Here is a 72,089-nt window from a genome sequence, read left to right on the forward strand (position 1 = left end):
TTTTTTTTTTTTTTTTGCGGTACACGGGCCTCTCACTGCCATGGCCTCTCCCATTGCGGAGCACAGACTCCAGACACGCAGGCCCAGCAGCCATGGCTCACGGGCCCAGGCGCTCCGTGGCATGTGGGATCCTCTCAGACCGGGGCACGAACCTGTGTCCCCTGCATCGGCAGGTGGACTCTCAACCACTGCGCCACCAGGGAAGCCCCTTTTCTGGTGTTTTATCTTGTTCCTTCATCTGGTACATAGCCCTCTGCCTTTTCATCTGTCTATCTTTCTGTGAATATGGTTTTTGTTCCACATGCTGCAGGATTGTAGTTATTCTTGCTTCTACTGTCTGCTCTCTGGTGTGTGAGGCTATCTAAGAGGATTGCGCAAGTTTCCTCATCGGAGGGACTGGTCGTGGGTAGAGCTGGCTGTTGCTCTGGTGGGCAGAGCTCAGTAAAACTTTAATCCACTTGTCTGCTGATGGGTGGGGCTGGGTTCCCTCCCTGTTGGTTGTTTGGCCTGAGGCAACTTAACACTGGAGCCTACTGGGGCTCTTTTTTGGGGCTAATGGCATACTCTGGGAAGGCTCACACCAAGGAATGCTTCTGAGAACTTCTGCTGCCAGTGTCCTTGTCCTCACAGTGAGACACTGCCACCCCCCCATCTCTGCAGAATACCCTCCAACACTATCAGGTAGGTCTGTTTCAGTCTCCTATGTGGTCATTGCTCCTTCCCATGGGTCCCGATGCGCATACTACTTTGTGTGTGCCCTCCAAGAGTGGAGTCTCTGTTTCCCCCAGTCCTGTTGAAGTCCTGCAATCAAATCCCACTACCCTTCAAAGTCTGATTCTCTAGGAATTCCTCCTCCCAGTGCCAGATCCCCAGTTTGGGAAGCCTGATGTGGGGCTCAGAACCTTCACTCCAGTAGGTGGCCTTCTGTGGTATAAGTGTTCTGCAGTTTGTAATTAACCCACCCAGCAGTTATGGGATTTGATTTTATTGTGATTGAGCCCTTCCTACAGTCTCATTGTGGCTTCTTCTTTGTCTTTGGATGTGGGGTATCTTTTTTGGTGAGTTCCAATGTCTTCCTGTCAATGATTGTTCAGCAATTAGTTGTGATTCTGGTGCTCTCACAGGAGGAGTGAGCACACGTCCTTCTACTCCCGCTAGTTTGATTAATATGTGTCTTGGCATGTTTCTCCTTGCATTTATCCTCTATGGGACTCTGGGCTTCCTGGACTTGATTGACTGTTTCCTTTCCCATATTAGGGAAGCTTTCAACTCTAATCTCTTCAAATATTTTCTCATCCCTTTCTTTTTCTCTTCTTCTTCTGGGACCTCTATAATTCGAATGTTGGTGATTTTAATGTTGTCCCAGTGGTCTCTGAGACTGTCCTCAATTATTTTCATTCTTTTTTCTTTATTCTGCTCTGCAGTAGTTATTTCCACTATTTTATCTTCCAGGTCACTTATCCTTTCTTCTGCCTCAGTTATTCTGCTATTGATCCCTTCTAGAGAATTTTAAATTTCATTTATTGTGTTGTTCATCATTGTTTGCTCTTTAATTCTTCTAGGTCCTTGCTAAACATCTCGTGTATTTTCTCCATTCTATTGCCAAGATTTTGGATCATGTTTTCTATCATTACTCTGAATTCTTTTTCAGGTAGACTGCCTATTTCCTCTTCATTTGTTTGTTCTGGTGGGTTTTTACCTTGCTCCTTCATCTGCTGTGTGTTTCTCTGTCATCTCATTTTGCTTAACTTACTGTGTTTGGGGTCTCCTTTTCACAGGCTGCAGGTTCGTAGTTCCCATTGTTTTTGGTGTCTGCCCCCAGTGGCTAAATTTGGTTCAGTGGGTTGTGTAGGCTTCCTGGTAGAGGGGACTGGTGCCTGTTGTCTGGTGGATGAGGCTGGATCTTGTCTTTCTGATGGGCAGAACTGCGTACAGTGGTGTGTTTTGGGTGTGTCTGTGACCTTATGATTCTAGGCAGCCTCTCTGCTAATGGGTGGGGTTGTGTTCCCATCTTGCTAGTATCTTGGCATAGGGTGTCCAGCAGTTTAGCTTTCTGGTTGTTGAGTGGAGCTGTGTCTTAGCATTGAGATGGAGATCTCTGGGAGAGCTTTCACCATTTGATATTACATGGAGCTGGGAGGTCTGTGGTGGACCAATGTCCTGAACTCAGTTCTCCCACCTCAAGGGCACAGGCCTGACACCCGGCTGTAGCAGTAAGACCCTGTCAGCTACACGGTTGCAGACAGCCAGATATTTTTGGAGATGGAGTTGAAAAGAATCGAACTCCAAGATTTTCTCACATGGAGAAAGCAAACTGACCTCTCAAGATGGCAGCTACCGAGCACGTCCCAGGATGAGGTGGGGCTCCAGCTTAGCAATTCTTTCTTTTATGGATTGTGCCTTTTGTCTTGTATCTAAAAAGTCATTGCCATACCCAAGGTCATATGGATTTTCTTCTATGTTGTCTTCTAGGTGTTTTACAGTTTTGTGTTTTACATTTACATAAATGTCTTTCATTTTTCAGTTAATTTTTTGAAGGGCATAAGCTCTGTGTCTAGATTTTTTTTTTTTTTTTTGCATGTGGTTATGTAGTTGTTCCAGTATTGTGTGTTGAAAGGACTTTCTTTGCTCCATTGTATTGCATTTGCTCCTTTGTCAAAAGTGAATTGACTGTATTTATGTGGGTCTATTTCTGGGCTCTCTATTCAGTTCCATTGATCTATTTATCTGTTCTCTTGCCATTCTCAAACTGTCTTGATTACTATGGTTTTTTAGTAAGCCTTGAAGTCAGGTGGTGTCAGTCTTCAAACTTTATTCTTCTCCTTCAATATTGTGTTGACTATTCTGGGTCTTTTGTCTCTGCATATAAATTTTAGAATCAGTTTCTTGATATCCACAAAATAACTTGCTGTGATTTTGATTGCACTGAATCTATAGATCAAGTTGGGAAGAACTGACGTCCTGACAATGTTGAGTATTCCTAACAATGAACACAGAATATCTATTTATTTTGTTCAGTTTTTTTTAAAAATCCTGATTTGAGGACTAATTGCATTGTGGTAAGAGAAAATACTCCATATGATTTCAACCCTTTGAAATTTGGGACTTTGATCAATTTTTACAAAAGTTCCATGAACGATTGGAAATTATGTATATTCTGCAGCTTTACCAAGACAGTGTCTGTGTATGTTCCATTAGGCAGGTTTGTTATTGTTCTTTTAAGAATCTTTCATATACTTACTGACTTTTTTGGCCTGCTTTCTGAGTCAGTTACTGAAAGATATGTGCGGAAATCTTCCACTGTAGTTGTGAATTGATCTATTTCTCCTTGTATTCTGTCGGTTTTTGCTATATGTATTTTGAGGCCATGTTTACATACATGCACAATAGTATTGTTATAACTTTTTGGTAACTTGAAACTTCTGTCATTATGAAATGTACCTCTCTACCTCTACTAATGCTTTTTTCTTAAATTATATTCTATGTGTTATCATTAAAGATATCTCAGCTTTCTTTGATTAGGTTTGCATGGTAGTTCTTCTTTGATATTAACCTTTCTGTATTCTTATATTTTAAATATATCTTATAAACAATAAATCAAGTTGAGGTTTTTATTAATATATTTATTAAGATATAATTCACATACTGTACAATCCATCCATTTAAAGTGTACAACTCTGTGGTTATTAGTATATTCATGGAGTTGTGCAACCATTACCACATCAATTTTAGAATATTTTTATCACACCCACGAGAAACTCTGTATCTTTTAGCAGTCATCTCAAAATCACCTTGCCTCCATAGATTTTCCTCTTCTGGACATTTCATATGTATAGAATCATACAATATGTGGATTTTTGTGACTAGTTTCTTTCACTTAGCATAATGTTTTTAAGGTTCATTCATGTGGTAGCATATATCACTGCTTATTCCTTTTTATGGCTCAACTAGATGGAGTTTTTATGTATTCTGGATATTAGCCCCCTTATCAGAGACACATAAAATTTAAATTTTGATGTAGTCTAATCTACTTGTTTTTCCTTTTATTGCCTGTGCTTTTGGTGTCATAGCTAAGAAATCATTGCCAAATCCAATGTATGAAGATTTTACTTTCTTTTCTGGTAAGGATTTTATATTTTTAGGTCTCACATTTAGGTCTTTGATCCACTTTGGGTTAATTTTTGTATATGGCATAAGGTAAGGGTCCAATTTCATAGTTTTGTATGTTGATATTCAATTTTCCCAGTAACATTTATTAAAAAGACTGTCCTTTCCTCATTGAGTGGTCTTGGCACTTTTGTTGAAAATCATTTGGTCATATATATAGAGGTTTTTTTCCCCCTCTGTTCTATTCCATTCGTTGATATGTCTGTCCTTATGCTCATGCCACGCTGGTTTGATTACTAAAGCTTTGTAGTAAACTTTGAAATAGGAGTGTAATACCTTTGACTTTGTTCCTCTTTTTTTTCAAAATTGTTTTGGCTATTCAGGGCCTCTTGAGATTCGATCTGAATTTAGGATGAATTTTTCTATTTCTGCAACAACAACAAAAAAGGCATTGAGATTTTCATAAGCATTGTATCAAATCTGTAGATTGATTTGGGTAGAATTGACAACTTAACAATGTTATATCTTCTAATTCATGAACATGAGATATCTTTCCTTTTATTGGTGTCTTTTAGAATTTCTTTCAACAATGTTTTGTAGTCTTCAGTGTTCAAGTCTTTTGCTTGCATGGGTAAGTTTATTCCTAAGTATATATATATTTTTGATGTTATTGTAAATGAAATTTCTCCCCTTAATTTCATTTTTGGATTGTTCTTTATTAGTGTATATAAACAAAACTGATATTTTTGTGTTGGTTTTGTATCCTGTAACTTTTCTGAATTCGTTTATTAGTTCAAACAATTTTTAGGGTGTAGTCTTTAGGTTTGTCTACATATAAGACCATGTTGTCTGTGAACAGAGGTAATTTAACTTCTTCCTTTCCAATTTGGATGCCTTTTATGTCTTTTTCTTGCCTAATTTCTCTGGCTAGGACTTTCAGTACTATGTTGAATTGCATGGTGAAGTGGGCATTCTTGTCTTGTTCCTGATCTTAGAGGAAAAGCTTTCAGTCTTCTGTCATTGATTATGGTGTTAACTGTGTGCTTTTCATATGTATATACAGCTGCTTTTATTTTATTTTATTTTATTTATTTGGCTGCACCAGGTCATAGTTGCAGCACGTGGGATCTTTGTTGTGGCATGTGGGATCTTTAGGTGTGGCATGTGGGATCTTTAGTTGTGGTATGTGAACTCTGAGTTGCAGCATGTGGGATATAGTTCCCTGACCAGGGATCGAACCTGGGCCCCCTGCATTGGGATTGTGGAGTCTTAGCTACTGGACCACCAGGGAAATCCCCACAGCTGCCTTTAAATGTCTTAATTTCCCTGAGAATCTCACCTCTGCTTCTTCTCAGGGCTTTGGATGTTCTGTTGTATTCCTCTGCCTGTAATCACTTGCCTCCAACCACCTATGGGTCTGCAGTTCCCCTGAAGTTTTCATGTGCCACTGCACCTACCACTGCTTTCAGCAACATCCACCCTGATATTCAAACTATGTCACTGTTGCCGTCTGAGCTTAAGTCAGACAAAACAGAAATCCGTCTCTTGGGCAGCCCCCAGTTGTGCCAGAACATTGCAAACAAGTTCCAAGGGAAGAACCAGGTATTGGGTGACTTCCACCTTATTGAGTCGGGGAGGTGGTCGGCAAGGGTACACAAAAATGCCATGAAATTTTCTACTGATTTTAGTGTTGCTTTTTAAAAATTAGGCATTTTTTTGGTCACTACAGATCCTTGGCTGGTTTCTTGAGCTCCCACAACACTATTTCTGGTCAATCTGTTGTTGTTTACTTGGCATTTCCATAGAGGAAGGGTGGCCTGGAGCTTCTGCCATCTTGCTGATATCACTGTCAGATAGCTTTAAAAGTTATATTTTTTAAAAAAAATTTCACATTTGGTGTCTGATCCATTTTGAATTGGATTTTGTATGATTGTCTGGTTTTGTATTATAACTCCACCACATTCTTGCTATTTGGCTTTGGGAAAATTACTTGACCTCTCATGCCTCAGTTTCTTCTTCAATAAGATGAGGGGCAAAATAATACCTACTTCATAGAGTTATTGAGAAGGCTTATTCATATATATGTACAGTACTCAGAAAAGTGACTGGAAATTAGTACATTCTCAGTAAGCGCTACTTGCCATAAATATTTTTATATCCTTTTGACCTGGTAATCCACTTGTTCCTTGGAAGCTCAGAGGGGACTGACCTAATTAAGTTTCAGGAAAGCCACAGCTCTACCACTTAGCATACCTTGAAAATCCTCATGGCTGGGTGGGAGTACTGAAAAAGGTAGGCTCAAGTGTGAACAGTGGATTCTATTGTGCCAAATAAATATGCTTCCTTTCTCTTCCCTGTCCTTGTACCAGTATGACAGTTTGAATACAGAGTGTTCCATGTAAGTATTTTTATTGATCTAACCATTAGCTCAATTTAGAGAAACCTTGAAAGTCTTCCTTGTTTATATATTTCCTGGGGGCAAAGCTCATTAAAAAATTCCTAGAACCTAGATGTGCCTCTGCACTCAGTTCCCCCAAGAATTTCTTTTTTAGGTCTGTTTAAACTTTATCTATCTATCTATCTATCATTTATCTACCTATATTAAGCTTAAGGTGTTTAACATGTTGATTTTTTTAAAATTAAAGTATAATTGATTTATAATATTAGTTTCAGGTGTACAACATAGTGATTCAATATTTTTATAGATTTTAGTCTATTCAAAGTTACTATAAAATATTGGTTTTATTCTCTGTGTTATACAATATATTCTTGTATCTTTATTTTATACATAGTGGTTAGTACCTCTTAATTCCCTATCCCTATCTTGCCCCTCCTCCATCCCTCTTCCCAATGGTAACCACTAGTTTGTTCTCTGTATGTGACTCTATTTCTGTTTTGTCATATTTATTCATTTGTTTTATTTTTTAGATTCCACACATAAATGATAACATACACTATTTGTCTTTCTCTGACTTATTTCATTAAGCATAATACCCTCCAGGTCCATCCATGTTGTTGCAAATGGCAAAATTTTTTTCTTTTTATGCTGAGTAATATTCTATTGTATATATACACACCACATATTCTTTACCTATTCATCTGTTGATGTGCATTTAGGTTGCTTTAATATCTTGGTAACTGTAAATAATGCTGCTATGAACATTGGGGTACATGTACCTTTTTGAATTAGTGTTTTTGTTTTCTTCAGATATATACCCAAGGGTGGAATTGCTGGATCATATAGTAGTTCTATTTTTAGTTTTTTGAGGAGCCTCCATACTATCTTTCACAATGGCTGCACCAGTTTACATTCCCACCAACAAGTGTACTAGCGTTCCCTTTTCTCCACATCCTTGCCAACATTTATTATTTATGGTCTTTTTGATGAGAGCCATTCTGACCGGTGTGAGGTGATAGCTCATTGTTGTTTTGATTTGTATTGAATAATTCCCTGATGACTAGTTATGTTGAACATCTTTTCATGTGCCTGTTGGCCATCTGCATGTCCTCTTTGGGAAAATATCTATTCAGGTCTTCTGCCCATTTTTTTTTTTTTTTTAAAGAAGATGTTGGGGGTAGGAGTTTATTAATTAATTTATTTATTTTTGGCTGTGTTGGGTCTTCGTTTCTGTGCGAGGGCTTTCTCCAGTTGCGGCAAGCGGGGGCCACTCTTCATCGCTGTGCGCGGGCCTCTCACTATCACGGCCTCTCTTGTTGCGGAGCACAGCCTCCAGACGCGCTGGCTCAGTAGTTGTGGCTCACGGGCCTAGTTGCTCCACGGCATGTGGGACCTTCCCAGACCAGGGCTCGAACCCGTGTCCCCTGCATTAGCAGGCAGATTCTCAACCACTGCGCCACCAGGGAAGCCCCCTTCTGCCCATTTTTAATCAAGTTGTTTGCTTTTTTGATATTGAGTTGTATAAGCTGCTTATATATTTTGAATATTAACCCCTTATTGGTCATATAATTTACAAATATTTTCTCCCATTAAGGTAGATTGTCTTTTCGTTTTGTCAGTGATTTCTTTTGCTGTGCAAAAGCTTTTAAATTTAATTACTTTCCATTTGTTTATTTATGCATTTGTTTCCTTTGCCTTAGGAGACAGATCCAAAAAATTACTGCTAAAATTTATGTCAGAGTGTTCTGCCTATGTTTTCCTCTAGGCATTTTATGGTTTCTGATCTTACATTTAGGTCTTTAATCCATTTTATATTTATTTTTGTGTATGATGTGAAATATTGTTCTAATCTCATTTTTTTACATGTAACTGTCCAGTTTTCCCAGCACCACTTTTTGAAGAGCCTTCTTTTTTCCATTATATATTCTTGCCTCCTTTTTCATATATTAATTGACCAGAAGTGTGCGGTTTTATTTCTGGGCTCTCTATTCTGTTCCATTGATCTATGTGTCTGTTTTGTGCCAGTACCACACTGTTTTGATTATTGTAGCTTTGTAGTATAGTCTGAAGTCTGGGAGGATACCTCCAGCTTTGTGCTTTTTTTCAAGATTGCTTTGGCAATTTGGGGTCTTTTATGGTTCCATATGAATTTTAGGCTTATTTGTTCTAGTTTTGTGAAAAATGTCATGGGTAACTTGGTAGGGAATCACATTAAATCTGTAGATAACTTTGGGTAGTATGGACATTTAAACAATATTGATTCTTCCAATCCATGAACATGGGATATTTTTCCATTTCTTTGTATCATCTTCAATTTCCTTCATCAGTTTTCCAAATATAGGTCTTTCACCTCCTTGGTTAAATTTATTCCTAGGTATTTTATTCTTTTTGATGTAATTTTAAATGGGATTGTTTTCTTGCTTTCTTTTTCCGAAAGTTCATTATTAGTGTAGAGAAAAACAGCAGAATTCTGTATATTAATCTTATATTTTGCATCTCTGCTGAATTCATTTATTAGTTCTAATAGATTTTTGGTTGAAACTTTGAGGTTGTCTATATATAGTATCCTGTCATCTGTAAATAGTGACAGTTTGACTTCTTCCATTCCAATTTGGATACCCTTTATTTCTTTTTCTTTTCTAATATCTCTGGTTAGAACTTCTAATATATGTTAAAGTGAGAATCCTTGTCTTGTTCTTCATTTTAGAGGAAAAGCTTTCAGCTTTGACCTATCCATAGGATGTTAGCTGTGAGTTTGTCATAAATGGTCTTTATTATGTTGAGATATGTTCCCTCTATACCAACTCAGAGAGGTGTTTTTTTTTTTTTAAATCATGAATGGATGTTGAATTTTGTCAAATGCTTTTTTCTGCATCTATTGAGGTGGTCATGTGATTTTTACCCTTCGTTTTGTTAGTGTGATGTATCATATTGATGGATTTATTCATATTGAACCACCCTTGTATCCCTGGAATAAATCCCACTTGATCACGGTGTATGATTCTTTTTGTATATTGTTGAATTTGGTTTGTTAATATTTTGTTGAGGATTTTTACATCTACATTCATCAGAGATACTGGCCTGTAATTTTCTTTTTTGTAGTGTCTTTATTTGGCTTTTGTGTCAGTGTAATGGTGGCCTTGTTGAATGAATTTGGGAGCATTCCCTTCTCTTCAGTTTTTGGGAATAGTTTGAGAAGGATAGGTATTAGCTCTTCTTTATATGTTTATATTATTCTATTCTTTATACAGAATTCCCCTGTGGAGCTCTTCAGTCCTGGATTTTTGTTTGCTGGGAGTATTTGATTACTGATTCAATTTCATTACTAGTGGTCAACCTGTTCAGATTATTTATTTCTTCCTGATTCAGACTTGGAAGATTGTATTTTTCTTGAAATTTATCCATTTCTTCTAGGTTGTTCAATTTGCTGGCATATAACTGTCTGTAGTATTCCCTTATAATTTTCTGTATCTTTGTGATATCAGTTTTAGTCTCTCCTCTTTCATTTGTTGCTTTGTTAGTTTCCTCTCTCTTTTTTTCTTAATGAGCCTGGCTAAAGGCTTATCAATTTTATTTATCTTTTCAAAGAACCTGCTCTTGGTTTCATTGATATTTTCCATTGTTCCTTTGGTCGCTATTTTATTTATTTGCTCTCTGATCTTTATCATTTCCTTTTTTTGGCTGCACATACAGTATGTGGGATCTTAGATTCCTAACCAGGGAGCCAGGGATTGAACCCATACCCCCTGCATTGGAAGCATGGAGTCTTAATCACTGGACCACCAGGGAAGTCCGTAGGTTGTTTATTTGAGATTTTTCTTGTTTCCTGAAGTAGGGCCTGTATTGCTATAAACTTCCCACTTAGAGCTGCTTTTGCTGCATCCCATAGATTGTGTTTTTATTTTTATTTGTCTCGAGGTATTTTCTAATTGCCTCTTTGATTTCTTCACTGACCCATTGGTTTTTTAGGAGCATGTTGTTTAGTCTTCACATGTTTTTTCTTTTCCCATTCTCTGCACCCCTCTCCCAATTTGATTTCCAGCTTCATACTTCTGTGGTTGGAAAAAAGCTTTTTATAATTTACATCCTCTTAAATTTGTTGAGACTTGTTTTGTGGCATAGCATGTGATCTATCCTGGAGAACATTCCATGTGCACTTGAAAAGAATGTGTGTTCTGCTGTTGGAGATGGAATGTCCTGTAGACATCTATTAAGCTCACCTTGTCTAATGTGTCATTTAAGACCACTGATTTTATGTCTTGATGATCTGTCCATTGAAGTAAATTGGGTGTTAAAGTTCCCTACTATTATTTAATTATTGTCAATTTCTCCCTTTATGTCTGCTAATATTTGCTTTTTTTTTTTTTTTGGTGGTACGCAGGCCTCTCACTGTTGCGGCCTCTCCCTTTGCGGAGCACAGGCTCTGGACGTGCAGACTCAGCGACCATGGCTCACGGGCCCAGCTGCTCTGCGGCATATGGGATCTTCCCAGACCGGGGCACAAACCCGTGTTCCCTGCATCAGCAGGTGGACTCTCAACCACTGCGCCACCAGGGAAGCCCTAATATTTGCTTTTTATCTTTAAGTGCTCCTATATTATGTGCATATATATTAATATATTCTCTTCCTATATTGATCTCTTTATCATTATATAATGACCTTCTTTGTCTTTTGTTACAGACTTTGTTTTAAAGTCTACTTTGTCTAATATGAGTATTGCTACCCCAGCTTTCTTTTAGTTTCCATTTGCATGAAATATCTTTTTCCATTCCCTTACTTTCAGTCTCTGTGTGTCTTTTCTTTTTTTGTGGTATGCGGGCCTCTAACTGTTGTGGCCTCTCCCATCATGGAGCACAGGCTCCGGACACACAGGCTCAGTGGCCATGGCTCACGGGCGCAGCCACTCTGCGGCATGTGGGATCTTCCCGGACCGGGGCACGAACCCATGTCCCCTGCATCAGCAGGCAGACTCTCAACCACTGCACCACCAGGGAAGCCCTCCATTTAATTTAATTTTTATTTTATATTGGAGTATAGTTGATTTACAATGTTAATCATTGTAAATGAAACCTGTTAGTTTCAGGTGTACAACAAAATGATTCAGTTATACATACACATATATCCATTCTTTTTCAGATTCTTTTCCCATATAGGTTATTATAGAATACTTAGCAGAGTTCCCTGTGCTATACAGTAAGTCCTTGTTGATTGTTTTAGTCTGTGTGTGTCTTTAGCTCTGAAGTGAGTTTCTTTTAGCAGCATATAGATGGGTTTTGTTTTGTTTTTTAAGTCCAATCAGCCAATCACCCTGTGTCTTATGATTGGAGCATTTAGTCCATATATATATATATATATATATATTTAATAACATCTTTATTGGAGTATAATTGCTTTACAATGGTGTGTTAGTTTCTGCTTTATAACAAGGTGAATCAGCCATACATATACATATGCAAAAGGGAGGAGATATGGGGATATATGTCCATTCATATTTAAATTTATTACTTTTAGGTATATACTTATTGCCATTTTGTTACTTGTTTTCTGGTTGTTTTTGTAGTTCTCCTCTGTTATTTTCTTCTTCTTTTATTTTCTTCCCTGTGGTCTGATAATTTTCTTTTGTAATATACATGTGTTCCTTTCTCTTTAGTTTTTATGTATCTATCATAGCCCCCAAGAATTTTGATCAAAACATAGACCAAGTTTGGGGATTAAAGTTTGGAAGGCTAGAAGCTGGAAGTGAGTTTGGAAGAGAGTTGATTCATTTCAGTTGTTCAGTTCTTCCTGTGTGTGTGTGTTTAATTTTTTAAAAATCTGAAATATTTTTAAAATAAAGAAAAAATACAGAAATGAATATAACAAAAACATAACCATCATCCTTGTACTCATCAACTAGCTTGAACAAATTTTAACTTTTTTGCTATATTTGCTTCAACCCACTCTTCCCCAAAAGTAAACACTATCTGAAGTTAGTGTGTATTCTTTTGTTCAGGTTTATCTTTGTTTAATCAAATATGTATGTATTAAAAATAATATAGGGCTTCCCTGGTGGTGCAGTGGTTGAGAGTCCACCTGCCAATGCAGGGGACACGGGTTCGTGCTCCAGTCCGGAAAGATCCCATGTGCCGCGGAGCGGCTGGGCCTGTGAGCCATGGCCACTGAGCCTGCACGTCCAGAGCCTGTGCTCCACAACGGGAGAGGCCACAGCAGTGAGAGGCCCATGTACTGCAAAAAAAAAAAATATATATATATATATTTGTTCTTGAATTTAATATGTAGTAATGTATGTGTCATTTAAAAATTCTTTTCACTCATCATTATTTTCAAAGGTTTATTCATGATGATACATAGATCAGGTAGCTCATTCATTTTTTTTAATAAGTTTATTTATTTATTTTTTGCTGTGTTGGGTTTACGTTGCAGCACGCAGGCTTTCTCTAGTTGCGGAGAGCGGGGCCTACTCTTCGTTGCAGTGTGTGGGCTTCTCATTGCAGTGGCTTCTCTAATTGTGGAGCATGGGTTGTAGGCGCGTGGGCTTCCATCGTTGTGGCACATGGGCTCAGTAGTTGTGGCTCACAGGCTCTAGAGCACAGGCTCAGTAGTTGTGGTGCACGGGCTTAGTTGCTCCGTGGCATGTGGGATCTTCCCAGACCAGGCCTTGAACCCGTGTCCCCTGCATTGGCAGGCAGATTCTCAACAACTGTACCACCAGGGAAGCCCCGTTCATTCTTTTTTTTTTTTTTTTTTTGCGGTATGCGGGCCTCTCATTGTTGTGGCCTCTCTCGTTGCCGAGCACAGGCTCCGGACGTGCAGGCTCAGTGGCCATGGCTCACAGGCCCAGCCGCTTCACGGCATGTGGGATCCTCCTGGACCGGGACACGAACCTGCGTCCCCTGCATTGGCAGGCGGACTCTCAACCACTGCACCACCAGGGAAACCCCAACCTTACATTTTTAATAAATCTTAATAGCTTTAAAAGTTTTTTAAAATTCTTTTTAGTGTTTTTGCTCTTTCACAAAGTTGATGAACTCTCATATAAATTTACATCATAATTTTTATTTATTCTCAGGGTTTGTAGGCAATGATTTAATATCAGTATAGACAGTGACATTATTTGTGGATGCTAGCAGTTTTGTTTCATCCTTACCAATTTTTATACTTTATATTTATTTTTCTTGTCAAATTGCATAACTAGGTAACCAGAACAGTTTGAGGAGAGGTGGTCATTGTGGGCATCTTTGTCTTATCCCTGATTTGGGGGTGATTATATCAAATATTTCACCATGAAGTTCGATGTTTACTATAGGTTTTTAGGAGATACCCTTTATTGGGTTAAGAAAGTTTCCTTTAACGTCTGTGTGTGTGTGTGTGTATGTGTGTGTGTGTGTGTGTGTGTGTATGTGTGTGTGTATCTTGTATACATGGGGTACGGTTTGCTAATATATCAAACATTTACATCTCTGTTCATAAGTGAGATCAGTTCATAGCTTTTCTTTATTAAAATTTCTTTTTCTAGGTTTGGTATCAAATTAGACTGGTCATCTAAAATGAATTTGAGAGGATTCCCCTTTTTTCTCCTATTATTTGGAACACTTTGTGTAAAATTAGGATTGTATGTCACTGGAACATTTGGCAGAATTTAGCTTTAAAATTTCCAGGGGCTTTTTTTTTTTTTTTGAGGGAGGCATGAGTTATTATAAACTATTATGAACTATTAATCCTATGTATTTAAAGGTTATAGATCAATGTAGGTATTTAAAATTCTCTTAATTCAGTTTTGATAAATTATATTCTTATATGAAATTGCCAGTTTCACCTAAATTATATTTTTATATGAAATTATCTTTTTCATCAATTTGAAAATTGCCCATTTTCAAATTTATTGGTATAAAGTTATTCATAAATCTCTGAAAGGCTCTCTTGTCCTTGGCTGAGCAGGGCTGTTCTCTGAGAAATCTGTCTGTGTCAGCATCACAGTCATCAGAACCCAGGTTACAGGAAGCAGGGAGCCTGCCTCTTATAAACCTCTTATAAACTTATTCCAAAAATCTCTTATGATTTTTTTAAAATGTCAATTGTATCTGTAGTTATTACCCTTTTTTTAAATTACCCTTTTAAAGTCCTATTATTGTTTATTTTTCCTCTCCAGTGTTGTACAGTTTACACAGCACTGGAATTATTTGTTTCTTAAACGTTTGATAGAACCCTGTGAGATCATCAGTGTTTGTTGTTTTTTGAGGGAGAGTTGGGCCTTTGACAACTTTATTTTCCTTATTGTGATTGCTCTGTTTAAACTTTCCTATCTCTTCTAAGATCAGTTTTGTTAACTTTCATTTTCTGAGAAAATAATCTATTACATCCAGGTATGAAATTTACTTGCATATAGCTGGGAAAAGCAGTCTAAGTACGATTTTTGTTGTTGTTACTCTGTACTAGTTATTTCCTCATTCTCATTTTTTATATTAGACATTTGTGTTTTCTTCTATCTTCTTCCTTGAGTAGGTTAACTAGTAACTTATCTATTTATATTTGTTATTTTAAAAAGCTCTTGCATTTATTAATTCTAATGTTTTACTTTCTAAGTAATATCTTTATTAAATCTTTACTTCTGTTTTTCTTATGTTTATTCTCACATTCTTTTTCTGATATTTTGAGTTGGAAGCCAGCTTATGGTCACAAAACGGTTGCTGGAGTTCTAGCCATCTAATCTGAGGTGTAGGTAAGAAGAAACGAAAGAGTAAGGGACAGAAAGGGAGCCACTTCAGCTGAGCCAGCTTCCTTTAAGGAGCTTTTCTAGAAGTTTTATTCAAAAGCTTTGTTTATATTTCATTGGCCATGCTTATCTCCAAAAGAGGCTGGGAAATGTGGATTTTTAGCTGGGCACGTTGCCATTTAAACAGCAGAGGGACTTGTTACTAACAAAGGGGATAATAGCATCTGTAGGTAATTTGTTGCAGATTTTTAAATCTTTGAAGGTCAGTAACTTTACTAAGCCTTTATCTTGGTATGGGCTGTACTGTGTTATTTCTTTTACTAGGATACAGTATATTTTTATCTCCAATCACCTTCCTCCTGACCTACAGGTTATTCCTGTCGAGGATTTTTGTTCTATCTTAAAAACTTTTAACACTAAAAAGTGGCCACAGTTATTATTGTTTTACACATGCTTACAAAATTATTTGCTCACTATTCTTTTTCCCATTTAGAATTTTCCTCTGGAATCATTCTTCTTGAAGTACACCCTGTGGAAGATCCTTTAGTGAGGTTCTGTTCATGGTAAAACCCATCAGTTTTTGTTACCTAGAAATGTCTTATTTCATCTTTATTATTGGAAGATAATTTTGCTGGTTTTAGAACTCTAGGCTGTTGGTTATTTTCTCTAAGCACTTTGAGGTGGTATTCCAATGTATTCTGGTCTGTGTTGCTATTGAGAAGCCAGCTATCAATTTAATTAGCAGTCCTTCATAGGCAATCTCTCTTTTTTGGCTGTTTTTGGCATCTTATGTTTGTGTTCAGCCAGTTTGACCATGATGTGTCCAGGTATGCATTCCTTTTTACCTATCTAGTTTGGGAATTTGTTGGACTTCCTTCATTTTGTTTTATGTATTTCATCAATTCTGGAAAATTCTCAGTTATTATTTCTTCAATATTGCCATTCTCTCACTCTATCTATTCTCTCCTGCTATATCAGATTAAATTTATACTGAATGTTCTCCCTTTATCCTACATGGCTGTTAAGTTCTTTTTCATATTTTTCATCTCTTTGTTTCTAAGTAATTTGTCTCTAAATAGAGACAAATTTCTTCAGCTCTTTCTTCCAGTTTGATAATTATCTTTTCAATTAAGTCTAAACTTCTATTAAATCTATCCCTGTGTTTCTAATTTTATTTATGTTTTCACTTCTAAAATTCTATTCAATTATTTTTCAAATCAGACTGGCCAGTTTTTGATAGTCTCTTTTCCTTGGTTATATTTTTAATTCCTCTGGGTTTTTCAGTTTCTGTGTTTTAAAAATGGGGCCTGGCTTCATGATCTTTAAGCACACATTCAGTCCATCAATGCTCCCTGCCTTCCTCTTGGCGTGGAGTGTGGCACACTGGTGGTGATGGGCTATTAGGTCAGAACTCTCCTGTTGAATTGTCCTCTTCTTTTGAGTAGCTCAGGAACTCAGCTTTAGTCTCAAAGTCTTACTCTAGTGCTGCCATACATTGAGGAATCAGCATTTCCATTGCACTGGATGAGATTGGGAAGCTTCAGTTCCAGCTACCTGCCAGGTGCACAACAGCCTAGAGCACAGTGGCTGACTCTCACTCCTCTAGCCCCATGCTCATGGGGCTCCAAGACCAGACCATTCTGAAAGAAAACAATTTCCCAGTCTTCCCAGGAACATGGTTGAAAGTGCTTCCTGAAGTTTAAGTTGTATTTCCTTGGAGTATCAACAGAAAGTTTATTTCCTTCTTTTCTAGCCTTGGAGAGACAGGCAGGGGTCATGTCCCTGGTGTTGAATGGAAACCCTTCAGAAAACCAGAGACTCAAGGAAGAAGCAGCATCCTGATTCTTTTGGTTTAAGTGGTTTAAAAAATAATACTATGTCTGGCTCTGGTTTGGACTAACTCACTTTTTACTACAGGGGATCTGGGAGATATTTTGATGTAATTTACATGTTAGACTAAAAATTTTAATTTGTGAATACATGCAGGGCATCAGATAGAGAATCCTGTTTATGTAACTTAGAGCAAAAGAAGCTTTCTAGTTCTCAATTCCTTCATTTGTAAAATGGAAGTGATAATTGTGTCTATTTCATAGAGGTTGGCTTTTTGGGGGGTGGGGTGGGGATTCAGTTAGAAAATGAATGTATGGTTCTGGCACAATACTTGAAGTAAGACTCAATAATGATGGCTATTATTATTACCATCTAGTCTGGGTGCTTACACTTGCATGCTGGGTTGATCTCACTCTCAGAGCCTCAATTCCTTGTCTGTCAAGCAGGAAGACTAACAATCAATGATGAATATAAAATGCTTGGAAAAGGAAGGCAAAGAGGGGCTGAGTTTCTGTTCCTGGCAGGGTCCCCTTCCTCTTCCTTCTCCACCCCTCCTTCCTCACCCTTTTTCCTGGGGCCTGTTAGTGGGTTCTTAGCATCCAAAGGGGCCCAACTCCAAGTTCTAGCCTTGCTTCTTAATCTGGAGCTCTGGCACCTGGCCCTTGATGTACTCACTGGGTTCTAAGAAGATCCCTGGGGGCAGGAAGAGAAGATGTCATGCCCAGGGATTCCAAGGGAGACTTTGCTCAAGATTCTCCATGCTCTTAGAGTAAGCTTCAGCTTGGGATTCCTACCTCTAAGTGGCTTGTGTGGGTGGTACATTTTGGGGTGGAATGGGGCATGCTTTTACCTCTTGAGAGTTACTGGAGTCATTCTCAACTGTCGCTTTTGTTAAGGCGTATGTTACATATGGCTGTTCTATGCACTCACCCTTCTATGAGTGCTCCCAGATTTTGAGGCAGAAAGATAAAAGAGGCTGCTCACTGAAATTTGTAGTAGCTATCTGTAGAGAGGCTGCTGGTTTTATGAGCCATAACTCTACCCTTTTCTTTCCCCCCTCAAGAAAGCATGTAGAAAGGAAATGAGGGAGTGTAGCATTAGAGGGATAATGTGTTACCCAGACAGGTGGTCAGCACCACCCATGCATATCTCAGCCCTTACAGAGCTCCTGCCACCTCACCTGCCTCAGTGTTTTCTTGGTCTGAATTTTGTCCCATCTCTTTCAGGCCAGTCATTTCTCTCTCCAACTAGACTAGCAGCATCACACTGTGGAAAGAGCTAGACTTCTGAATCAGGCAGCCCTGGCTGTGAATTCTCTCCCAACACCTGGCTGTCAAAGCTTCAGCAAGTCACTTGATCCCACTGAGCTTTGGTGTCCTCATCTTTAACCTGCGAATAATTCCTCTCTCAGAGCAGTGGGGGGCAAAGACTTCCTCCATGCTTTATGCACATATAATCTTTAGGTGCCCTTTGTACAGGATCTCTAATCCCTTCAGCCATGAAGGAGGAGTGGGATGTTATCCTGATTGTTCAGCTGAGGAACTGAGACTCAGAGAGGTTCAGTGGCTCATGTGGCAGAGGTGGTCTGTGTCCTGTCCTTCTCTTTGGGACTTACATTGACTTTGCCTTATGGTTGCCAGCATCAGTACCTTCTTCCTGTGCCTGGGGAATCCACCACAGTAAAGTCTTATGGAAGACAACAGTTCACCTCCCACTTCAAAATCTAGAGTATTGTTCACTACTTGCTTTTCCTGATGCTGCAGCCAAGGAGTGGGCACTGACCTAGGCTCAGCCAGTTGGATGCTCCCATCTGGGATTTTGAATATAGGGGAAATGAAAAAGCAGTGGACAGTTGAGAACTAGTTCTGGAAGAGTAGGAGTGTGCCCAGTGGTGGTGGTCCCAATGGCCACACCAGCATGCAATGGCCATCTATCAGGCTGCTCCTATGGCAGGAGCTTGGCTGTGGCTCAGGTCACAGGTCTCCTTTGACATCTGCCCACTTCCCTTCCTGTCAATTTTGGGAGCTTCTTGGTATTCCTCCTCTCCTCTTTGACTTAAATCACTCAGATTTGGTTTCTGGTTTTTGTAATTAAGAACCTTGTGTGGCAGCTCTTCAACAAAAATTATCTCTGAACCTTTTCATCTTCTGCCTAATACTCCCATCCAAATGCTGTGAGTCATTTACCTCCAAACCACAGGTTGAGTCTGACTTCCACCCTCCATTCCCCCTCACCCTACTTCATCCTTTCTGCACAGCTGACTCCATGGCCCTGGGGCCTCATTTATATATCCAACGGTCAGAGGTCAGCAAAGAGCTCTTTGCTTCCCGGTTCTTCCCTGTGTTCCTCCCTGATTTGTTTCTTCAGGGTCCTCCTCTTAGCCAAGGAGGTTCATGATGAGCTCTTCCTACGGGACCTTGCTCTCCCCCAGTCCCGCCTTCTGCTCCTTTTTCTGCCTGGACTCCACTTGGTCAGGATTCCTCCTCTCTTCTGAGAGCTTCAAGAAGGCATGGCCTTTGCCATGACACTAATGGGGTTACCAAATATAACAGTCTAGGAGACAATTTGGAAAGTGACTTCTCCCTTGATGAAGCCGGATTCTAGGGGTTTCACCATGTGTACAGTTTCCTAGGGCTGCTGTAACAAATTACTATAAAATTTGATGGCTTAAAAGAGCAGAAATTTATTTTCTCACAGTACCAGAGGCTAGAAGTTCAAAGATCAAAGTGTCAGCAGATTTGACTCCTTCTGGGGGCTCTGAGGGAGAGTCTGTTCCATGCCTCCTCCTGGCGCACCCTAATCCAATATGACCTCATCTTAACTTGATTACATCTGCAAAGACTCTATTTCCAAATAAGGTCACCTTCACAGGTTTGGGATGGATATGAACTTTTGGGGACACCATTCAACTCAATACAGAAGCTAATTTAGGAAAACAGTGTCAAGAGGTAGAAAGAGAGAGAACTCTAATGATGCCTTATCAATTTCTGAACCCAATCAGTCTGAGTGAAGTGTGCTTCACCCTGGACTTTTCAGATATGTGAGCCAAAACATTTCCTTTTCCCTTAATGGTAGTTTGAGTTTGATTTCTAGCACCTGAAATGGAAAAAGTCCTGACTAACATAGGGGTGCAAAGAAAACCAAAATTAAGTAGGCTGAGCTTTTAACAATAAACCAAATGCAGTAAGAAAATGTTTCCTCTTTCTATCCCTTCCTCCCATAAATATGCCAGTCTCAGGATATAACACTACATGTTTCATCATGCTGGTCTCCAGAGTCTTCCTGGTAGGAATGTTCTACAGCGAGAGGGTTTACCACTTTATTTACTTCTTCCTTTTGTCTACTTGGATAAATAACATATAACAGCACAAGAAGATCCACAGTTCAAATGTTTGGGACTCTAGGTAAGAAGGGTTGTGGTTCAAAGGAAAGAGACCCCTGGGGTCTGAGTGTGGCCATTAAGGAAGGATTTGGGGAGAGGGAATAATTTCAGTTGGGCGTGCAAGGACAGGGCAGGTGTTAGTGCAGAACAGAGTGGGTAGGGAGCATGTAGAATGAACTTGGTGTCCTCCCAGGGGGATGTGTGGACTGGACAGGCAGGGGCAGGGCGGTGAGTTCTGGTTGGTGATGAAGAGGTCAGGGTAGAGAGGAAAAGTCCATGGGCCAGGAGATAGTCTCTAGGAAGCCAAGTCCTGCTCTTGCAGGCTCAAAAAAGGGCAAAAAAGAACTCATCTCTCCCATCCGCCTCGACTTCAGCTGGGCCAAGATGTGAGGCCCCTGGCTCAAGCACGCAATGATGGGGTTTGCTGTGCTGTGGGTTCATGTGGCCAATCTGTGGTTTAACATTGCTCTGATTTGGGTTTGTCTGTTTCTTTAGGGGCTTCTAGTTGTAGAGGACAGAAATTTGGGTGTTGTTGAAAACTTTCTTTTCTGCTTGTCACTATTATGCAAGCTAAAGGCTGATTCTAGCACAGTCCATCCTTGTTTTTTTCCTTATCCCTCCAAATACCCTGACTCTGCTGATCCTTCTCAAGGGCTGGCAGGAGTGAGAAGCCGGAAAGGGGGTGGACTTGCCAGCTGGGTTCTCTGGTATTTTCGGGCTCTTCGTGGGCAGGGGGACTAATGGCACATCTCTCCAGGGTCTCTGCCTCCAACTCCCACCTTGCAGCCTGATTCATTCCAGATCCCCTCTGGGATTTCTCTTCGGGTTAGAAATGATTCTGGGTGTTGGTGAAGGTCTTCTGTTTCCCCATGGCCTCTTTGTCCACGGCAGCCTGGATGTTCCTGGCTGCTCGGAGGCCAGACTTGATGGCAGTGTCTATCCAGGCGTGGGGCAGGCAGGTGTGCTCGCCAGCAAAGTGGATGCGGCCCTCTGGCTGGAAAAGCTGCTGCGAATAGTCCACAAATTGGTAGGGTGTGAACTCAGTGAAGGCGCCCATTATGAGGGGGTCCAGAGACCAGTGCTTGATCACAGAAGAGGGGCACATGCGCCGCAGCTCCTCCTTGGGGATCTGGTGCACAGCCGCCAGGTCCTCCAGGACGATATCTACCACCTGGTCGTTCTTCATGGGTATGAAGAAGAGGGAATCGTCGTCCACGGTGTAGGAGGCCAGCAGGACCCCCTTGCCGCTGGGGAGGCTATGGCTGGGGTAGTAGATGTAACGCGAGGGCCGGTCGGTGATGGAAACTCCACCCCGGATGCCATCCCGCTCCCAGAAGGACTCGTTGCAGGCCAGAACTACCTTGCTGGCACTGGTATAATGCACTGAGCGGAGCGCATCCATCTTGTCCCGGGAGAGCGGGGGCTCAAAGGTGATGAGTCTCGTGGCCTTGGCCGAGGCGGAGATGATGACAAAGTCCGTGGTGAGGGTGGGCAGCGTCGAGTTGGATTCACCCACCCGGTAGGAAATCCGGACCTCAGGCCCATCCCTCACTACTGTCTCTACCTTGGAGCCCAGAAGGATGGTGCCAGGCTTCAAGCTGGCGTTGAGGGCTTTGGGGAGCTGGTCAAAGCCTCCAGTGATCTCGGAAAAGCTGTAGGGGTGAAGAGAGGGGAGAGGGTGAGTGTAGGAGATGCAACTCAAGATTGCTGAGTTGCCAGCAGCGATCCCAGTGTGAAAAAGGAGGAAACTACCTTCCTGCAGCCTGTGCTGGTTACTTCGTATACCTCACCTTAACTAGTCTTTGTGAGGGAGGGATTATTATTATTATTATTTTTGCGGTACGCGGGCCTCTCACTGTTGTGGCCTCTCCCGTTGCGGAGCACAGGCTCCGGACGCGCAGGCTCAGCGGCCGTGGCTCACGGGCCCAGCCGCTCCGCGGCATGCGGGATCCTCCCGGACCGGGGCACGAACCCGTGTCCCCTGCATCGGCAGGCGGACTCCCAACCACTGCGCCACCAGGGAAGCCCAGGGAGGGATTATTGTTTACGTTTATAGCTTGGAAGAGGAACACCAGAAAAAAGGGACTTTCCCACGATGACGTGTGCAGTCCAAAGTCCACCAGGCAATTTTGCATCCCAGGAGGAGTCCCACAGACCTGCCTTAGGATTCTGGCTTCAGCCCTTGCCCAAGTGGTGTGAACTTAAGTAAGTTACATAACTTCTCTGAGCCCCAGCTCCCGCCCTGGTAAAATGGCTCTGAATTACAGTGCCTCCCTTCCAGATGATCATAGCATTAAACGTGATAACCCTTGGGAAGTGCTTAGCACAGCACCGGGCACACAGTAACTACTCAACCCTCAAGGTTCCCTTTCTCTGCTCTGAGCATTGGAGGAAGAGGCCGACTCGAGTCCTGGTCCAGATCAGCCTTACTCATTGCTTGTGAAGACCATGTCCGTCCGAAGGGCCTCCAGGAGGGACTTATAGTATCCAGCATCCTCATTCATCACATCCCCGATCATCTTTACTGCTCCTCGGCTCAGCATCCCTTTCTTCAGCAGGTAAGCCTGTGGAGAGGTGGAAGCACCAGATAGAGGGCCCAGTATGTAAGAAGGGGCCACAGCAGGGGCCTGGGGTAGGCAAGGTTGGGCGGGGGAGGGGGGACTGGACTCTAGGGAGGTGAAGCTGTGGGCATTGGGAGGAGAGGGTCCTGGGATGCAGGAGACAACCCCAGGGGTCTAGGCTGAGCACAGACCCCCCCCCCCCTTCCGTCCCTATCCTGGGACTTCGTTGCCTCACTCACCTTGGTGGAGTAAGAATCATAAAAGGACATCAGGTGGCTGCAGTTGAATTTTTTCAGACTTACTCTGAGCTGCAGAGGAGAGGAAGGGGGAGCAGCTTTGGATTAAAGTCATAGAGCCAGAGGCAGGACTCCTGGGTTCTCTGGATGTTCCTTTGAAGAGGGTAGGGACAAAGAGGGAGTGGATGGAAGGACCAGGGGAAGGGAGCTTCCAGGACCTCCTAAATTGTCTCTTAACTTCCAGATCTCTCCTTCATTTAAAGACCTTTGGAGACTAAAATTTAAGGTGAAGACATTCACTGCAATCTAGGAGGATTGATTCATTACCAAGGATTGGATTACCTGGTGATTCCTTTTCCTTCCACTGCCTAATCAAGCAATGGGCCATTGGACCATACAGGGACAGAAGAGATGGGGCTGGACACTAGGCTTGGGGTGGCAAAACTCTTAGGGGGTGTTAGAAGGAAGGCAGACCAATCACAAGAGTACCAGGTAGGAGTCAGGTGACCTGGGTCCACCCGCTAACTTGCTAGGTGGCCTTTGGCCAGACTCTGTTTTTTTCCTAACCCTGGGGCGGGGGAGGGGGGAGACAGGAATCACCTTGGCAATGGACTGGTAGAAGAGATTCATAGCATTCTTGCCCTTTTCTCTCGGGTTCATGGAATAGCCTAAGAGCTCTGGGTTGGCCTTCACCTCCTTAGTACGATAGCGTTTTCTGTTGATGAGGTACCAGGTGTTGCCATCGTACTGGAAGAACTTGTTTAGCTTTAGGCCCAGCTTCCTGACATAGGTGTGGACCAACCTGGAACAGATACAGGCATAACATGGCATCCATCCCAACGGCACCTTGTTCCTGCTAACCTCACAATAAAAACCATTTCCAGGAAAACCAGTTTCTTCACGTGCCCAAGGAGCTCAGACTAACTGCTTCCTCATCTCTAACCTTGCCTCCTCTTACTCTAGCATTAGTTCTTTTCCTCCTGTTTTTGCCCTGAGGGAGACAGGGAGTAGGGAGTTCACCCATCCCTGAATGAAGGCCCTTAAGGAAATCTGAACATATAGAACTCAGATACAGAGACAGAGACATTTTGTTTCAGATGGTGTTCTAAGTAAGTTTGAGGCCATATCTAAAGACTCCTACTGTTAAATTTTGGTTTTGTTTTTGATGGTGTTTGGAGGGAAATCTCAGGTTCAGTTTCTATTTAAAGCAAAAAAGAGGCCATATTTTTGGAGGTATGTAGGACACCAGGTGAGGGATCTTTTTGTCTTGGAAGCCCCAGAACCAGGGGCTGGGTTCTCTTCCAGGAGTGAGCTCTGATTTAGGGATTGGGCATATATTCTGGTGCCAGGTGCCTCCTTGATTTTATGAAGCTCTGTCACTTTCTCCTAGGAGTACCTTGGGTGAGTCACTTAGTATCTCTGAACCCAGTTTCTTGATTTGTAAATAGGAAAAATAAGAGTATTAAATTATAGGGTTGCAAGGATCAAATGAAATAATACACATATAGCACTTAGCACAGGGTGGGGTACACCGTGAGTGTTCACTGAATGGAAGCTGTTATTATTATTAATTATTTTATAGCTTAAAGTAGTATAATTGACATGTAAGTAACTGCCCATATTTAAAGAGAACAATTTGATGAGTTAATGGTAACTATTGTCATTATTAGTCTGGGATCTACCACCTTCTGTATGACCCTGGGCTCTGAGCCTCAATCATCTCTGTCAAGTGGGGGACCAGTGTTAGTCCTGACTTGCAGGACTGAATCGTATGAGACAGTGAATCTGAAAGGGCTCTGACACGATGGCCGCAGAGATGCCCTCCTCTTGCCTTTTGCTCCATCCCTTTCCTGAGACTTACCTGTGGGACTTTGGGATTCGCATGGGCCCCAGTTCACAGTACCAGCCCTCTTCCTCATTCCTGAATGTGAACACTCGACCCCCGACATGGTCGCTGGCTTCCAGGATGGTTACCTGGTGTTCAGAGAGGCTGCTGTCATTCCCAGGGTCATGCTCTCACTTCTCCCACCCACTACTCCCACCCCCACTGGCCACAGGCTCTACTCTGGAATTCCCGGCAGTAGGTCCCTGAATGTGCAGGATAACCAAACTGGGCAGAGGGGGGTTCCTCCCAGAGGGTCCTGAGTAACGTAAGCGAGGCAGAAGAGCTCCAGGGTTACAGGGGTCAGAACGCCTCTTGGTCCCTTCTGGTTAGCATAGCCTTTCTCTACTTTTATTTCCAAAAGAACACAAGTTACAGTTAAGTCTCAGGAGAACCCAGATTTTTGAGGAACGATACCTAAGGTCTGAGAGACCTGGTGGGTTATGCATAGTTGTCAAAGTGTTGGCTGTAACCCCACTCCTTTTCTTTTTCCACACAACGATGCAAACTGGAGGTGAATGATTGAAGCCCCTCCAAGGCCTGCTCACCTGGTGGCCCGAGTCCTGCAGGGCCTTGGCTGCCGTTAGCCCTGACATGCCAGCTCCCACTACCACCACACGCTTGGGCAGCGGGGAGGTGTGGAGGCCCTCCTGGGCTGTGACCAGGATAGACTCGTATTCGGGGTCCTGGAAGCACTTGACCAAGTCCTCATCGTAGCCAAGGCAGCTGGGAGTAGCCAACAAGAGCCCCAAGATCAGGATTCCTGGGGCAGAGAGAGGAATGGGGGCTGCCTTTCTGGGGCTCTGTACCCCGCCCTACCCAGAGTGAGCTTGGCTGTGTGGATGAGTGGGAGTGGTAAGATCAGACAGTGTCTGTCGAATGTGTGGCTGTAAATGTGTGTTTGTGATTGTGTCTGTGTCTATGTTGTATGGGGTGTGAATGTTTGTGTGAACGTGCTGGTGTTGTGTGATTGTGAACGTGGACTACAAGTTCACACGTGTGCACGTGACTAGAAACTCAAAAGTGTGTGCAGCTTCGTACTGGAGTGTAAACTCGCCTGCTTCTGTTGGTGAGTGTGTGTGTGTGAGCTTGTCTATGACAAAGGTGCTGTGAGTGTGTCATTATTGCCCTGCATAACCGTGCAATGTCTGTGATTTTATGTGAAGGGGATGTGTTTGTGGGAGAGTGGAGGTACCTGAGTAAATGTGTGGATGAATCTGTACAGAAAAGCGAGAGGGATTGTAGAAATGGGTGTGTGTTGGCCTGCGTTTGGAGGAGAGAGGATGATAGTTATGCCTTTGCTTGAGTTTGAGAGAGAATTCGGTTGCTTGTGTCTGATTCTGTGTGTGCATGAGGTTGGGTGGCAGAGCCTGAGAGTGTCAGTATTCTTCGGGGATGTGTGCGTTTGTGAGAGGATGTATGTGTGTGTGTGTAGCACATTTCTCTTTGGGGAAGGGAAGTGGGGAAGCGGTGCCCGGTTTCTCAGTGACTAATAGTGCCCCACGGGAACTTGGCAGTCCTGTTCTTCTACAGCCTTACAGTATTTTTCCAAAACCCTCCATGTTTCTAACGTTCAGTCAAGACTGGAAACCATAGTTAATGTATAACATGCAATAAGCCCGGAGTGACTGCTACAATGAACAGTTCTTATGTACAGAGAAATTCACCTAAGAGTCTGAAACTCTGAAAGAGAGGCTGCGTGGTTTCCTTGGTGTCACCTGCTATAAAGGGGAACAGCCAGGAGCTGGGACACACTGAGCCCCCTTGCGTTAGCCCTAGGTTTATTGGCAGGTGAGAAGCCCCTTAGTCCAGTCTTTGTACGGGCAGGACAACCAAAGCTCTAAGAAGAAAAGGGACCTTCAGGGACCACCCACTGAGGAGGGGCAGGGACCAAGCTGGTTCCCAGGGCAGGCCTTTCCCAATGCCAGAAGAGCTTCTGCAGGGGTTACTCCTCAGAAAAGAGGAGAGGGGTAACCATGCCTCAGGCAACAGACAGTCGAGCCTCCCCACAGCCCCCACCAGGCCTACTTCAACCTCCCTAACCCATTCTCCACCCCTGACAAGTTTTCCCATCTCCCTGAGATACCACCATTCTGTCTCAGTGCCATAACCTTCCCCTTGAGTGGGCCCAACCTCCAGACTCACTCTCCAGACCTGTATCCATCCTCTCAACTCACTTTCAACACCTGGACGTATCCATAGCCCCTGACCGAGCTCCTGTCCCATCTCAGTCCCCACCTCCCTTCCCCTGGCCTGGCCCTATGCCCAGACTCCCCCTTGGACCCATCTCGACCCCCTGGCTCATCCCCACTCCCCAGTCTAGCTCCCCTCCCTGTTTCACTGTCCAACACCTCCTTCCTCAGGTACTTCCCTCTCAGACCCAGAGGAGGGATCCCACTTACCTCTCATCTTGACCATGGCCCTGCAGCTCATGCTGAGCCCGGGACAGCTCTCCCTCCTTTTGTGAGGATTCAGCTCCACCCAGCAGTAGCTGGCCTCCTCCCACTAGGCTGCCTCAGGGCCCTGTTGGCTGGGCCAAGCAGAGAAACCCTGCCCTCCAGGCCTGGGCTGTCAGGGGAGATGACTGTCCCATCTCTAGCCTCATCTCCTGCACCTCCACCTTCCTCCTGGCCCATCTCCCTTCCTAGAGAAAGCCCCTTCTCCCAGCTCAGAGCCCATCCAGTGGGGAGGAGGGGTTGTGGGAACCCAGTGGACTGTACCAAACCTGCTGTGACCATCTCCCAGGAAGGGGTGAGGGTTGGGAATGAGCATCTGGACTGGTTTGGAAGTCCAGTGTCTGGGCTCCCAGCACAGGGCAAAGCTCCTGGCTGCTCCCACTAGAGAACGTCCCTGTTCCACTGCTGTCTCACTGTGGAAGCTCCGAGGTGGGGATTCTAGCCATGAATTCCCATGGGAGGGCTGGGCCCTCCCCACCCCTCTCAGGTGCTCCCTCTGCAGGCAGGGCAGAGGTCTCTGGTCCTGCCCATTTGCAGTGCGGAGTGGCCTTTTTTTCTCCTTTCCTCTGGGGCCCTCAGGGCTTCCTTAGGCACAGGCGGGTTTCTCTGGCCCTGAAATTTCTTCTCCCGAGGAATCAGGCCATCTGGCTGCGGCGCCAATACTAGCCCTTTGTTCGCTGGGGACAGTGCAGGTGGAGAGAGAAGTGGGCAGGGAACACGCACAGAGCAGCAGCCTGGGGCTGGGGAGGGGGGCAGGAGTGCGAGCAGACACACAGCAGCTGAGACACAGGACTCAGGTCCTGGACACCAGTGGTGGCATAGAGGAAAGGGCAATAGCAATGGAATCGAATAGAACTGAGTTTGAATCCTGCTTTGTCATGTTGTAGCTGTGTGTCTTAGGACATATGGTTTATACTTCTCTGAGCCTGGGTTTCCTTATCTGTAAAATGGGGCAACAATACTTTCTTTACAGGGTATTTCAAGGATTAAATGAGATGATGTGTGAAGAGCTTGGCATAGGTAGGTACCTAAGCTGGTTTCCTTCTTTCACTTTTGAGGTAGGGTTTGTCACACACAGTTGTAATATCTTTAAAAAGGGATAGTTCTTCCACCACGGGGTTGCTGGGAGCACCAGATAGAATAATACTTGGAGAGTTACTGTGTGAATTGCTGGGTTTTAGACGCAGGTCAAGGACTCTCTCTCTCTCTTGCTCTCGCTATTGTTGCTCCTTTTATTTTTAATAGCTTTATTGAGATATAATTTATATACCATACAACTCACCCATTTGAAGTGAACAATTCAATGTTTTTAGTGTATTCACAGTATTGTCCTATATCACCACAGTCAATTTAAAAACATTTTCATCATTCCAAAAAGAAATACCCCATACAGTTTAGCCATCACTCCCCCTTCTCTGCATCTCCCCAACCCTAGACGTCCACTATTCTGCTTTCTGTCTGTGTGGGTTTGCCTGTTTTGGACATTTCATGTAAATGTAATCATACAATATGTGGTCTTTTATGACTGGCTCCTTTCATTTAACATAATATTTTCAAGATTCATCCATCTTTCAGCATGTATCAGTACTTCATTTTTTATGGCTGAATAATATTCCATTTATGACTAAATCATATTCCATTTATACCACATTTTGTTTATCCATTCATCATTTGGGTTTGGCCATTTGGGTTTCTCCCCACTTTTTGGCTATTATAGTCAGGGTTGCTATAAACATTCTTTTTATCAATATATGGGCATAGTTTTTCATTTTTCTTAGGTATACACTTTGGAGTGGAATCTCTGGGTTGTATGTTAACTCTGTTTAACTTTTTGAGGAACTACCAGATTGGTTTCCAAAATGCCTGTACCATTTTACTTTCCCACCAGCAATGAATGAGAGTTCCAATTTCTCCTCATCCTTGACAACACTTGTTATTATCTGTGCTTTTGTTTATAGCCATCCTAATGGGTGTAAAGTACGAACTCATTGTGTTTCTCATTTGCACTTCCCCAATGACCAATGACATTAAGCATCTTCTCATGGGCTTAATGGACATTTGTGTATCATCTTTGGAGAAATGTATTTTCAGATCCTTTGCCCATTTTTTCATTTGGTTAATTGTCTCTTTATTACTGAATTGTTAGGGTCCTTTATACAGTGTAGATAAAAGTCCCTTATCACATATGTGATTTGCAAATGTTTCTGACAGCCCCATTCTGTGGGTTGCCTTTTTACTTTCTTGGTGTCCTTTGAAGCAGAAATGTTTTCAATTTTGGAGAATCCTTATTTTTTTCTTTTGTTGCTTGTGCGTTTGGAGTCATTGCCTACTCCCAGGTCATTTTGGGAGTAGTAGAAAGCAAACTCCCTTTGCTTTCTTCTAAAAGTTTTATATTCTTAGCTCTTATATTGAGGTCTTTGGTCCATTTTGAAGTAATATTTGTATATGATGTGAAGTAGAGATCCAACTTCATCCTTTTGTATATGGTTATTCAGTTGTCTCAGCATATTTTATTGAAATGACTATTCTTTTCTCATTAAATTGTCTTGGAAAATATGATCCTTGTCAAAAATCAATTGACCAGGGCTTCCCTGGTGGGGCAGTGGTTGAGAGTCCGCCTGCTGATGCAGGGGACACATGCCGCGGAGCGGCTAGGCCCGTGAGCCATGGCCGCTGAGCCTGTGCGTCCGGAGCCTGTGCTCCACAACGGGAAAGGCCACAACAGTGAGAGGCCCATGTACAGCAAAAAAAAACAAAAAAAACAAAAAAACAATTGACCATAAATGTGAGCATTTGTTTCTGGACTATCAATTCTATTCCATTGATTTACATGCAAATCCTTATGACTCTACCACACTGTCTTGCTTACTGGTTACTATAGTTTTGTAGTAAGTTTTTTTGTTTTTTTTTTACATCTTTATTGGAGTATAATTGCTTTACAATGTTGTGTTAGTTTCTGCTGTATAACAAAGTGAATCAGCTATACGTATATCCCCTCCTTCTTGCGTCTCCCTCCCCCTCCCCATCCCTAACCTCTAGGTGGTCACAAAGCACCAAGCTGATCTCCCTGTGCTATGCGACTGCTTCTCACTAGCTAGCTATTTTATATTTGTAGGTGTGTATATGTCAATGACACTCTCTCACTTCGTCCCAGCTTACCCTGCCCCTCCCTAAGTTTTAAATTGGTAGGTTTGAGTCCTCCTACTTTCTTCTCCTCAAAGACTGTTTTGCCTATTCTGGGTGGTTTGAACTTCCATATGAATTTTAGGATCAGCTTGCCAATTTCTGCAAAATGCCAGCTGGGATTATGATAGGGATTCTGTTGAATCTGTAGATAATTTAGGGAATATTCACATGTTAGCAGCATTTAGTATTCTGATACATGAACATGAGATACCTTTCCATTTATTTAGATCATCATTATTTATTTAAGCAATGTTTTGTAGTTTTCAGAGTATAGCTTTATACTTCTTTTGTTAAAGGTATTCCTAAGTATTTTATTATTTTGATGCTATTGTAAATGGACTTAATTTCATTTTTAAATTGTTTATTACAACTGTATAGAAATACAGAGTAAGAACTAAGTGGTTTCTGTGCTTTATTCTATTGATATGGTGTGTACTACATTAATCGATTTTCAAATGTTAAGCTAATCTTGCATTCCTGGGAGGTTGGGGACTCTTACAGTTGCTACTGTTGCTGACAAAGAGAAGAGGAGGCCCCACAGTTTGGTAGGGTCCAGGCAGGAAATCCTGGTGGAGCCTGAAGTTACCATGGGTCTCATGTACCTACTTTTGGTACTTTCTAGAGAGCACATTCACCTGCTGAATTAGCTTCATGCTGATAAGCTTCCTGGGGTCTCAGCAGACCAGGAAAGGCCTTGGGGAGTGAGCTGACTGAGGGGGCTTGTCTGGAGACCCTGTGTGGTAGGCTGAACAATGGCTCCCCAAAGATGTCTATGTCCTAAGTCCTGGAACCTTGTGAAAGGGAGTGTGCCGATGTGATTAAGTGAAGCATTTTGAGATGGGGAAATGATCCTGGATTATTCAGATGGGCTCTAAATATAGTCATAAGGGTCCTTATAAGACGGAGGCAAGAAGGTCAAAGGGGAAGAAGGTGATGTGAACATGGAAGCAGAGGTTGGAGTGATTTGGCTACAACCCAAGGGATGCCAAAGTAGCCTCTAAAAGATGGAAGATGTAAGAAACAGATTCTCCCCTGGAGCCTCCAGGAGGAGCCAAGCCTGCCAACACCTTGACTTTAGCTCCTTGAGACTCATTTTGGACACCTCTAAAGTATAAAAGAATACCTTTGTGTTGTTTCAGGCCACTAAGTTTGCGACAATTTGTTACAGCAGCAACAGGAAACTAATATACTCCACCTCCTGGTTTTCTGGACAGCACAGGTTTGAGCATTAGAACTCTTTCTCAAACCCCATCACAACTGACTTCTGAGGGCTCTTGTCCCCCTGTCCCTCCTAGTTCTACATCTTGAGTCTCAAAACACTCCTGTGTATGTTCCTGATAGTTCCTCAGAGCTTTGCAGGCATCCAACCTGGTGAGATGGGAACACAGCAGTAATGCGGTCAGGCCACCAGTGTTTAATTCTTGTGTCAGCTACTCACGAGCTGTGTTGGTGGGCAAGTCACCACTTTTCTGAGCCTCAACAGATGTGGGTTTCCTTCTTTTCTGTTGTATGTCCTGAGGGAGACTGGTGCAATGGAAACAAACCCTTGACTCAGAACCAGGACACCTGGATGCCAGTTCTGACCTGTTTTACTGTGCGATTTTGTTTAGGTACTTTCCCCTCTGGGTCTCAGCCTCCTTATATATAATATGGATCCAGGGATGGAGCGTGGCATTACATCAAGAATTACAAACTCAAAACGATTTAGGGATCAGACAAGTAAAGTAAATGCATGAGGTGTTTGGGTGTAATACAACATGGAGTGGTGGGGCTTGTGTCTAGAATGAGTCCATGCCCTACCTAAACACATTAAAACGAACACCACACATGCATGCACACACACACAGAGAGAATATATTGAAATAAATAATAAAACTCATCAGTTAATTCCTTTGATACCTGCTCATCAAAATATCCTTGGGAGCCCTTCTAGTCCTGACATCCTCCGACCCCCTGACATGCTCAAGTACAGTTTTAAGTGTACAGCTGGATGAGTTTTAATAATTGTATGCACTCATGTAATCCACCACTCCAACTAGTTTATAGAGCAGTTTCATCACCCCATAAAGTTCCCTTGTGCTCCTTCAAGACTGTCTCTACACCTCCTCTCCCTGCAACCAGTGTTCTGATTTTTTTCTACCATAGATTTAACTTGTTTTTAAACTTCATATAATGGAGCCATAGAGTATGAATTCTTTTGTGTTGTGTTTTTCATCTCAACATGTTTTTGAGATTTGTCCATGTTTTTGCACATAGTAATTCATTTTTATTGTTGAGTAGTATTCTACTTTATAGATATACCGCAATTTGTTTATCCATTTCCTGTTAATGGATATCTAGATTATTTCTAATTTGGGGCTGTCATAAATAAAATTGTTATTAATATTTGTGTACAAGTCTTGATTTGTGTACAAGTTGATTTTCCTGGATAAATACCTAGGCATAGAATTGCTGGATCATGGGAGTAACTCTATGTTTAACTGTTTGAAGAAGTGTTACACTGTTTTCAAAGTGTCTGCACCATTTTACATTCCCACCAGTAGTGTATGAGGGTTCTCATTTCTCCACATCCTCGCCAGCACTTGTTATTATGTGATTTTTTAATCCTAGTCATCCTAGTGGGTATGAAATGGTATCTCATTGTGATTTTGATTTGCATTTTCTTAATGATTAACGATGTTGAGCATCTTTTCACGTGCTTGTTGACCATCTGTATATCCTCTTTGGAGATGTGTATTAAGCTACTTTGCCCATTTTTTTTTTCATTTTGTTATTTGTCTCTTTTCTATTATGTTGTAAGCATTCATTATGTATTGTAGATACAAGTCTTTTATCAGATAGATGCACATATATTTATAAATATTTTCTACCATTGTGTAAGTTTTCATTTTCTTGCTGTTTTTTGAAGCATGGAATTTTAAAATTTTGATGAGTTTCACATTATCTATTTTTTCTTTTATTGCTTGTGCTTTTGATATCATATCTAAAAACCTATTGCCAAATCTGAGGTCATGAAGGTTTACCCTTCTGTTTTCTCCTAATAGTTTTATATTTTTAACTCATATTTTGGTCATTGGTTCATTTTGTGTTAATTTTTGTATATGGTTTGAGATAAGGGTCCAACTTCATTCTTTTGCATGTGGCTATTCAGTTGTCCCAGCACCATTTGTTGGAAAGACTGTTATTTCCCCATTGCATAATTTTGGCACTCATCAAAAATCATGGACATGATTTGACCATGAACATATGATTTTATGTCTGGACTGTTATACTGTCTTGATTACAGTTTGGTTTTTTTTGTGTGTGTGTGGTACGCATGCCTCTCACTGTTGTGGCCTCTCCCATTGTGGAGCACAGGCTCCAGACGCGCAGGCCCAGTGGCCATGGCTCACGGGCCCAGCCGCTCCACGGCATGTGGGATCTTCCTGGACAGGGGCACGAACCTGTGTCCCCTGCATCGGCAGGCGGACTCTCAACCACTGCACCACCAGGGAAGCCCTGATTACAGTTCTGTAGTAAGTTTTGAAATTGGGAAGCCTGAGTATTCCTACCTTGTAATTCTTGTATTGTTTTGGCTATCCTAAGTTCCTTAAATTTCCATATAAATTTTAGAATAAAGTTGTCAATTTCTACAAAGAAGTCAGCCAGGATTCTGGTAGGGATTGCATTTAATCTGTAAATCCATTTGAGAAGTATTGTCATTTTAATAATATTATCTTCTGATCAATGAATGTGGGTTGTTTTTCCATTTATTTAGATATTCTTTAGTTATTTCAAAAATGTTTTGTAGTTTTCAGAGTATGGTTTTTGTACTTTTGTTTTTAAAGAATATTTTTCTTAATGAGGTGAAGTTCATATAACATAAAATTAACTATTTTAAAGTGTGCGATTCAGTGGCACATTCACTATATATTCCCAGTACATTCACAATGTTGTGCAACCACCACTTTCATCAAGTTCCAAACATTTTAATCCCCACAAAAGAAAACCTTGTACCCAGTAAGCTGTCACTCTCCATCCCTCCCTCCCTGCATTTCCTGGCCACTATCAAACTTCTCTCTTTGTCTATGGATTTATCTGGATATTTCATATAAATGGAGTCATACAATCTGTGATTTTCTGTGTTTGTCTTCTTCCACTTAGCATAATGTTTTGGAGGTGCATCCACTTTGCAACATGTATTAGTATTTCATTCCTTTTAATAGCTGAATAATATTCCATTGAATGTATATACCATATTTTGTTTATCCATTCGTCTACTGATGGACACTTAGGTTGTTTCCACCATTGGATTATTGTGAGTAGTGCTGCTATGCACATTTGTTTACAAGTAGTTGAGTACTTGTTTTCAATTATTTTGGGTATTCTGTTAGTTTCCCAGGGCTGTCATAACAAATTAGCACAACAATTGAAACTTATTCTCTCACAGTTATAGAAGTTAGAAGGCCTAAATCACAGGGTTACAAGGGCCATGCTCTTTGCAAAAGCTCTAGGGAAGAATTTTGTCTCGCCTCTTCCAGGTTTTGGTGGCTCCAGGTGTTCCTATGTTTGGGGCTACCTGATTCCAATCTTTACCTCTGTCTTTTAATGGTCTTCTTCTTTTCTGTCTGAGTGTCTCAAATCTCCCTGTCTTCTTTTATAAGGACACCATTATATTTAAGTCCCACCCTAAAACAGGATGATCACGTCTCAAGATATTTAAGTTAATTGCATCTGAGCAGCCCATTTTCCCAAATAAGGTCACATTCACAAGTACCAAAGATTAAGACCTGAACATATCTTTTGAGGGGACCACTATTCAATCCACTACAATCCACCTTCTGCCCCCCCAAATTCATGTCTGTCTCGTGTGCAAAACATATTAACCCCCAAGTTCCCCAAAGTCTTAACCCATTACAATGTCAGCTTAATCCAAGATCTCACCTAAGTATTATCAGCTCAAAAGTTTCAAATCTCTATCTAAATATCCCCTAAATCAGGTATGGGGAAGATTCTGGGTATGATCCATCCTAGGGCAAAATTCTTCTCCATCTGTGGACCTTTGAACCTAGAAAATAAGTTATATGCTTCCAAAATATAAAGGTGGGACAGGCATAGGGTAGACATTTTCATTCAAAAAGGGAGAAATTGGAAGAAATAAAGGGGTTCATGGGTTCCAAGCAAGTTTGAAATCCAGCAGGGCAAATTTCATTAGGTTTCAAGGCTTGAGAATAAAGCCCTATAGCTTGCTGCCCTTCCCTCTTGACTCACAGCTCTACCTTTCGGGTCCATGGCTCTGCCCTCTGGACCTGTGTCTCTAACCCCTGGGCCTGCAGCTCTGCCCTCTACTTCTGCTTCATCCTCTGCCTCTGCCCTTGGAGTCATTCTTTTCTTTTCCTGAAGGGTAGCACATGTTTGAAACTAAGTTGCATTATCAGCCCATTTCCACTTTTAGAATTTGGAAGTCCAACAGTCTTCTCTCATTTTTTCCTGTCTCTGTTTCTTTCAGTCCATGCTACCAGTGTTTCTGCTGATATAACCTTCTCCAAAACCTTGTAGATCTTCGGTGTATGTCATTGTGGTGGGGGTGCAGTCCATGCCATATATATAAGGTCTCTCTGCAGAGCTTTCCGAGATAATCCCATATCTATTCCTGGTTTCTGTTGAGATGATTGATGGATCCATGAGTTACATACCTACTCTTTTTAGCAAAATGTTGTCCAGCCCTGTCCTTGGTCTTCTCTCCAGAGCATGCTTTCCCCAAAATGAGTTTCCTAATTTTAGTACCTTTTGCAATCAGGATTGCCTGAGAACCTCCCAAATCATCAAGTACTGATTCCTTTTAGCTTAGCACTTGCTTCCTCAATTTATCTCTTTCCTCTCACATTTTACTATAAGCAGCAGGAAATACCAGGCTCTGTTTTTGACACTTTGCTTGGAAATCTCCTCAGCTAAATATTAAGTTCATCACTCACAAGTTCTTTCCATCTAACAGGAGAACACAAGAAAAATGTAATGCCAATTTGTAACAAGGATTACCTTTCCTCCAGTTTCTAATAACATGCTCCTCATTTCTTTCCGAGACCTTTCAAGAACAAGCTTAACACCTGGATTTCTATCAAACATCTCTTCAAGGGAATCAAAGCATATTCTATGAAGCACCTCAAAATTCTTCCAGCATCTACCCATTAGCCAAATCCAAGGCCACTTCCACTTTTTTAGGTGTTTGTTACAGGAGCACCATTTACCTGTACTAATATCTTTATTAGTTTCTTTGGGCTATCAAAACAAATTGCCACAAACTGGGTCACTTAAAAAGAACATAAAAATTTCTCTCACAATTGTGGAGGCCAGAAGGCTAAAATCAAGGTGTCAGTTGGGGTACACTCCCTCCAAAGACTCTAAAAGAGAACACTTCCTTGCCCCTTCTAGCTTCTAGAGGCTACAGGCATTTCTAGATTTGGGCTACATGATCTCAGTCTCAGCCTCTGTCTTCACATGGTCTTCTTTCCTATGTGTCTGAGTGTATCAAATCTCCCTCTGCCTTTCTCTTAGAAGGACACCTGTTACTGGGCTTAGGGCACAGCTTAAATCCAAGATGATCTCATCTTAAGATTCTTAATTACATCTGTAAAGACCCTTTTTCTAAATAAGGTCACATTAACAAGTTCTAAGAGTAAGGACTTGGACATAATCTTTAGGGACCACTATTCTAACTACTATGGATATCTATTCAGGAGTTGAATTGTGGGTCATATATGTTTAATTTTTTGAGGACCACCAAATTATTTTCTGTAGTGGCTGAACCATTTTACATTCCTACAAGCAATGTATGAGGGTTCTAATTTCTCCATATACTTGTCAACATCTGTTATTTTCCTTTTTAAAAATTATAGCCATTCTAGTGGGTATGAAGTGGTATCTCATTGTGGTTTTGATTTGCCTTTCCCTGATGACTAATGGAGTTGACCATATTTTCATGTGTTTGTAGGCCATTTGTATTTATTCTTTGGAGAAATATCTGTTCAAATGACTTTGTTCATTTTTAAAATGGGTTGTCTTTTTGCTGTTGAATTGTAAGAATTATTTATATATTCTGGATACTAACAAGTATTTTCTCCCATTCTGTATGTTGACTTTTCACTTTCTTCATAACGTCCTTTGATGCATAGAAGTTTAAAATTTTGATGAAGTTAAATTATTTTTTTTCTTTTTTTCCTTGTACATTTGGTGTTTTATGTAAGACCATATTGCCAAATTCAAGGTCATGAAGGTTTACCACTATGTTTTCTTCCAAGAGTTTTATAGTCTTAACTCTTTTATTTAAGTCGTTGGTCCATTTTATTTGTTTATTTATTTATTTTGTTTGTTAACATCTTTATTGGAGTATAATGAGTATAATTGCTTTACAATAGTGTGTTAGTTTCTGCTTTATAACAAAGTGAATCAGCTATACATATACATATATCCCCATATCTCCTCCCTCTTGCCTCTCCCTCCTACCCCTCTAGGTGGTCACAAAGCACCAAACTGATCTCCCTGTGCCATGCAGCTGCATCCCATTAGCTATCTATTTTACATTTGGTAGTGTATATATGTCCATGCCACTCTCTCACTTCGTCCCAGTTTACCCTTCCCCCTCCCCATGTCCTCAAGTCCATTCTCTACGTCTGCGTCTTTATTCCTGTCCTGCCCATTGGTCCATTTAAAATAATTTTTGTACATGGTGTGAGGAATAGATCCAACCTCACTCTTTTGAATTTGGATGTCCAGTTGTCCCAGCACCATTTGTTGAAGAGTCTGTTGCTTCCGCATTGAATAGTCTTGGCACCCTTGTCAAAAATCTATTTGCCATAAAGGTAGGAGCTTGATTCTGAATTCTCAGTTCTATCCCATTGGTCTATATATCTATCCTTATACCTGCAAACAACCTATTCTGTTTATGTAGGTTTGTAGTAAGTTTTGAAATTGGGAAGTGTGGGGCCTCCTACTTTGTCTTTCTTTCCAAGATTGTTTAGGATATTCAGGGCCCCTTGAAATTTCATGTGAATTTGAGGATCTGCTTTTACATTTCTGTAAAAAATGCTGTGAGATTTTGATAGGAATTGCACTAAATCTGTAGGCCATTTTAGGTAGTGTTGCCATCTTAACAATATTAAGTACTCCAATCCACGAACACAGAATGTCTTTCTATTTATTCAGGTCTTCTTTAATTTCTTTCAGCAGTGTTTTGTAGATTTCAGTGTACACGTCTTTCCACTCCTTGGTTAAATTTTAAATTTAGTGTGCAAGTCTTTTACTTCCTTGGTAAAGAATAGTATACTATCAGATACTATAATAAATAGTATTGATTTCTTAATTTTCTTTTTTCTTTTAAATTGCTATTATATAGAAATACAACTGACTTTTGTGTGCTAATTTTGTATCCAGCAACATTGCTGAATTCATTTATTAGTTCCAAGAGTTTTTTTGTTGGGGGATGGGTGGATTCTTTAGGTTTTTTAAATATAAGATCGTGCCATCTGCAAATGGGGATAGTTTTATCCCTATTCTTCCTTTTAATTTGGATGCCTTTTATTTCTTTTTCTTGCCTAATTGCTCTATCTAGTACTTTCTGTACAATGCTGGATAGAAGTGGCAAAAATGAACATCTTTATCTTGTTTCTCATCTTAGGGGGAAGGCCTTCAGTCTTTTACCATTGAGTATGATGTTACCTGTGAGTTTTTCATAAATGCTCTTTATCAGTTTGGGGAAGTTCCCTTCTATTCTTAATTTAAGTACTTTTTATCATGAAAGTGTTTTGTATTTTGTCAAATGCTTTTTCTGCATCAAGTGAGAGGATCATGTGGTTTTTCTCCCTTCATTCTATTAATGTGATTGATTTTTTTCTTGATTGATTTTTGTATGATGAGGGGTCCTTGAATTTCTGGGATAAATATCACTTGTAATCTTTTTAATATGTGACTAGATTTTATTTGCTAATAGTTTGTTTAGGATTTTTGCATTTATATTAACAAAGAATATTGATTTGTGGATGTGTTTTCTTTTCCAGATCTCTTTGTCTGGCTGTAGTATCATGGTAATATTCGCTTCACAGAACGACTTTGGAATTGTTCCCTCCTCTTCTATTTTCTTGGAAGAGTATAAGAAGGAGTGGTGTTGATTCTTTCAAAAATAACTGGTAGAATTCATCAGTGAAGCCATTTGGTCCTGGGATTTCATTTGTTGGGAGTTTGTTTGTTTTTTTAAATTACTGATTCAATCATTTTACTTGTTATGAGTCTCTTAAGATTTTCTATTTCTTCTTGAGTCAGTTTGGTAGTTTGTGTGTTTCTGGGAAATTGTCTGTTTCTTCTAGTTTATCTAATTTATTGGCATGTAATTGTTCATGATATTTCTTTACAATACTTTTTAATTCTGTAAGTTTCTAGTAATGTCCCCACTTTCATCTCTGATTTTATTAATTGAAGTCTTCTCTATTTTTCTCTTAGTCAATCTAGCTAAAGTTTTGCCAATTTTGTTGAACTTCTCAGAGAACAAACTTCTGCTTTTGTTGATTTTCTATATTGATTTCTATTCTCTATTCCATTTAACTCTGCTCTAATCTTTACTATTTCCTTCCTGGCTTTGGCTTTGCTGGGTTTGGGTTGAGTTTACTCTTTTTTATACCCTCACCCTCAGTTCCTTAATATGAAAACTTAGGTTATTGACTTGAACTCTTTCTTCTTTTTTAATGGAGGCATTTGCAGTTATACATTTTCCTCTGAGCACTGCATCAGCTGCATCTGTAAGTTTTGATATATTTTGTCTTAATTTTCATTGGCCTCAAAGTATTTTCTAATTTCCCTTGTGATTTCTTCTCTGATTCACTGATTATTTAACAGTGTGTTGCTAAATTTCTACATGTTTGTGAGTTTCCCATATTTTTCTTTCATTTCTAATTTTATCTCATTGTGGTTAGAGAACATACTTTGTTTTATTTCTATCCTTTTAAATTTATTGAACTTTTTTTATGGCCTAGTAAATGGCTTATCCTGAAGAATGTTCCATGTACACTTGAGAAGAATGTATATTCTGCTGTTGTTGGGTAGAGTTTTCTATAGATTCATATTAGGTCTAGTTGGCTTATAGTGTTGTTCAAGTCTTCTGTTTCCTTGTTGTTCTTCTTCATAATTGTCCTATCCATCATTGAAAGTAAGCTATTGAAGCCGCCACCTATTATTGAGTTGTCTATTTCTCCATTTATTTAATTTTTGCTTTATGTGTTTTGGTGTTCTGTTATTACATGCACATATATTTATTATTGTCATGTTGTCCTGATGTACTGATTCTTTTATCATTATAAAATATCCTTCTTTCTCTCTAGTAACGTTTTTTGTTTTACAGTCTATTTTTATCCAATATTAGGATAGTGACTACGGCTTTCTTGGGGTTGCTGTTTGCGTGACATATCTTTTTCTATCCTTTTAATATATTTGTATCTTTGACTCTAAAGTATATCTCCTATAAATAGCATATAATTAGATCTTTTTAAAATCCAGTCCGGCAATATTTACCTTTACATTTTATTATTTAATCCATTCACATTTAATCTTATTAATAGTTAGCTTTACATCTGCCATTGTACTTTTTGTTTACTATATTTCTTATGTCTTTATTGTTCCTCTGTTTCTCCTTTACTGCTTTCTTTTGCATTAAGTGATTATTTTATGATGATACATTAAAATTTTTTTTTTAATTAAAAAATTTTTTTTGAGTTAAAAACTATTTCTCTAGTGCTTACCACTTATATTTCATCAGTATCAGCCATACATTTATACTAGCTTAATTCCAGTGATATATAGAAGAGTTACTTCTATATAGCTTTATTCCATTTCCCCCCTTTTATGATATTATTGTTATACATATTACTTATATTAATTTTTTTAAACCCCAAATACATTTTTATAATTATTACATTACTATCTTTAGTCATTTTCTTAGCCCAATACAGATCTGCTCCCATCTACCTCCTTTGCGCTATTTTGGCACATATGTTTTTATATTTTATAGGCCTAACCATACATTATATATATATATACTATTTTATAGAATTGCTTTTTTTGGGTAAATACTTAATTTTTTATAGTGGTAAAATACATCAAACATAAAATTTACCATTTTAACCATTTTTAAATGTACAGGATCAGTGGCATTAAGTACATTCACATTGTTTTGCAACCATCACCACTATTCATCTCCAAAACTTTTTCATCTTCTCAAACTGAAACTGAACCCATTAAACAATAACTTTCTATCCAGCCCCATCTCTAGCCCCTGGTAACCACTATTCTACTTTCTTCCTCTATGATTTTGACCTGCATTTGTTGTATATGTTTCAGACATAGTTTTCTAGGTTTTGATGGTCTTTTTATTTTGTTACAATGTTTGCTCCTGAGGGCAAAGATCACCTCTTGCTTAACTTTGAGTCACCCACAAATTATTTGTGCATTATTTACTAGTGAATTAAGATTTATTGAAAAGACAAAACCTAGAATCTGGACAAATTTGAGAGATGAACAGGAAGACTGAGGTCCAAAGGCTGGAGGATTGGTGCAAATGGATCATTCAGGCAGAGATGGAATGAAGTGAGTGGCAAAAGCCAGAGCACAGGTGGGGCCAAGAGAGTGAGAGAATCCAAGAGGACAAGAACCAGAGACACAGAAAGAGAAGTGATAGTGAACACAAAAATGAGCTTACTGCGGCAATAGGACAATTTGTTACCTGCTCTAACAGTATGTATACATTGGCTTCATGCAAAGGACTGAGCTATTATAGATATTTCGATATTTTAGAAAAAGAGCCTGATAAATAATTTGAACCAGTGAGTTAACACCATAAAACAGAAAACCAGTGGAATAGTCCCAAATAAGGATTATGTTTCCTCAGAGTGAAGTTTTAAGATGTCTGACAATAAATTACTTTGTTATCCTCAGGCAAGCCTATGGTTCTTTTTTTTTAAATTGAAGTAGAGTTGATTTACAATATTACATTAGTTTGAGGTGTACAACAAAGTGATTCAGTTATATGTTTTCAGATTATTTTCCATTATACATTATTACAAGATATTGCATATAGTTCCCTGTGCTATACAGTAAATACTTGTTGCTTATCTATTTTACGTATAGTAGTTTGTATCTGTTAATTCCATTATCTTAATTTATCATCCCCTCCTTACCCTTTGGTAACCATAAGTTTGTTTTCTATGTCTGTGAGTTTGTTTCTGTTTTGTAAATAAGTTTATTTGTATCATTTTTTTAGATTCCACTAATAAGTGATATTGTATGATATTTGTCTTTCTCTGTCTGACTTCACTTACTATGATAATCTCTAGATCCATCCATGTTGTGCAAATGGCATTCTTTCGTTCTTTTTTATGGCTAATATTCCATTGTATATATGTACCACTTCTTCTTTATCCATTCCTCTGTCAATGGACATCTAGGTTGCTTCCATGTCTTGGCTATTGGAAATAGTGCTGCAATGAACATTGGGATGCATGTGTCTTTTTGAATTAGGGTTTTCTCTGGATATATGCTCAGGAGTGGGATTGCTGGATCATATGGTAGTTCTATATTTAGTTTTTTAAGGAACCTCCATTGTTCTCCATAATTGTTGTACCAATTTACATTCCCACCAGCAGTGTAGGAGGGTTCCCTTTTCTCCATATCCTCTCCAGCATTTATTGTTTATAGATTTTTTAATGATGGCCAATCTGATTGGTGTGAAGTGACACCCCATCGTAGTTTTGATTTGCATTTCTCTAATAATTAGTGATGTTGAGCATCTTTTCATGTGCTTTTTGGTCACCTGCATGTCTTTTTTTGAGAAACGTCTATTTAGACCTTTTGCCCATTTTTTGATTGGGTTGTTTGTTTTTTTGATACTGAGCTGCGTGAGCTGTTTGTATATATTGGAGACTAATCTCTTGTTGGTTGCATCATTTGCAAATATTTTCTCCCACTCTGTGGGATGTCTTTTCATTTTGTTTATGGTTTTCTTTGCTGAGCAAAGGCTTAATTAGGTTCCATTTGTTTATTTTTGGTTTTATTTCTTTTGCCTTGGGAGACTGATCTAAGAAAATGTTGCTACAATTTATTGCAGAGAATGTTTTGCCTATGTTCCCTTCTAGGAGTTTTATGGTGTCATCTCTTACATTTAAATCTTTAAACCATTTTGAGTTTATTTTTCTATGTGGTGTGAGAGAGTGTTCTACAATAATTTCATTGATTTACATGTGGCTGTCCAGCTTTCCCAACATCACTTGTTGAAGAGGTATAATAGATTTTTAAATCAGCAAAAAGAAGAAAAAAATGTATTTATGCTGTCTTTTATAATTACATAATTACCATTTATGGTGATCTTATCAGTGTGGATATGAATTACTGTCTAGGGTTACTTGCTTTCAGCTTGAAAAACTTTCTTTAGTATTTCTTGCAAGGTGAGTCTGCTAGCAATATATTCTGTTAGTTTTTGTTTATCTGGGAATGGTTTTGTTTCATCCTCATTGTTTTGAAAGATAGCTTTGCTGAATATAGAATTATTGGTTAACAGATTTGTTTTTCTTTGAGCACTATGAATATGTTATCTCACTGCCTTCTGGTCTTTATTATCTCTGCTGAGAAGTCAGCTGTTAATCTTATTGAGGTTTCCTTGTCAAAACTAGTTGTTTTCCTATTTTTTCTTTTATATTTATATATATTATTTTCCCCTTTATTTCTTTGATCTCTTCTTTTTTTAACATCTTTATTGGAGTATAGTTGCTTTGCAACATTGTGTCAGTTTCTGCTGTATAACAAAGTGAACCATCTATATGTATACATATATCCCCATACCTCCTCCCTCTAGCATCTCCCTCCCATGCTCCATATCCCACCCCTCAAAGTGGTTACAAAGCACAGAGCTGATCTCCCTGTGCTATGCAGTAGCTTGCCACTAGCTATCTATTTTACATTTGGTAGCATATATATGTAAAAGCTACTCTTTTTTCTTTTCTGCTTCTTTCTCCCTCTCCTCTCCTTATGGCATTTCTATTATGTGTTTGCTGGTGTGCTTAATGGTGTCCCGTTTTCTGTGAGACTGTTCATTATTCTTCATTCATTTTTCTCTCTATTCTTTGGATTAAGTAATCTCTATCAGTCTATCTTCATGTTTGCTAACTCTCTTCTACTTGATAAATTCTGCTGTTGAAAACCTTTAGCGAAATTTTCATTTCAGTGATTGCATTTTTTACCTCCATTTCCATTTGGTTATTTTATTATAATTTCTATCTTTACAAAAAGATATTGATATTGTCTATAAATATGTTTATAATGGCCACATTCAAGAAATTTTCTGTTAAATCTGACACCTAATCACCCTCACAGGCAGTTATTGTCTATTATTTGAGTGTATGGTTCATACTTTCCTGTTTCTCTGCATGTTTCATAATTTTTTCTTGAAAACTGGATATTTTAGATAATATATTGTTGCAACTCTGGGTTCTCATCTCCACACTCCATGGCTTGTTATTGTCATTTACTTTTTTGTTTAGTAACTAGCTGGATTATTTTAGTGATTATTTTAAAGAAGTCTCTCTGCCCCACCCCACCCCCCCAGCAATTTAAACCTGTGATGTTAGTCCACAGAGAGGCACAGCTTTGGGTTTGCCCACAGTCAGTCTGAAATGACAGCGGTTTGGGCAGGGCTCTTTTCATCCCTTTCTCTGACCACATTCAGCTGTTAAACTCCACTTCTTTTTTTTAAAATTAATTAATTTTATTATTTATTTTTGGCTGCATTGGGTCTTTGTTGCTGCATGTGGACTTTCTCTAGTTGTGGCAAGCAAGGGCTACTCTTTGTTGCAGTGCATGGGCTTCTCACTGTGGTGGCTTCTCTTGTTGCAGAGCACAGGCTCTAGGCACATGGGCTTCAGTAGTTGTGGCGTGCAGGCTCAGCAGTTTTGGCTCGCAGGCTCTAGAGCACAGGCTCAGTGGTTGTGGCACATGGGCTTAATTTCTTTGTGGCATGTGGGATATTCCTGGACCAGGGCTTGAACCTATGTCCTCTGCATTGGCAGGTGGATTCTTAACCACTGTGCCACCAGGGAAGCCCTAAACTCCACTTCTTGCCAGCTAATCTATTGTTTTAAACAATACCCTGTGCATAAATGGCTCTATGGTCTAATTCAATCAAATCAGGGCTCCTTTGAAAGAAGCCTTTAACTTCTCCATACTCTGTTGCAAATGAAGTCAATTCCTTTGGGAAGACATTAGTAGCTATTTGCCTGCTTCCCTCTGCTCCCAGGCAAAATCTCTCAGTCAGTGTTCTGGAACTTGGAGTGTCTCTGAATGACAGCTCCAATTTAGGAGCTGCGTATTCAGTGGAGGGAAGGGGCAATAGCTTGAGGTTCTCTCAGCTTGCCTCCTTGGTATGAAGCCACCACGTTATGAGCCAGGACAAGGGTGATTTGGGTCCTGGTTTTCTCAGTGGTACTGCACCCATGGTAGATTCTCATTTGCATGAATCAGGGTTGGATGGGAAAAGGGAGTCCCCACGTCTTGACTGCATTCACCCAGAGCATAGCCTCAGCAGCAGGTAGTTGGTAACATCCTGCCTCAGGATGAGAAGTGCTGACATCCTACCCCTCTCAGGACAAAAGCCCTCTGACTAGGAGCTGGAGGAAGGGGAAGCCTGTGTTCTTGGCTACACCAGACTAGAGTGAAGTTTCTGTCTTGCTGCGCTGTTAGAGGGATGGGTGGGAATAGTCTTGGTTCAAATACCACAGACTTGCTTTTCTTATTGAAGTTTTGTAGATTTTCTTGAATAGGTGCTTCTTCGTTTGCTGTATGCCTTTAGGACCATTTCAGAGGTTTTAAATGGTTGTTTTAAAAGTAATTTTTGTAGGGAGACCTTCAAGATGGCGGAGCTGTAAGACGTGGAGGTCACCTTCCTCCTCACAGATACAACAGAAATACATCTACACGTGGAACAACTCCTACAGAACACTTACTGAACGCTGGCAGAAGACCTCAGACTTCCCAAAAGGCAAGAAACTCCTCACGTACCTGGGTAGGGCAAAAGAAAAAGGATAAACAGAGACAAAGGAATAGGGATGGGACCTGCACATCAGGGAGGGAGCCGTGAAGGAGGAAAAGTTTCCATGCACTAGGGAGCCCCTTGACTGGTAGCGATGGGGGGTGGGTGGGCGGGTGGGAAGCATCAGAGCCATGAAGGAGAGTGCAGTAGCAGGAGTACAGGCGGCAAAGTGGAGAGATTCCCACACAAAGGATTGGTGTCGACCAGCAGTCACCAGCCTGAGAAGCTTGTCTGCTCACCTGCCAGGGCGGGTGGGGCCTGGAAGCTGAGACTCGGGCTTCAGAGGTGAGATTCCAGGGAGAGGACTGGGGTTGGCTGCGTGAAGACAGCCTGAGGGGTCTAGTGCAGCACAGCTAACCGGGAGGGTGTCTGGGGAAATGTCTGGACCTGCCGATGAGGCAAGAGACCATTTTCTCAGGGTATGGGAGGAGAAGGGATTCCTTCCCCGTGTGCCCACAGTAGGCAGAGCTCCACCTAAGTGAGCTCCAGAGATGGGTATGAGCCACGGCTGTCAGCTCAGACCCCAGAGATGGGCATGAAATGTTAAGGCTGCTGCTAGTGCCACCAAGAATCCTGTGTGCAAGCACAGGTCACTATCCACACCGCCCGCCCTGGGGAGCATGTGCCCCCACCCTCAGGGAGCCTGTGCAGCCCGCCACTGCCAGGGTCCCGTGATCCAGAGACAACTTCCCTGGGAGAACACACAGCACACCTCAGGCTGACCTCTGCCACCGCAGGCTTGCCCCGCATTCCAATTATGACTACTGTACCCCTCCCTCCCCCAGGTCTGAGTGAGCCAGAGCCCCCTAATCAGCCGCTGCTTTAACCCCCTCCTGTCTGGAGTGGAACAGATGCCTGAGGACGACCTACATGCAGAGTTGGGGTCAAAACCAAAGCTGAACCCAAGGAACTGTGCAAACAAAGAAGAGAAAGGGAAATTTATCCATGCAGCCTCAGGAGCAGCTGATTAAATCCCCACAATCAACTTGATGTATCCTGCATCTGTGGAATACCTGAACAGACAATGAATCGTCCCAAAATTCAGGTGGTGGACCTTGGGAGCAACTGTAGACTTGGGGCTTGCTGTCTGTGACTGATTAGTTTCTGATTTTTATGTTTACCTTAGTTTAGTTTTTAGTGCTTGTTATCATTGGTGGATTTGTTTACTGGTTTGGTTGCTCTCTTCTTTTTTAAATTATTATTTTTATTTTAATAATTTAAAAACATTCTTTATTATTTTTTTCCCTTTCTTTTGTTCCTCCCTTTGTTTCTGAGCCGTGTGGCTGACATGGTCTTGGTGCTCTGGCTGGGTGTCAGGCCTGAGCTTCTGAGGTAGGAAGGCTGAGTTCAGGACACTGGACCACCAGAGACCTCCCAGCACCACATAATATCAATCTGTGAGAGCTCTCCCAGAGATCTCTGTCTCAACGCTAAGAGCCAACAGCCAGCAATCTCCAGTGCTGGATGCCCCATGCCAAAAAACTAGGAAGACAGGAACACAAACCCATCCATTAGCAGAAAGCCTGCATAAAATCATAATAAATTCATGGACACCCCAAAAACACCACAAGACGCGGCCCTGCACAACAGAAACACAAGATCCAGCCCCACCCACCAGAACACAGGCACCAGTCCCCTACACGAGGAAGACTGCACAAGCCATTGAACCACCCTCACCTACTGTGGGTAGGCACCAAAAACAACAGGAACTACGAATATGCAGCCTGAAAAAAGGACACCCCCAAAACAGTAAGTTAAGCAAAATGAGACCACAGAGAAATATATAGCAGATGAAGTAGCAAGGTAAAAACCCACCAGACCAAACCAATGAGGAGGAAATAGGCAGTCTACCTGAAAAAGAATTCAGAGTAATGATACTAAAGATGATCTAAAATCTTTGAAATAGAATGGACAAAATACAAGAAACGTTTAACAAGGACCTAGAAGAACTAAAGAGCAAACAAACCATGATGAACAGCACAATAAATGAAATTAAAAATTCTCTAGAAGGGATCAATAGCAGAATAACTGAGGCAGAAGAATGGATAAGTGTCCTGGAAGATAAAATAGTGGAAATAACTGCCATAGAGCAGAATAAAGAAAAAAGAATGAAAAGAATTGAGGATAGTCTCAGAGACCTCTGGGACAACATTAAATGCACCAACATTCAAATGATAGGGGTCCCAGAGGAAGAAGAGAAAAAGCAAGGGTCTGAGAAAATATTTGAAGAGATCATTGTTGAAAACATACCTAACATGGGAAAGGAAATAGTCAATCAAGTCCAGGAAGTGCAGAGAGTCCCATACAGGGTAAATGCAAGGAGAAACATGCTAAGGTATATATTAATCAAACTATCAAAAATTACATACAAAGAAAAAATATTAAAAACAGCAAGGGAAAAGCAACAACTAACATACAAGGGAATCCCCATAAGGTTAACAGCCGATCTTTCAACAAAAACTCTGCAAGCCACAAGGCAGTGGCCAGAACTTATTAAAGTGATGAAAGGGAAAAACCTACAACCAAGATTACTCTAGCCAGCAAGGATCTCATTCAGATTCGATGGAGAGATTAAAATCTTTACAGACAAGCAAAAGTTAAGAGAATTCAGCACCACCAAACCAGCTTTACAACAAATGCTAAAGGAAATTCTCTAGGCAGGAAGCACAAGAGAAGGAAAAAACCTACAAAAACAAACTGAAAACAATTAAGAAAATGGTAATAGGAACATACATATTGATAAGTACCTGAAGTAAATGGATTAAATTCTCCAACCATACACATAGACTGGCTGAATGGATACAAGAACAAGACCCATATATATGCTGTCTACAAGAGACCCACTTCAGACCTAGGGACACATACAGACTGAACGTGAAGGGATGGAAAAAGATATTCCATGCAAATGGAAATCAAAAGAAAGCTGGAGTGGCAATTCTCATTTCACACAAAATAGACTTTAAAATAAAGACTATTCCAAGAGACAAAGAAGGTCACCACATAATGATCAAGGGATCAATCCAAAAAGAAGACATAACCATTATAAAAATTTATGCCCCCAATATAGGAGCACCTCAATACCTAAGGCAAATGCTAACAGCCATAAAGTGGGACATTGACAGTAACACAATCATAGTAGGGGACTTTAACACCCCACTTTCACCAATGGACAGATCACTCAAAATGAAAATAAATAGCAAACACAAGCTTTAAATGACACATTAGACAAGGTGGACTTAATTGATATTTGTAGGGCATTCCATCCAAAAACAACAGAATACACTTTCTTCTCAAGTACTCATGGAACATTCTCCAGGATAGATAACTTCTTGAGTCACAAATCAAGCCTTGGTAAATTTAAGAATATTGAAATGGTATCAAGTGTCTTTTCCAACCAGAACACTATGAGGCTAGATATCAATTACCAAAAAAAACTGTAGAAAATGCAACACATGGAAGCTAAACAATACACTACTAAATAACCAAGAAATCAAAGAGGAAATCAAAGAATACCCAGAAACAAATGACAATGAAAACACGATGACCCAAAATTTATGGGATGCAACAAAAGCAGTTCTAAGAGGGAAGTTTATAGCAATGCAATCCTACCTCAAAATGCAAGAAAAATCTCAAACAACCTAACCTTACACCTAAAGGAATTAGAGAAAGAAGAACAATAAAAAAACCCCAAAGTTAGCAGAAGGAAATAAATCAGATCATAAATAAATGAAAAAGAAATAAAGGAAACAATAGCAAAGATCAATAAAACTAAAAGCTCGTTCTTTGAGAAGATAAATAAACTTGATAAATCATTAGCCAGGACCAGGGCTCGAACCTGTGTCCCCTGCATTGGCAGGTGGACTCCCAACCACTGCACCACCAGGGAAGCCCTCTTTGTCATTCTTACTAAGGGTTTAATAGTAATTTCAATGAAAAAGAAAAACAAAATCAATTAAATGAATACTGACAAAGTGAAATAATTTTTAAATGTATAAATTAATAAAATAGAAAAAGACTATTAATAAACACTTTTTTGGAAATGATGACTATATACAAATATATAAACAGTAGGCAACTTATAGGAAGAAAAAATATTACAAAAGACAGATAGTAAGGGTATTTTTTAAATTTTGAGAAAGTACTATATAAAATTTCATATCAGTAAATTGAAAATATAGATTCAATGAGTAGTTTTTTAGAACAATTTAACTGACCAGATTGTCTAAAGAAGAAATAAAATCTCTGAGTAGACCAAGAAAACAAGTTATTATGTTAGTCAAGTATCTATCCTTTTTTAAAAAGTCTTGGGGCCCAGATGTTTTGTGAATGAATCTTACTAACCCTTTTACAGACTAGATTCTTCCCATGTTACACAAACTGTCCCAGAGTATAGGGAAAGGTGGCTGCTTCCTAGGTTACAAGACTGGTACTATAATTGGGCAAAGATAGAAAGATAGTACAAAATGTGAAAGTTAAATGCCAATCCTTCCCTTGCAAATAATAGATATAAATATCCTTAATAAAATAGTAAGTGAAATGTAGCAGTATATTAAAATAATAATACATCATAACCAACTAGGGTTTACCCATTAAATGCAAAAAGGATTCCAAATTAGAAAATATATTAAGACAATGTCCTATGTTAATAGATTTAAGAAATAAAACTACATACAAAATGAACAAAGAAAACAAAGATAAAACACCTTCCAATTATTATCAACATAATGGAAAAAAGAATAACATTTGTAATTGCTACAAAATTATAATTTTTTTAAAAAATCAGCTTATTAATAAACATTTAGGATCTATATGAAGAATGCTATAAAATTTTACTAATAAATAAAGACAGAATATATATGAATGGGAAACCTCAATATTGTAAATATGTCACTTCTGCAATTTATTAACTCAAAACCCAATCCAAGTCCCAAAAAATGTATTTAGGAAACTTGATTAGCTGATTCTAAAGTTCATTTTGAAGAGAAAATGCATAAAAATCGCCTAAAGACAAAAAGATAAAAGAAAACTTGTCCTGCCAGATAGAAAAACATACTGATAGATCAATAAAAGTAGAATTCAAAATAGAGTCATAATTACCTGGAGCATTAGAATATAGTAATGATGGAATTTTAAGTCAGTTGGGTAAAGAATATACTATTCAATAAATATTATTAGTACAACTGGCTCTCAATCTGGAAAAAATATTAGATCTCTATCTCACCTTATAACAAAAATAAATTCTTGATAAATTAAAGAGCTAAAAGAATAAATGAAAAATGTAAAATATTTTTTATAGTTTTAAGATGTAGATTACATTCCCAAGTATAGATAAGATCACATACAAACAGTACACACAGCCATAAGGAAACAGACTGATTGATTTGATAACAACAACAAAAAACTCAAAAGAAAAATGATAAAATGGGAGAAACTACTTGCAACATATATGATACAGAAAGGAGATATACATGAATAATATATAAAAGTATATACAATATACATAATATAAAAAGAATATATATTCAGAATATATACATTTAAAAACAAAACCAATGGAAAAAGTGGATCAATTATATGATAGGTAATTCATAAAAAATGAAAATTAATATGGTCAATAATCAGTTTTAATTGTCCATCTCATTAGTATTATAATTAGTGAGTGACATTCAGATTAAACAAGGTGTCAATTCACCACCCATCAAGTTGGTCAAAAAATTTTTTCAGTAATCGTTAAGCAAGACAAGGGTGCCCCTCTTACCACTCCTATTGAACACAGTACTGGAAGTCCTAGCCAGAGCAATCAGGCAAGAAATAAGAAATAAAAGACATCGGAATTGAAAAGAAAGAAGTAAAACTGTATATATTTGTAGATGACATAATTTTATACATAGAAAATCCTAAAAGCTCCATTAAAAAAACAGATCTAAATCAGGGAATTCAGTAAAGCTGCAGGATACAAAATTAACATACAAAGATCAGTAGCATTTCTTTACACTAACAGCTAATATTCTGGAAAAGAAATTATTCCATTTATAGCAGCATCAAAAAGAATAAAATACTTAGGAGTAAATTTAATGAAGGAGATGAAAGATCTCTACTCTGAAAACTACAAGACATTGATGAAAGAAGTTGAAGAAGACACAAATAAATGAAAAATATCCTGAATTCATGGACTGGAAAAATTAATATTCTTTAAATGTCAATACTACCAAAAGACACCTATAGATTTAATGCAATCTCCATCAAGATTCCAATGGCATTTTTTACAGAAGTAGGAAAAAATCCTAAAATTTATATGGGACCACAAAAGATCCAAATACCCAAAGCAATCCTGAGGACAAAGAATGGAGCATCACACTTCCTGATTTTAAGTTATATTAAAAAGCTATAGTAATCAAAACAGCATGTTACTGGCATAAAAGCAGACTCATAGACCAATGGAATGGCATTGAGAACCCAGAAATAAACTCATGCATATACAGTCATCTAATACTTGACAAGGGAGCCAAAAATACTCAATGGAGAAAAGACAATCTCTTTAATAAAAAGTGCCTGTAGAAGAATGAAATTAGACTCCTATTTTACATCACCCACAAAAATTAACTCAAAATGGATTAAAGACTTAAACGTAAGACCTGAAACCATAAAAATCCTAGAAGAAAATATAGAAAAAAAACTCCTTGACATGGGTCTTGGCAAGGATTTTTTGGATATGACCTAAAGCACAAGTAAAAATATCAAAAGTAAAAAGTGGGACTACATCAAAACAAAAATCTTCTCCAACAAAGGAAACCATCAACAAAATGTAAAGGTAACTTACGAATGGGAGAAAATATTTGCAAATCACATATCTGATTAGGGGGTAATATTCAAAATATACAAAGGACGCATACAACTCAATAGCAAAAAAAGAAAAAAAAACAATCTGATTTAAAAATGGGCAGAGGAATCAAATAGACATTTTTCTAAAGAAAACATACAAACGGCCAACAGGTACATATATAGGAACTCAACATTACTACTCATCAGGAAAACACAAATCAAAACCACAGTGAGATATCACCTCACACCTGTTAGAATGGTTTTTCTTCAAAAAGACAAGCAATAGGGACTTCCCTGGTGGTCCAGTGGTTAAGACTCAGTGCTCCCAATGCAGGGAACCTGGGTTTGATCCCTGGTCAGGGAACTAGATCCCACGTGCATACTGCAACTAAGAGTTCACATGCTACAATTAAGAGTCCAAATGCCACAACAAAGATCCCGCACGTGGCAATGAAGATCCCACGTGCTGCAACTAAGACCCGGCACAGCCGAATAAATATCAAACAAACAAACACAAGCAATAACAAGTGTTGACAAGGCTGTGGATAAAAGGGATCCCTAGTGCACTGTTGGTGGGAATGTAAATTGGTGCAGCCACTATGGAGAACAGTACCGAGGTTCTCAAAAAATTTAAAAATAGAACTACCATATGATCCAGGAATCTCATTTCTGTGTATATATCCAAAGGAATTAAAAACAGGATATCAAAAGATATCTGTACTGCCATATTCACTGCAGCATTATTCACAATAGCCAAGATATAGAAACAACATAAATATCCATTGACACTTGAATGCATAAAGAGGGTGTGCTATACATACATACATATATATATATAATTATATATAAATTATATAATTTATATATATAATTCAGCCATGAGAAAAAAGGAAACCTTGCCATTTGCAACAATATAGATGGACCTTGAGGGCATCATGTTAAGTGAAATAAGACAAATACTGCGTAGTATCACACGTATGTTTCATTAAAAAAAAATCAAACTCATAGAAACAAGAGCAGAAAAGTTGTTCAGAAGCTGGGGGAGGGGGAAAATAGGGAAAGGTTGGTGAAAGGGTACTACAAACTTTCAGCTATAAGATGAGTAAAGTCTGAGGATCTAATATAAATCATGATGACTATAGTTCTTTTTTCATGATGACTATAGTTGATAGCACAGTATATTATATAACTGAAATTTGCTAAGCGAGTAGAACTTAAATGTTTTCACACACACACAAAATAGATAAATATGTGAGGTAACAGATGGAGGAATCCCTTCACAATGTGTAAGTACATCCAATCACCATGATATACACTTTAAATATCTTACAATTTTACATGTCAATTAAACCTCAATAAAGCTGAAATAAATTAAGTATATATATACTTTTTGACCTAGCAGTAAAAATAGTGTCATTTATATCATTATTATGTTATCAGTATGTCTCTCCACCTTAAAAAAAAGAACAAAATTATATTTCTATATGTTCATGTATATGTAATGTTAAAGCATATTTTTTTAAAACCTGGACACAGACTTAACCTCTGATGTGGGGACTAGTAAAGATCAAAGGGGACTATTACTCACCTGTATTGTTTGAATGTTTACAATGAGTGTATTAATATTTACTTGTATAATTAGAGACAAATTAAAAGAAATTACAAATAACAGCAATGAAAACATTGCAGTGGTGTCTGATGTAACCAGGCTATCACTGTCACCTTTAAAGGCTCCTAATAGCTCTGATCTTCAGTAACTGACTTGCATGGCAAGGTTATCTCAAGGTGGAGAAAACTTCTCAGGAAGCATATGATACCTGAATTTAGGGGCCTGCCTTAGATTTGTGATGTGGCTTCCCAAGCAAAATCAAAGGCCCCAGACTTTGAGAATTCCCCACAAGCTCTGCATTAGCTTGACACTTCCCAGAAGGATGCATGTTCTGTCAGTTACACAGAAAGCTACACTCTTCTAATCCCAATTAAGCTAGAAGTAATGTCTTGATCACTCTTCCTCTTTCCCCCTCCTGCTATGAGTCTCTAAGTAGTCTATTCCCCAGTTACTGGGAGCCACTCCTGGGTCCCTCTGCCCCAGAAGTGTTCCTTCCTGGCTGTGGCCCAATTAAGCCACAGCTGAGTTGCTCTGAAGTGACAAGTCCTGGGAGGCTTGTTAAATTCAGTGCTTAAGAATATGGGAGAAACATCATTAAGAACTTCAGCTTATTATACACCTGGGCCAACAGCAGCAGCTAAGCAGGAAAAGCAGAAATGATTGTGTCCCTCAGAGGCATCTCAAGAAACTTCTTTTAACTTTTACCTAAGTTTATCCCAAGTGTGTACCCTAGCTACTAAGCACATACCCGAGGCACCTTAACTTTCACCACTACCATCACCCTGTTATTTTCATCACATATTACATCACCATTATAACCTCATCACCCCATTAGAATTCTCATCATCATTTTCACCCATCACCCCCAAAACATCATTCTTTACTTATTGCATTATCGTTCTCAATATTATTACTAACTCACCATCTCACCATCTTCATCATCATCAGTGTTACATCATCCCCACTGTCTCTCAAACACCATCATTCAGCTTCACCATTTCATCACCATCACTGTAATGTATATCTGCAAATCATGAGAAGAGAGCAGTATCCTCAAAATTCAGAGAAAAAGTCTTTATTTGAAAAACAGACAAGAAAAATATTTTTAAATAGCTGTTCTGTGATTTCAACCAGGTACAAAAGAACAAAGCAAGCCATGATGAGAAGTAATAAACTGAGATAAGAAGAATGCATTAAGTACAGTAAAATATAATTTGACACAGAAGACAAAAGACAAACCTGAACTGAAGATACTAAATGGGACCATTGATCTTGCATAAAATTTTAAATATTCCCAGAATGCAGGGGAAAAGAAAGACAATTACGATGATTGCAGAATAAAGGGTGAGTTGTGTCAGGGAGGCAGAAATTCTCTCCTACTCTTCTAGTTTCTTTTGGTCTAAGAATTAAATCGACATGAGACAGATTAACAGGAGAAAATCACACAAAAGTTTAATAACATGTATACATAGGAGGGACCCAGGAAAACTGTGTAACTCATCAAAATGCCTGAAACCCTCACCTTAAATACCATCTTTAGCTCAGGACAAAAGAGGGTACTGGGGCTAGTGGTTTGGGCCTTCAAAAGGGAGGAAGGCAATTCACAGGAAGATGAAAAAGCAAATGTTTGGTGAACAAATGTTCACTGGGCCATGCAGAGACAAGGGGACACAGAGTGAGCTCTGATGTCTCAGAGTTTCCCCTACCACACCTAGTCCATATTCACTGCAGATGTCTCTGGTGATAGCTTTATTCCTGTAATAGGCCCTCTGCCTAATTTCTTCAGGCAGTTATGGGAAAGCTCTACATTTCTTCCTGAGTCTTTTGGGCTTTGATTGTTTTCAGCTTGAAATAATCCATGTGCCATAGAGGCATTTGGAGGTGTCAAATTTTGTTCCCCTACAGTTTCATAGATTCAACTTACAAATATTAAAGAATTTCTAAAGAAGACAACAGTAAATGGATCAGAAGCATTATCCAAAGGTATACTCTAAGAAAACTTTCTGAATCTCAAAAGAAATACTATGAAGATCAAAAATTCCACTGTATCCAGGGAAAATTAATGAAAGAAAGACTTCTTTAATTTAATATATAACAGCATATATTCAGCTGATAATTGTTATCCACACTGCAGCTAGAATGATCTTTTCAAAATACAAGTTTTAGAACATCATCCCCAGTTTTAAATACTTTAATAACTTTCCAGTGCTCTTAAGATAAAGAACAGAGTTCTAACGTGGCCTACAAGGCCCATGGTTTGACCCTGCATGTCTCCATGTGCTCTCCCTTGCTTCCTGTGTAACTAAGCTTCCTTCTGTTCCTTGCACATACCATGCTCCTTCTGACTTTAGGAACTTGGTATATGTTGTTCCCTCCAAACATCAATTTCCTCTAGTTAACTCCTAATTTAGGATCTCATACATCACTTCCACAAGAAAACCTTCCCAGACCTAACTATGCTAAATATACATATTACATGCCCTTGTAGCACCATGCACCTTTCCACTTTAGTACTTCTAACAATTAGGGTTTATATTTATTTGTATAATTCTTTTATTCTATCTGCCTCTCTCTCAGAATATGATATCCACAAGGGTAGAGACCAAGGAGCCAAATCAAGTTTCAAAGCATTATACAAACAGGCAGGATGTACACTGCAGCATCCAATTGGCCCACGGTAAACCCATACATCCTTGAAACTCTAAATGGGGAAGTGCAAGCAGTCCCACTGCTGCCTTCTCTCCTCTTCCTGCCTTCCAAGTCCCCTCCAGTCAGCTTCCTGTCTTCAGTATTCTCCAGGTAGGAAGGAAGCACAAGTCTCATTCACCCCTCAAGCCCCAGTGGACATATCAATCTCTCAGTCTCTCATGGTGCACCTGTCCAGTTGCATCCTGGGGCAGGGGTGGGGAGGAGGCCCAGAGTTGCTACAGCTCAGCAAAACTCTCTCTCTGCAACGTCTGAACAATTCTCTTGGAGCTTCCCTCACTTGACCTGTGAGGGGCAAGGGAGCACCCATTCCCCTCCCTCACTAAAAGGGAAAAAAGTAAGAATCATATCACTGTTCCCTAGGAGAAAGACTACACCAAACACTCTTATTTAATGAACCCATCTTTCCTATTTCAAGTATTTTTATATAGTCTACCAGTGCATGATGATGGGCTGATGATCACAGGGATTGATTTATACCTTGCAACTCATTGAGGCTCTTTGAAAAAGTGGAGCTTTAGCCAAATTTTGATACAACAGGAAAAGTCCCAGGCAACATCCTGTTATGACTATGTTCCTCAAAGACTGGAAGATAGGGAATACAAAAAGAGAGTCAACCATAATCCCACTTTTCTAAAACCAATGGCATTTTTTAGTGTGTTTTCTTCCACTGTTTTATCAAGTACATAATTTTGTGTGAACTGTATACTGGTCATTTTGTAGACTACTTTTTTTCCCCACGTCCTGTTATATCATATATATGTTTCCAGTTGTTCTACATTCAATCTATTATCTTAACTGAAAGCATCACAACATGCACAAAACTTGTGCATTTGAAAAAACTTTTTTTCCCCGCTGTGCCATGTGGCTTGTGGGATCTTACTTCCCCGACTAGGGATCAAACCCGGGCCCACAGCAGTGAAAGCACCAAGTCTTAACCACTGGACTGCCTGGGAATTCCCTAAAACTTTCTTTTATAAACAATACCGAAATGAATATCTTTAAACATGTAGAATTCTCCATTCTTGAACTAATTCCTTAGGAGTGAGTGCTAAAATTGGTGTTACAGAGTATGTTGGACATCTGATTTTTTCCGGCCAGTATCCACTCCTACTGCTCCTACTAATAGTACCTTAAAGATTTTCTCCATAAAATCTTACAAAAGCCCATAAATTCCAAAATACTAAGTAGATTCTAATTTTCTACATAAGCAATCATGTCATCAGAGAACAAAGACCGTTTTAGTTCTTTTTTCCAATGGATGCTTTTTACTTCTATTTCTTTCCTTATTTCACTGATGAAGCATCCAGTGTAATATTGAATAGAAGCATTGAAAAGAGACATCTTTGTCTTGCTCTTGATCTTAAATCAAGAAATTATTTATGCCTTTTGCCGTTAAGTGTAATTTTAGTTGTAGTGTTTATAGATGCTCTCTATCAGGTTAGGGACTCCTTTTGATTCCTATTTATCGAGAGTTGTTATGAGACATGGATGTTAGATGTTGTCAATACATTTTCTTCATCTATTGAGATGATCATATGGTTTTTGGTTTGTTAATATGGTGAATTACAGTGATTAATTTTCTAATGTCAAGTCAACTTCGCATCTCTACAGTAAATCTCACATCGTCATGACGTATTACTCTTTTAATATATTGTTGGGGGCTTCCCTGGTGGCGCAGTGGTTGAGAGTCTGCCTGCCGATGCAGGGGACACGGGTTCGTGCCCCGGTTTGGGAAGATCCCACATGCCGGGAAGATCCCACATGCCGCAGAGCGGCTGGGCCCGTGAGCCATGGCCGCTGAGCCTGCGCGTCCGGAGCCTGTGCTCTGCAACGGGAGAGGCCACGACAGTGAGAGGCCCGCGTACCACAATAAATAAATAAATAAATGAACCATATATTGTTGGATTTGATTTGTTTAAAATTTTGTTTAGGGTTTTTGCATCTATGCTCATGAGGGACATTGATCTATAGTTTTCTTTTCTTATAATGTCTTTGTCTGGTTTTGATAGCAGGGTAATGCTGACATCATAGAATGATTTGGGAAGTACTCTCTCCAATATTCTGGAAGAGTTTGTGCAGCATTGGTGTTATGTCCTCCTTAAATATTTGGTAGAATTCACCCGTGAAACTATATGGGCTGGAGTTTTCTTTGTGAGATGTTTTTAACTAAAAGTTCAATTTATTTAATAAATAAAGGGTCATTCAAGTTATCTATTTCTTCTTGAGTGAGTGTTGATTCTCTATGAATCATTCACTGATTTTCTTGGTTTTACTACCTCCTACTTCATTGATTTTCACACTAATTATTATTTCATTTCTTCTAAGCAGAAGATGTTTCTATGTTCAGTTTAGTCTGTTTTTCTTTCCCTAGTTTCTTAAGATGGAACCTGAGGCAATTGATTTTAGACTTTTCTTCTTTTCTAATATAGGCATTTAGTGCTACAAATTTCCTCTAAGTACTACTTAAGCAGCATGTCACAAATTTTGATACGTTGTGTTTTTATTTTCATTCAGTTCAAAACACCTTCTAATTTTCCAAGTTGATTTTTTCTTTGGACCATGGGTTTTGTAGAAGTGTGTTGTTTAGTTTCCAAATATTTGTAGATTTTCTAGAAATCTTTGTTATTGATTCCTACTGAACCAAGTCTGGCATCTGTACCCTGAGACCGAATTAAATCTCAGAGACAGAGTTTTTGGTAAAGTAGAAAATAATAGCTTTATTGTTTAGCTAGGCAAAGGGGGTCACAGTGGCCCCCTCATAACTGTGTGTCCCAATCTGGAGGGAGTAGTGAGGACTTTTATCCTGACGCTTCACAGAGGGCATGATCAGCTCGTGGACATTCTTCTGACTGGTTGATGGTGAGGTAAGTGGGAGTCAGTATCATTAACCTTCTGGCTCCAACTGGTCTGGGGTCTATGTGCTAGTGGGCAGCATATAGTTAACTTCTCCCACCTGGTGGGGGTTTCAGTCTCTGCAAAACAGCTCAAAGATGTTGTTATGTGTATCCCTTGAGGAGGAACCAGGATCCTGCCCCAAGCCTGCACTATTGTTTCTCTTTTGCACTATTGTTTCTTGACTGTTCCTTCCTTGTCTCCTCATTCCCTCCCTTACTTAATTAGCAATTGTTTGAACCTGCCGGTTGGAACTCAGGGAAGGTCATGGAGGTTGAATGAAGCCTATTTCCTATAATCAAGAAATGGGGGACACAGAAAGGCCCTTGTGCCCAGGAACCCCACAGGGTCCTCCTCGGTTTCACTACTTTAATTTCATCATGGTCATATACTCTGTGCAATTTAAATACTTTTCAATTTATGGAGATTTGTTTCATAGCCTGAAATATAGACTTTATTGGTCAAATGCTCCCTATGTACTTGAAAGAAATATTTTTTTCTGCTGTTGTGGGATGAATGTTCTATAAATGTCAATTAAGTCATTCTGCAAAACCAGGTCCCCCTAAAACAGAGTATCCAAAACTTTATTCCCTTTCTTGGACCACCCTTTTCCCCTCAGAACTGAGGGATATCAAAGAAAAGGAGGGATTGAAACTGAGCAGAACCCTGCAGGGCCCTCCCAGGTAAAAAGGCTCTCTGTGTCCCCTGTTTCTTGTTTGTAGAAAAAGGCTTTAGTCTCCTAGGCCTTACCTGAGTTCCAAAGAGCAAGCATGAGCAGATACTAATTAGAGAAGTGAGGGAATAAAAAAAACAAAGGAAAAGTGGTTAAGCAAGAAAAGTAATGATAGCTTAAACAATAGCAAGAGATAAAACAGAGTCCTAGTTTCTCCTCAAGGGATGTACAATCTTTGAGTTGTTCTGCAGAAACTAAGACCCTTGCCAAGGTGTTGGATGGTGATTACATGCTGACCACAAGCACTTAGACCCTAGACTAGTTGGAACCAGAAGGCTGATGATTAAGATTCCTGAAACATCACCCTGTTACATCACCACCAGGCAATCAGAAGAAAGTCATGCACCCTGCAGCCCTCGCGCCCCCAATTTTTCCTTTAAAAACCCTTGCCTGAAAGCCATTGGGGAGTTTGGGTCTTTTGAGCATGAGCTGTCCTTTCTCCTTGCTTGGTGCCTGCAATGAATGCTGTATTTTCCTTCAATACAAACCCATGTCAGTAAATTGGCTTTTCTGCATGGTGGGCAAGTGGACACAAGTTAAGTTTGGTAACCATTGTTTGACAGTGTTGTTGAAGTCTGCTATAGCCTTCTGGATTTTCTATTTGTTCTATGGATTAGAAAGAGAGGACTACTGATATCTCTGACTACAGTTGTAGATTTGTCTGTTTCTCTTTGGAGATCCCTCAGTTTTTGCTTCATGTATTTTGAAGGTCCTATCTACCAAGATGCTTCTCTGGGCCCCTCCCAGGGCAATCTCACCACCAACCCATCTACCCTTACCCAAGGTTAGCAACTGTAAGTGTAGTCAGAGTGTAGCAGACCCTCTGTGTGTATGGTTAGGAGCACTCCTGGACCAGCCTGCCAGACTCTCTGCAAGTCCCAAACTCCTTGCTTGGTGTCTCCCAGGGAAACAGACTGGGATGGGCCTTGGAAGACGGAACCCCAGGAATGGGCAGGGTGGGAAAGAGGTCCTTCCCCTCCTCCAATAGGTGTCACCTCAGGCCCAGAGCCAGAAGCTAATGGAGGAGGTAGGGGCAGAAAGGCCAGGCCTAAATCATGTGTGAGGCAATGTGAGTGGCAGTGGGCCTGTGGAATCAGGATTCCACACCATCTTGAGGTTTGGCAGCATAAGATAAATGGAACCAACCCAGCTCCTCCAAGTTCTGTGATCCACCTTTTTTCTGAGGGACAGACAGGACTCGAAATCAGAGCACCTCAGGTGTCTCTGCCTCACAACCAGATTGCCCAAGACCACCAGATTCCCTCAGAAACCTTGGGGGATGTGGGGGCCAGTGAGGGTGACTGTTGGAAGGATTATGGGTGCCTCTCCCACCGCACACCCCACCCCCACTGTTTCCCAAGGTTTGTTTCCCCTGGGGTCAAAATAGTCAAAGGACATTAATATCAAGGCCTTAAGATATTTGCAACACAGACAAACTCTTGTAAAAGTTCTTATTCAGAATAGTACAGAACTCCTACAAGTCATTGACAGGCAACCTAGGAACAGGCACTTCCCAAACAAGATAGGAAAATTGCCCATAAACACATGAAAAGTGAGGAAGGCACAGGTGGGGGCCTGGCCCTGAGAAATGTCCCTGAGGCTCACTGCTCACAATGTCTGCACCACAGTCCTACTGGGCCATGTTTTCCACAGCAGCCCTTCACAAGGAAGGTTCTTCTAGTAAGAGGGCTAAACCCAGAGACAAAGGTGGGAGAGAGAGTGTGGACTTGCTGTAACTCTTTCAGAGCAAACAGCCCAGTCAAGGGTTTGGGCTGTAACTCCGGGTCTGCCTGTGTTTGCTCTGACAATTCCTTTTCCCTTTGGGCTTTAGCTTCCCTATTTATTTAAGAAGGAGTGGGACTGGAGCAGGCATTGTACCTGGTGGTCAATCTATGAATTCAATTTAATTTGGCCAGTGTATTTTCTCTCTCTCCTCTCTCTTTCTTCTGCCTTTTCTTGAAAAATCAGGTGGTTGGGCAACAATGGGCTCACTTTTCCACATTAAAACAATCAATCTAGAACTGAGTAGGTGGCAGCATCCAGTGGACTGGGCAATAACCCTGGCCCAAGGCATCCCCCTGTTACCTCCTCAGGACAGAAGTATGGAGGTGCAGAGACAATGCTATGTGTTCATCCCATAGTTTCCTTTTCCTGGACATTTCCCAGGATTCCTGTGGTTAGTTTGGTACAATGTGACAGAGATTTATGAATTTTCTGTGCATTCTTTTTTAAAATATTTGTCTTTGTCTGACTTACTTCAGTAAGTATAATGTTATCTAGGTCCATCCATGTTGCTGAAAATGACAATATTTCATTCTTTTTTATGGCTAGTATTCGATTGTATATATATACCACATCTTCTTAAGCCAATTATCTGTTGATTTACATTTGGGTTGTTTCCATGTCTTGGCTATTGTAAATAGTGCTTCTATGAACATTGGAGTGTGTGTATCTTTTCAAATTAAAGCTTTCATTTTTTTCTGAATATATACACAGAGTGGGACTGCTGGATTATACGGTAGATCTACTTTTAGTTTTTTTAAGGAAACTCCATAATGTTTTCCATATTGGTTCCACCAATTTACATTCCCATCAACAGTATAGAAGTGTTCCCTTTTCTCCACACCCTGCCCAGCATTTATTATTTGCAGATTTTTTTTAATGGTGGTGTGACGTGATAGCTCATTGTGGTTTTGATTTGCATTTCTCTAATAATTAGCAATAATGAGCATCTTTTCATGTGCCTATTGGCCATTTGTATGTCTTCTTTAGAGAAATGTCTATTTGGGTCTTCTGTCCATTTTTCAACTGGGTTGTTTGTTTTTTTGATGTTGAGTTGTATGAGCTGTTTGTATATTTTCACCCCTTATTGGTCACATCATTTGCAAATATTATCTCCCATTCCATAGGTTGTCTTTTCATTTGTTTATGGTTCCCTTTGCAATGCAAAAGCTTTTAAGTTTCATTATGTCCCGTTTGTATATTTTTGCTTTTATTTCTTTTCCTGGGAGACTCATCTAAGAAAATATTGTTACAATTTATGTCAGAGAATATTTTGTCTATGTTCTATTAAGGAATTTTATGATGTCATGTATTATATTTAGGTGTTTAAACCATTCTGAGTTTATTTTTTGTATATGGTTTGAGGTAATGCTCTAATTTCATTCTTTTACAAGTAGCTGTCCAGCTTTCTCAACACCACTTATTGAAGAGACTCTCCTTTCTCCATTGTATATTCTTGCCTCCTTTGTCATAGGTTAATTGAACATAGGTATGTGAGTCTATTTCTGGGCTCTCTATTCTATTCCATTGATCTGTATGTCTGTTTTTGTGCCAATACCATGTTGTTTTGATTACTGTGGCTTTGTAGCATATTCAGAATCTGGGAAAGTGATACCTACAGCTTTGTTCTTTTTTCTTAAGATTGCTTTGGCAATTCTGGGTCTTTTGTGGTTCTATAGGAATTTTACAATTATTTATTCTAGTTCTGTGGAAAATGACATGTGTTTTTGATATGTATTGCATTAACTCTGTAGATTGTTTTGGGTAGTATGGCCATTTTAACAATATTAGCTCTTCCAATCCAAGAGCATGGGATTTTTTGCTATTTCTTTGAATCATCTTCAGTTTCCTTTATCAATGTTTTATAGTTTTTAGCATATAGATCTTTCACCTCCTTGGTCAAGTTTATTTCTAGGTATTATTTTATGTGATTTTAAATGGGACTTTTTAAACTTTCTCTTTCTGATGTTTCATTATTCTTGTAAAGAAATGCATCAGATTTCTGTATATTAATATTGTATCCTGCCACCTTGCTAAATTCATCTATTTTTTCTAGTAGTTTCTGCATGGAGACTTTAGAGTTCTCAGTACAAAGTATCATGTCATCTGCAAAAAGTGATGGTTTTACCTCTTCCCTTCCAATTTGGATATCTTTCATTTCTTCTTCTTGATTGCTTTGGCTAGACTTCCAATACTATGTTGAATAGAAGTGGTGAGAGTGGGCACCCTTGTCTTGTTCTAGAATTTTGTGGGAAGGCTTTCAGCTTTTCAGAGTTGAGTATTATATTGGCTGTGGGTTTGTCATAAATAGGTTTTGTTATGTTGAGATATATTCCCTCTATACCCACTTTGGAAAGAGTTTTTTTTTTTTATCATGAATGGATGTTGAATTTTATCAAACGCTTCTTCTTTATCTATTGAGATGATCATGTGGTTTTTGTCTTTTCTTTTGTTGATGTGGTATGTCACATTGATTGGTTTCCATATGTTGAACTATCCTTGTGAATTTGGGATGAATCCAACTTGGTTGTGGTGTATGATCCTTTTTATGTGTTGTTAGATTCAGTTTACTAATAATTTTTTGAGAAATTTGCATCTATATTCATCAGAGCTATTGGTCTGCAATTTCCTTTTTCAGTGACATCTTTGACTGGTTTTGATATCAGGGTGATGGTGGCTTCATAGAATGAATTTGGGAGTGTTCCCACCTCTTCAATTTTTTGGAATAGTTTGAGAAGGATAGGTATAAGTTCTTTGGTGTATTTTGCTAGAATTCCCCTGTGAAGCCATTCAGTCCCACAACTTTGTTTGCAAGGAGTTTTTTAAATTAAAGGTTCTATATCACTTCTAAGGGTCAGTCTGTTCAAATTTTCTATTCTTCTTGACTCAGTTTTGGTAGGCTGTATGTTTCTAGAAACTTGTCCATTTCTTCTAGGTTGCCCAATTTTTGGGCATGTAACTGTTCATTGTATTCTCTGATGATTTTTTGTATTTCTGCACTATCAGTTTTTATTTCTCCTCTTTCTTTTTTTATCTTGTTTATTTGGGTCCTCTGGCTGTTCTTCTTGGTGAGCCTGGCTAGAGGTTTATTGATTTTGCTTATATTTTCAAAAAACCAGCTCTTGGTTTTGTTGATCTTTTCTGTTGTTTTTTCTTTCTATTGTATTTATTTCCTCTCTGATCTTTATTATTTCCTTCCTTCTGCTGACTTTGGGTTTTGTTTACTCTCTTTTTCTAATTCCTTTAGGTTAGATTGTTTGTTTGATATTTTTTTTTGTTTCTTGAGGAAGGCTGTGTCACTATGAACTTTCCTCTAAAAACTGCTTTTGCTGCATCCCATCAATTTTGTACACTTTTGCTTTCATTGTTGTTTCACTTGAGTTTTTTTCTGATTTCTTCTTTGATTTCATCGTTGACCCATTCATTTTTTAATAGCATGTTATTTAGTCTCCATGTGTTTGTTCTTTTCCTGTTTTTCTTTCTGTGGTTGATTTCCAGTTTCATACCATTGTGGTTCAAAAAAATGTTTGGATTAATTTGTATCTTCTTAAGTTTTTTGAAGTCTGTTTTGTGCCCTACTGTGTTGCTTATCCTGGAGAATATTCTGTGCACACTTAAAAAGCATGTGTATTGTTTTCTTTGGATGTAGTGTCCTGTAGATATCAATTAAGTCAAACTGGTCTATTGTGTCATTTAAGACCTCTTTTGCCTTACTGATTTTCTGTCTGGATGATCTCCATTGATGACAGTGGGGTAATAAATTCTTTATTATTATTTTATTTTTTTCCAGTTCTCCCTTTATCTGTTAGTATTATTTTTACACATTTTTTACACATTTTTACACATTAGGTTCTCCTATATTGGGTGCATATATGTTAATGGTTGTAATATCCTCTTCTTTTATTGATCCCTTTATCACTATATAATGCCTTTCTTCATGACCTTTGTTTGAAAGTCTATTTTGTCTGATATGAATATTGCTACCCCTGCTTTCTTCTCATTTCCATTAGCATGAAATGTCTTTTTCCATCCCCTCTCTTTCAGTCTGTGTGCATTTTTTACCCTGAAGGGAGTCTCTTGTATACAACATATTGTATTTTCTTGTTTTCTTCTTTAAATCCAATCTGCCATTCTATGTCTTTTGATTGGAGCATTCAATCCATTGATCTTTAAAGTAATTATTGATAGTTATTGATATGAACTTATTGCCATTCAAAACCTTGTTTTCCTGTTGTATTTATAGTTCTTTTTGTTCATTTCTTTCTTTTTGTTTTTTCCTTTTTTGTGGTTTGATGATTTTCTTTTGTAGTATGCTTGAGTCCTTTCTTTTTGGATTTTGTGAATCCATTTTATTTTTTAACAAAAATTTAAAAAATTTTTATACAATTTTTAAAGGTTACTTTCCATTTGCAGTCAATACAAAATATTGGCTATATTCCTGACATTGTACAATACATCCTTGAGTCTATCATACTCTGTTGTATGTTCTTGATTTGTGATTTCAATGGAGTTCAAGTATGTTGACTGAGAACTATATCTGCTTACTTTAAACTGACACTCTTACAACTTCAAACACATTCTAAAAGATATACATTATTAGGCTTCCCTGGTGGTGCAGTGGTTGAGAGTCTGCCTGCTGATGCAGGGGACGCGGGTTCATGCCCCAGTCCGGGAGGATCCCACATGCTGCAGAGCGGCTGGGCCCATGAGCCATGGCTGCTGAGCCTGCACATCCAGAGCCTGTGCTCCACAACAGGAGAGGCCGCAACAGTGAGAGGCCCATGTACCGCAAAAAAAAAAAAAAAAAAGATATACATTGTTTTACTTCACTCCTCCACATTTTGCGATTTTGATGTTTTATTCTAAAACTTCATGCTTATCCTTTTACTGTTAATTATAGTTATAATCGCTTTTATAATTTTTTTGATTTTTAAAAATGTATGTAATGGCTTATTTACATGAACTTCAATCCTTTCATATATTTCTTTTCCTGTTATTTTCTCTTTCCTACAGATTCTTGCCTATTTTTTATCTAGAGACAACCCTCCAGTATTTATTTTAGGATAGATTTAATATTGCTGAATTCTTTAGTTTTGATTTTCTGAGAAATTCTTTCTCCTAGTCTAAACGATACTCTTGCTGGATAGAGTATCTTACATTGCAGGTTTTTCCTTTTCAGGACTTTGAATATCATGCCACTCCTTTCAGGCCTGCAAAGTTTCTGCAGAAAAATCAGTGTCTCCCCTCTACCCTAACTTTCTCACCACCAAACTTTGAATCTTGTTGTGAGGTAGTTACTTAATAGCTTTCTCTAGTTTTCTCATTTTCCTATGGAAATTAGTCTGTTCACACTTTCTATCTTTAAAAACTTTAATTTTGTTAATCTGTATTTCCCTAAGAAATTATCTGTTTTGTCTAAGTTTCCAATTTTCTTTGCATAGGGCTCAGCAAACTAATCTCTTGTGATTTTTCAATCTTTCTTCTGTTTCAATGGTTTACAATAACATTCACTCTCTAAAGGGAAAGCGGCAGAGAGACCTTCAAGATGGCAGAGGAATAAGATGTGGAAATCAGCTTCCTCCACACAAATACATCAGAAATACAACTACATGTGGAACAACTCCTACAGAACACCTACTGAACGCTGGCAAAAGACCTCAGACTTCCCAAAAGACAGGAAACTCCCCCACATACCTGGGTAGGGCAAAAGAAAAAAGAAAAAACAGAGACAAAAGAATAGGGACAGGACCTGCACCTCTGGGAGAGAGCTGTGAAGGAGGAAAAGTTTCCACACACTAGGAAGTCCCTTCACTGGTGGAGATGGGATATGGCAGGAAGGAAGCTTCAGAGCTATGGAAGAGAGTGTGGCAACAGGGGTGCAGAGGGCAAAGCGGAGAGATTCCCGCACAGAGGATCGGTGCCGACCAGCACTCACCAGCCTGAGAGGCTTGTCGACTCACCAGCTCGGGTGGGTGGGGGCTGGGAGCTGAGGCTCCAGCTTCGAAGTTTAGATCCCAGGGAGAGGACTGGGGTTGGCTGCGTGAACACAGCCTGAAGGGGGCTACTGTGCCACAGCTAGCCGGGAGGGAGTCCGGGAAAGAGTCTGGACCTGCCTAAGAGGCAAGAGACCATTGTTTTGGGGTGCACGAGGAGAGGGGATTCAGAGCACCACCTAAACGAGCTCCAGAGACGGACGCTAGCTGCAGCTATCAGCACGGACAACAGAGATATAGGCAGGCAATGCTAAGGCTGCTGCTGCAGCCACCAAGAAGCCTGTGCACAAGCACAGGTCACTATCCACACCTCCCCTCCCAGGAGCCTGTGCAGCCTACCACTGCCACGGTCCCGTGATCCAGGGACAACTTCCCCAGGAGAACACACGGTGCACCTCAGGCTGGTGAAACTTCACACTGGCCTCTACCACCACAGGCTCACCCCACCTTCCATACCCCTCCCTGCCCCGTGCCTGAGTGAGCCAGAGCCCCCAAGACAGCTGCTACTTTAACCATATCCTGTCTGAGTGAAAAACAGACACCCTCAGGCGACCTACATGCAGAGGCGGGGCCACATCAAAAGCTGAACCCCAGGAGCTGTGCGAACAAAGAAGAGAAAGGGAAATTTCTCCCAGCAGCCTCAGGATCAGTGGATTAAATCTCCACAGTCAACTTGATGTACCCTGTGTCTGTGGAATACCTGAATATACAATGAATCATCCCAAAATTGAGGCAGTGAACTTTGGGAACAACTGTAGACTTGGGGTTTGCTTTCTGCATCTAATTTGTTCCAGTTTTATGTTTATCTTAGTTTAGTATTTAGAGTTTATTATCATTAGTAGATTTGTTTATTGATTTGGTTGCTCTCTTCCTCTTTTTTTTTAATATAGATATATATCTTTTTCTCTTATTGTGTGTATGTGTATGCTTCTTTGTGTGATTTTGTCTGTAGAGCTTTGCTTTTACCATTTGTCCTAGGGTTCTGTCTGTTATTTTTTATTTATTTATTATTTTAGTATACTTTTTAGTGCTTGTTATCACTGCTGGATTTGTTTTTTGGTTTGATTGCTCTCTTCTTTCTTTCTTTTTTTAAATACTTTTTGTTTTTTTATTTTTAATAATAATTTTTTATTTTAATCATTTATTTTATTTTTCTTTCTTTCTTTTTTTCTCCATTTTCTTCTGAGCTGTGTGACTGACAGTGTCTTGGTGCTCTGTCTGGGTGTCAGGCCTGTGCCTCTAAGGTGGGAGAGCTGAATTCAAGACATTGGGCCACGAGAGACCTTCCAGCTCCACATAATATCAAACAGCAAAAGCTCTCCCAGAGATCTCCATCTCAATGCTAAGACCCAGCTGCACTCAACAACCAGCAAGCTATAGTGCTGGACACCTTATGCCAAACAACTAGCAAGATGGGAACACAAACCCACCCATTAGAAGAGAGGCTGCCTAAAATCATAATAAGGTTACAGACACCCCAAAACACACCTTGGACGTGGTCCTGCAAACCAGAAAGACAAGATCCAGCCTCATACACAAGAACACAGACACTAGTCCCCTACACCAGGAAACCTGCACAACCCACTGAACCAACCTCAGCCACTCAGGGCAGACACCAAAAACAATAGTAGCTATGAACCTGCAGCCTGTGGAAAAGAGACCCCAAACACAGTAAGTTAACCAAAAGTAGAAGACAGAGAAATATGCAGCAGATGAAGGAGCAAGGTAAAAACCCACCAGACCAAGCAAATGAAGAGGAAATAGGCAGACTACCTGAAAAAGAATTCAGAGTAAAGATGATGCAAAATCTTGGAAACAGAATGGCAAAAATACAAGAAATGTTTAACAAGGACCTAGAAGAACTAAAGAGCAAACAAACAATGATGAACAACACAGCAAATAAAATTTAAAATTCTCTAGAAAGGATCAATAGCAGAATAACTGAGGCAGAAGAACGGATAAGTGACCTGGAAGATAAAATAGTGGAAATAACTACTGCAGAGCAGAATAAAGAAACAAAAATGAAAAAGAAATTGAGGACAGTCTTAGAGACCTCTGGAACAACATTAAACGCACCAACATTCGAAATATAGGGGTCCCAGAAGAAGAAGAGAAAAAGAAAGGGACTCTAAAAATATTTGAAGAGATCGTAGTTGAAAACTTACCTAACATGGGAAAGGAAATAGTCAATCAAGTCCAGGAAGCAGAGACTCCCATACAGGATAAATCCAAGGAGAAACATGCCAAGACACATATTAATCAAACTATCAAAAATTAAGCACAAAGAAAAAATATTAAAGTAATAAGGGAAAAAAACAAATAACATACAAGGATCTCATTCAGATTCAACAGAGAAATTAAAACCTTTACAGACAAGCAAAAGCTAAGAGAATTCAGCACCGACAAACGAGCTTTACAACAAATGTTAAAGGAACTTCTCTACACAGGAAGCACAAGAAAAGGAAAAGACCTACAATAACAAACCCAAAACAATTAAGAAAATGATAATAAGAACATACATATCAATAATTACCTTAAATGTAAATGGATTAAATGCTCCAACCAAAAGACATTAGATGGTTTTGAATGGATACAAAAACAAGACCCATACATATGCTGTCCATAAGAGACACACTTCAGACCTAGGGACACATACAGACTGAAAGCGAGGGGATGGAAAAAAGATATTCCATGCAAATGGA

The 72,089-nt window shown here is 39.6% G+C and overlaps 1 protein-coding gene across 1 annotated transcript; it reads right to left on the minus strand.

The window, feature by feature from the left end:
- Positions 1–21,256: 21,256 nt before the first annotated feature.
- Positions 21,257–27,527, minus strand: LOC136125615 (L-amino-acid oxidase-like). Its single transcript, XM_065880528.1, has 7 exons — positions 27,512–27,527; positions 25,658–25,872; positions 25,089–25,201; positions 23,828–24,029; positions 23,231–23,299; positions 22,861–22,994; positions 21,257–22,082 (listed from the first exon to the last, which is right to left on the minus strand). Exons 1-7 carry the CDS (start codon positions 27,525–27,527, stop codon positions 21,257–21,259), a joined length of 1,575 nt encoding a protein of 524 aa, XP_065736600.1.
- Positions 27,528–72,089: the final 44,562 nt, after the last annotated feature.

This window comes from Phocoena phocoena, chromosome 1, assembly GCF_963924675.1.
Source record: "Phocoena phocoena chromosome 1, mPhoPho1.1, whole genome shotgun sequence".
In the NCBI taxonomy this organism is placed as follows: domain Eukaryota; kingdom Metazoa; phylum Chordata; class Mammalia; order Artiodactyla; family Phocoenidae; genus Phocoena; species Phocoena phocoena.

What these genes read in the sequence shown, in the direction of transcription:
- LOC136125615 (XM_065880528.1), bottom strand. An exon ending in TGCAGGACTCGGGCCACCAG is followed by an intron (nt 25,202 to 25,657) that starts GTGAGCAGGCCT and finishes TCTGAACACCAG; the next exon opens with GTAACCATCCTGGAAGCCAG. An exon ending in TCTACCAGTCCATTGCCAAG is followed by an intron (nt 23,300 to 23,827) that starts GTGATTCCTGTC and finishes TCTCCTCTGCAG; the next exon opens with CTCAGAGTAAGTCTGAAAAA.